At 58.5% G+C, this 68,194-nt stretch overlaps 4 protein-coding genes across 10 annotated transcripts in view; 2 read left to right on the forward strand and 2 right to left on the reverse strand.

Moving 5' to 3' along the window:
* LOC123353704 (protein crumbs homolog 3-like) overlaps positions 1–4,869 on the reverse strand; it is a 9,509-nt gene extending 4,640 nt beyond the window's left edge. The window contains exons 1-2 of the mRNA XM_044995058.1: positions 4,759–4,869; positions 1–162 (exon numbers count right to left, since the gene is read on the reverse strand). The exon at positions 1–162 is cut by the window's left edge and continues 105 nt beyond it. Of these exons, the coding sequence (XP_044850993.1) occupies positions 1–162; positions 4,759–4,828 (232 nt within the window). The 5' untranslated portion in view covers positions 4,829–4,869. The remainder of the gene's footprint in view (positions 163–4,758) is intronic.
* Positions 4,870–13,962: 9,093 nt separating this feature from the next.
* On the forward strand, positions 13,963–35,586 carry LOC123353703 (calcium-binding mitochondrial carrier protein SCaMC-3-like). The gene is made up of 10 exons (XM_044995057.1): positions 13,963–14,363; positions 19,340–19,466; positions 25,307–25,394; positions 26,027–26,138; positions 30,822–30,980; positions 31,461–31,613; positions 31,999–32,106; positions 33,130–33,297; positions 33,781–33,931; positions 34,733–35,586. Exons 1-10 carry the CDS (start codon positions 14,181–14,183, stop codon positions 34,915–34,917), a joined length of 1,434 nt encoding a protein of 477 aa, XP_044850992.1. The 5' UTR covers positions 13,963–14,180; the 3' UTR covers positions 34,918–35,586.
* Positions 35,587–41,149: 5,563 nt separating this feature from the next.
* LOC123354076 (ras-related protein Rab-3D-like) lies at positions 41,150–59,104 on the reverse strand. 4 transcript variants are annotated; one of them, XM_044995724.1, is made up of 5 exons: positions 59,084–59,104; positions 49,593–49,796; positions 45,185–45,303; positions 42,588–42,712; positions 41,150–41,430 (listed from the first exon to the last, which is right to left on the reverse strand). In XM_044995724.1, the coding sequence occupies exons 2-5, from the start codon at positions 49,794–49,796 to the stop codon at positions 41,255–41,257; spliced, it is 624 nt and encodes a 207-aa protein (XP_044851659.1). In that variant the 5' UTR covers positions 59,084–59,104; the 3' UTR covers positions 41,150–41,254. The 4 variants fall into 4 exon arrangements, with proteins under 4 accessions (XP_044851659.1, XP_044851658.1, XP_044851657.1 ...); XM_044995723.1 differs by lacking the exon at positions 59,084–59,104 and adding an exon at positions 57,358–57,503; XM_044995722.1 differs by lacking the exon at positions 59,084–59,104 and adding an exon at positions 50,997–51,244.
* Positions 59,105–63,711: 4,607 nt separating this feature from the next.
* The window catches only part of LOC123354077 (syntaxin-2-like), an 18,020-nt gene continuing 13,537 nt past the window's right edge, over positions 63,712–68,194 (forward strand). For 2 of the 4 annotated variants that reach the window (XR_006574615.1, XR_006574616.1), the window contains exons 1-4: positions 63,712–63,816; positions 64,848–65,187; positions 67,108–67,182; positions 68,143–68,194. The exon at positions 68,143–68,194 is cut by the window's right edge and continues 22 nt beyond it. Coding sequence is in view for 1 of the 4 variants with exons in the window: in XM_044995725.1 (XP_044851660.1) it covers positions 67,077–67,182; positions 68,143–68,194 (158 nt within the window). In the remaining 3 variants the exon portion in view is untranslated. Of the gene's footprint in view, positions 63,817–64,847; positions 65,188–65,214; positions 65,445–66,271; positions 67,183–68,142 lie in introns of those variants that run through there. The other 2 variants (XR_006574617.1, XM_044995725.1) reach the window with 2 other exon arrangements.

Here is a 68,194-nt window from a genome sequence, read left to right on the forward strand (position 1 = left end):
ACATGGGGCGGTCACGCCCCCTCTCCCTAGGGGGACCACAATCCTGATGGTGCAACCGGAGCCCAGCCTCCTGCTTCCCAGCGTCCTCAGCCCGTTGGGGGGCGTGGGGGGCCCTTGGAGATGGGGATGACAAGGAACCGGCAGCCCCCAGGGTTTCAGCACCTGGGAAAGGACAGTGAGAAAGGGGTCAAAGCCACTAGTAACCCCCCCCCGCCCCCTCAGTGACACCCTCCCCCAGCTCTGCAACCTTTAGACCCACAGACCACCAAGCCTACCCCCCTCCACCAGGTCGGCTCTTCTGGGCATGCTACGATCCGTCCACGTACTTGGATTGGCGTGAAATTTGCTGCACCTCATGGGGGCGCCGGGGAGGGTCCGTGGTCCGAATTTGGGGTCGTTTGAGCAAGGGATTCTGGAGCTTCCCCCCCCCCCCCAGCATTTACAACCTCTCGTGGAGGTTGGTTGGTTTGCTTCCGTGCACCCCCGTGGCTCCAAGGATGGCTGGGATCCTCCCCGGACTGAGCTCGGTTGCTCAGGATTTCTCTCAGCCAGTTCCTTTGGCAGGGGCCGGGGTTGTGCTGAAGTCACTAAAGGGTTAAGTTAGGAACTCAGCGCGCCAGGAGCTGGAGTCAGGGAGAACGGAACCGGGCACGTGCAGAAATAACCCTAGGCTCTTATCTAGCCAATCCCAAAGCGCTTTACAAGGGAGGTCGCAATCATTCCCCCCATGGGGAAACTGAGGCACGGCAGAGCAGGAAAGTGGCTTGCCCAGGGTCACCCAGCAGGCAGAGCTGGGCCTAGGACCCAGGTGTTCCAACCCAAGGCTCCGTCTGCTAGGCCACACTGCCTCCTCTAGCCAGCCTAGGCCTCAGCTGATGCAGCCTTCAGCACCGTGCTAGGCAAGCGTGACGCTGCTCCTCGTGGGGCTGCCTCCGGGATAGAATCCAGCCCCAACGCAGCTGGAAGCAGACATCACCGTGCCAGCCTAGCAGACAGAGCCCTGGGCACTATCCCCAGTTCTGACCCTCTGGGTGACCTTGGGCAAATCACTGCCCCGCTCCGTGCCTCAGTTTCCCCATCCGTACAATAAGAGAAAACAAGACCGCCCTGTGTCCCAGCAGGGATTGGGAAAGTTTGTTTAGACAAGTGCTTCGGGGGCAGGGACTGTCTCTTTTATTCTTTGTCCAGCACCTCGCCCCGGGGGATCCCACCTCATTCTCGGTCGGACCTGCCCACCCAGCGAGAGTGCACACAGCTTACTAAGCTTCTGCCTGGGACCAGCTACGGGCAGAGAGATTCCTCCATCTGCGGCAGCAACTGGGCCCTCGGCAGGCCGGACGTTCCCCTCTCTCCCTCTGGCGGAATCTGCCTTTTCCAGTTTCCACCCCCCAAATCAATCAAGGTGCTTAGAACGTGCCCAGAAATTCTGGAATCATGAGGCTAAATCTGTGAAAGCTTGTGAAGACCCTGGTTTGTAGCCAGACGGGGGCCGTGCAAAGTATCTAGAAAGCCGCACGCCCCACCCATTAGTGGTCAAGCTCAGGAGTCCGTAAGATCTACCTGGTGGCCCTTCTGCGTTGTCCGAAACGCAATAACTTTGCAATGCCCTGTCCGATCACTTCCAGGGATATTTTGGGGCAGCACCCTGTCGATTTGGGGGATGATCAGAAAAACTGCAGGGGTGGCGGAGAACAGCAGACACACGGAGCCCCCCCAACATCTGGTGGGTAGATCCCTGAGCTTTGACCAGGGCTGAATCGGCTCCAGATCAAAGAACCAGCAGAAGGCACGAAAAGGAAGTCCAAGAGATAATGGTGGGGAATGGGGCACACAGAGCCCCTGGCAGGGGGTGGATAGGGGGCTGAGAGGAATGGGGAACCCTGAAATGGGGTGCACAGAGTCACTGACAGAGGGGAGCACAGGTAGAAGGAGCCTCCTTGGTGTGTGGAATGAAGTTTCTAGTGATCCAGCCCTTTGGAGATGCAAATGTCTTCATCAGGAGGAGGATTTCAGGCCCTAGGCTGTTCCTGTCAGCCAGGGCTGCCCAAATTAGGCAGGACAAAGCTCGAAGGGGCAGGGTGGGGTGTAGCAAACCTGCCATGGCCCCTGCTCAGGGAGCCCTCTCCACAGAACAGACCCTTTTCCCATCCCTGCTGCTCTCAGCAGATCCTCATCCTAGTCACATTGGAGCTGCTGCTGCATCTTCCGTGCAAGCGGCCAGGGTACCAAAGCACCGCACGGACCTTGGCCGAATCCAGCCTCCCAACGCCCCGGGAGGAAGGCAAGTGTTACAGATGGGGAAACTGAGGCACCAAGCAGGGACAGGACTTGCCCCAGCGAGAGGGAGGCAGAGTGCTGGGCCAGCGCACAGCCAGATACAGAAACCAGGAGTCCAGACAGCGAGTCACTGGCAGAGCTGAGAACAGAACCCAGGAGTCCGGGCGTTTGATCCCCGGCTCTAACCAGCGGCAAATGCCTCCAGAACTGGGAATAGAACCCAGGAGTCCTGGCTGTCAGCTCTAAGCTAGAGAAGACACTATTCCCAGGTCCGGGAAGGAATCCAGGAGTCCTGGCTCCTGTCCCAGCCCTCCCTGCTTTACCCACTGCTCCATACTCCTTGTGGTTCCCATCCCAGGAAAAACCCAGCCTGTTTCCCCAACCCCATCAGCCAATCACTCTAATAGCAGGTACCGCCACGAACCAAACCCAAATTTCTTCCAGTTGCCATCAGAAATGCTGCTCTCTGGTATTTCAAATAAGCCACAGGCCTCTGCAGACACCCACAGCCAGGTCATCTCAACAAATCCCGAACGCTCAGCAAGGTCTACGGAGAACCCGGCACGCAGCGTGGCCTAGTGGCTAGGGCTCTGGGCTGGGAACCAGGAGAGCCCAGTTCCCTTCCCAGCATGGTCATGGACTGTGGACAACTCACTGTGCCTCAGTTTCCCCTCCCACCTATTTAGACTGCAAGCTCTTTGGGGCTGGGCCTGCCTCTTGCCAGAGGCTATTTATCAAGGGGGCCAGGATAGAAGCCGCACACGCTTGCTTAGGGAGCATGGTTTAGTGGCTAAGACACAGGCCTGTGAATCAGACCCGGGATCCACTCCCACTTCTGCCCGACTCCCTGAGCCTCCTCCAGCCAGTCACTCTCCCGTGCCTCAGTTTCCCCTGCTACCCTGTGAAAACTCTTTTCCCCTCTCATCTATTTTGATTCCCTGCCCCCACAGAGCTTACACGGCCACACCCAGCACACCGGGGCCCTGCTCACCTTTGGGGGCACTAGAGGAACCCAGATGATAAGGTAAAACCCACCGGGCCCAGAGTTCCCAGGGAGAAGCCGCCACTCTCCATACCCCTCCTCCCGGCCAGGGGGATGAACAGCGGGGGGCAGCTGTGCAGGTGAACGTGGGGTGCAGGTCCCGGTGGGCCACGAGGGGGCTGCCACACCAAATTTCCCTGGTGTGGACACACATTTGGGGCAGGGCCCACCTTTCTACTGAGGCTCCCGGGCGTGTGCAGAACAGGAGGACCTTGGGGACTTTGGTATGCGGGGCAATGGGGGGCACACAGAACCCCCTTGGGAAGGGGGCGCCCTGGTATGGGGGAGGGGAAATGGGGGACCATGGGATGGGGGAAAGTGAGGGAGGTGAGACACAGAGCAGCTGGCATGGGACAGCCCAGCATTGGGGAAGGGGGCACAGAGAGGAGGGGACCTTGCCATGGGGGGGGGGGTCTGAGGGGCACAGAGCCTCTGGCATGAAGGCAGCGGCAGGGGGCGGGGGGAGATAGCAAGGAATCATTCAGTCCCCAGCCAGATTCCTGCCCCCCTAAGCACGAGCCCAGGTCACAGATCACAGACCTCATTTTTGGCCCTCAGCAGCAGGAGCCACCAGCCCCGCAAGGGCAAATCTCCAGCCCTCTCCCAGATCCTGCGGCAACATCCCAAGCCACTCAGGGCTAGCGATGGCCCCCCAGGGCTAGTGATGGCCCCCCAGCCTAGCCCACTCCAGCTCCCCCCCCATGCAAGGCCCTGCCAAGTCCATCTCAGGGCAGGGAGATGGTTTTAAAGAAACGGGGGTGCCCCTGGGTCCCATCCCCCCATATCGACTCCCTCTGTGGGTCCCAGCCCAGCTGGGCCTCGCTGGTCAATTTTTAACCCAGCTGATTAAGCACAAACCCAGTGAAAGTCACCCAGAGCTCATTAACCCCGCGTGTGCCACCCCCGCCCAGAGCGACCCCCTCCCCAGCCCCCTCCAGCCGGGGCTACTCCCGGAAGGGGGGTGGGGCTCCCCCGAAGGAGGAAGCACCCGGGGAGACCAGGAAACCCGGTCTCCAATATGAATCAACTCCAGGCACCCGATCGCCTGGGTTCCCAGGGGCGGCCAGGCCTCTCGCCGCCTGTGCCCTGGGCTGGGATCACCGCTCCCACGCCACGGTGGGCCCAGGCTGGGGGTGGGTGTAGGTAACCCCGGGGGGGGCATCTCCCCACCCCGATCTGTGGCACCGGAGAAACCAGACCCAAGGTACAGGTGGGGGGGGGGGGGCACAGACCAGCCTCCACCAGCAGCAGCCAAATTCCAAGGGGGGGGGGAGGGGGGAGTTGCCTCCCCCCCCGCCCCGGAGGGTCCCCTGGCATTAAATGAAATGGGAGGGGGGAGTCCAGGCTCTCTTAAAGGGGCAGAGGGGGTTTCTTTAGCCCTGCCTGCTCCATAGGTGGGGGCTGCCCCATAGAGCCCCGATCCCCTTCCCCGCACTCACCGGCCCTGACCCTCCGTCCGCTCCCTCCCAGGGCTGCGATCTGGCCAGCTCCGCCTTCCCTCTCGCCCATGTGACCCAGGGGAAAGCAGGTGCCTCCCTCCTCCCGCACCTGAGGCAGCCAGGCAGGTAGGCCCCGCCCCCCTGCTCACCTGGGCGGGGCTCACCTGAGCCCCAGCGGCATCAGCCTGGATCAAGGGGCTCCCTCTGACCCCCCTGTCCCAGGATGCCCCAGAGAGCTGGCGATCTCCCGGGCCTATCTGTAGCCAAGGGGATCCTGCCCCCCAAGGTAAGGGGAGATCGGCCCAGCCCGCCTGAGCTCGGCTCCGGGGCAGCCACCCCCACACCTGCCCCACCCGGAGAGGATGGAGCCTCTTTTCCACACGCAGCTGCAGCCATAAGGTGCGCAGCCCCCGGCTGAGATCAGGGGCCCCATTGGGCCAGGCGCTGCACAGACACAGCGTGAGAGAAAAGCCCTGCCCCAAAGAGCTCAGATGCTAAATATACAAAAGGCGGGAGGGGAAACTGAGGCACGGCACGGGGTGGGGGTGAGTTGCCCAAGGTCAATGGCGGAGCTGGGAGTCAAATTAAGCTCTCCTGACGCCTAGCCTCGTGCCTGATTCCACTCGATCCCATGTGCAGCTTTGCTCACGTACGTAGCCCATTGGCTTCAATGACGGTTACTTGCCTGAGTAAAGCAGGTCACGCTTGCAGCAATTAACCAGAAAGGCTGTTTTTGCAGTTGAGGCCGTAGCCTGGAGAGAGAGGGAAACTGAGGCACAGAACAAGGACGTGATTTGCCCAAGGTGAATGAGCAGCAGAGATGAGAATAGAACCCAGGTGTCCTGAGAGCTAGCGCACCCGCCCACCCCGCCACTCACTCACTCACTCACCCACCCACCCCCCTCCTGCCTGATTCTGGGATAGAGCCTACAAGTTCTACTAATTCACTCTCCCTGTAGCTCTAACCACTAGCCCACACTCTGTCCTAGAACTGGAGATAGAACCCAGCAGTCCTAATTCCCAGCCCCCCTGCTCTAACCACTAGGCCCCACTCCCAGACTTGGGAGTAGAACCCAGGAGCCCTGACTTCCTCTACCTCTTGCTTTCCCTCACTAACCTGCCTCCCCCTAGACACCTGCTGCCCCCCAGCGTCTGACTCAGGCTCCCGCAGGCTCGGAGCCCGCGCTGGGATTCCTAATGGAAGCACGACCCCTGCCGGGGGAGATTCCATAAACCCCAGCAACCAGGCCGGAGGGGAGCCAGCCGTGCCAGGCAGCGGGCAAAGGGCCCCTGCAAACCGACTTGGCACTCAGAGGCAGCCGCTTTGCCAAGAAGCCCCTGACTGCTCCCCCCGCGACATTCCTGGGCGAGAAAGCTGCTGCTCTCCTGGCCAGAATGGAATTTAACTAAGCTACAGTTATAAGCCTCTTGAACCCACCTGAGGACAGGGCTGGGCCTGGATCTGCTCTCTCCCTGGGGGCTGGGCTTTGGCGCTTCCTGGAGTGCAGGGGGCCGGATCCTGCTCTTGCCTCCAATGGTAAAAACCCAGCTCAACCGCCCCTCGCAGCCCCCGGATTAGGGCTCTTGTTTATGGGGAACTCGACCCGTAGAGCCAGAGGGGTGAATCATTCTGCTGCGGCTAGCTCAATTTCCCAGCAGCATAGGCACGACGGAGCAGTGATTACCGCACTAGCTTGGGAGCAGGAGACCAAGACGCAGTTCCTTGCTTGGGCACGGATGCGCTGTGCCTCAGTTTCCCTGTTTGTGTGTGTGTCATGTAAGAGCAATTCTCTGAGACTGTCAGATACTGGGGGGGAGGGGGTCATCTGAGCACATTAGACAGAGAGCAGCTGGTGCAAACGTGTTAAAGACGATGGTTTCCCTTGGATGTTTGGCTGAGAGGCTGCAGCGTGGCCTAATGGGTGAGCAACTGGGGTCTTTAGGGCTGGATTTTGTTCTCAGCCCTGGGAGGGGAGGGTGATCTGGTTGCGGGGGGCAGTGGGGATTAGAAGCCAGGACTCCTGGGTTCTATTCCTAGCTCTAGGAGGAGAGTGGTGCCTAGTGGTTAAAGCTGGGAGCTAGGCTATTCCCAGCTCTAGAAGTGGAGTGTGATCTAGTAAGTTAGAGTAACAGGGAGGCCCCTGGGAGTCAGGACACCTGGGTTTTAACCTGGGGGGGAGCATGGGTCTAGTGGCTAAAGTAGGGGAGAGTATGAGTCAGAGCACCTGGGTTCTAGCCCCAGCTCTGCTACTGATTTTCTTTGTGCCAGTGACTTTCCCTGTCTGTGCCTCAGTTTCCCCCTCTGTACACCAGTGCTGGTCTCCCTCCTTTGCAAAACGCTTTGAGATCCATGGAGGATGCGGGACGCTATAAGAGTGGAGTCTGATGGTGCCCCCAGTTTGCCCTGTCAGTGTTTCTCTGCTAGGACCCAGAAAGTCTAGGCTAAGGGACCAATCACTCTCCGGCCCCGATTCTGATCTGAGCACGGATCTGGAGTAAATCCATTTACTTCCATGAGGTTCCTCCAGATTTACACCAGTGTCGATGAGTCCAGCATTAGGCCTTTCCTCTCGAACCCTCCTGGCGCAGTTGCCGTGAATGGAAGCCAGTGGTGCTACATGCCACATTTTCCGTGGCCAGGCAAACAGCCCGTCAGACCATGCTGGCGTTAGCCTGCTGCTAGCCAGGGCTGGATCAAACAAGCCGTGAAAGGCTCCGTCCCTCCTTCCCAGCAGCCCGTCATCCTGAACCTCGCTACTCCTAATTCCCGCCTCTTGAGGTCCCCGTGCGGCGCGATCTGCAGAGAGCGGGCAGCTCGCGAGGGGCTGGCTCACTTTTTTGATTTCCACTTGCTGACTTGCAGGAAGCAAGAGCTCAGGGAGGAAGAGGAAGCGGAAGCCTGGTTTGGAGGATAAGTTGTGAGGCTCGGCCCTCAAGAGAGCTGCTTTCCATTCCCAGCTCTTGGGGTGAGCGAGTCGTGTCATTGCGCCATGCCTCAGTTTCCCCATAAGCCTTCCTTGGTCTCATTCGATTGTCAGTTCTTGGGGGAGGGGACACTGACTGTCTCCCTGTGGGTGCCCTTTCACTTGGAATAAGGGTAGTGTCAGCTAACAGGAGGTCAGATCCATGGCCGTTTGTAATGTTCACATGAGTTAGAGACTATGGGGGTTTCCTAGGGTTTACCTTGTCCTGATAACGCATGTGAAAACTACAAACCCTAGCACTGCCCTGTGTTAGCCAAAAATAATCCTTAGCTCTCCTCATCAGTAAGGAAAGCAGGAGCATTAGCTTCATTTTACAGACGTGGAAACTGAGGCACAGAGCAGCCCTGTCCCAGGGTACCCCACAGGGCCAGAACCCACAGCTCAGAAGTCCTAGTCTAGTACTCATCCACTAGGCCATACTGCCTCTCCAAGAACACACTTTTCTTCCGAGTGAAGACAAGGCCTATGTGAATGTGCAGCCCCCTGCACCATGGGGCCCTGATCTCAGCTGGGTTCTAGAGGTGAAATTTACTGCACATAATTAACAACATTCCAGGAAATACCTGCCCACTGTTATCTTTCTATGCCACAAGGCACTGCCACCATAATCTGTATTACCCCAATACAGTGCCTGGCACCCCGTTGTGCCAGGCGCTGTACATTATTTATTAGGTGTATTATGGTAGCTCTTAGGAGCCCCAATCACGGCCCAGCACCCCATTGTGCCAGGTGCTGTCCATTATTTACTAGATGTATTACAGTAGCTCCTAGGAGCCCCAGTCACGGCCCAGCACCCCGTTGTGCCAGGCGCTGTACGAACACAGAACTCAAAGACAGTTCCTGCCCCCCCCAGAGCTGCCAATCTCTCTATAAGACAAAAGATAACACATGGAAACAGACAGATGGACAGTGGGAGCACAAGGAAACAATTCAGTACCGGTCAGTGGACACACGGTGGTCTCAGCATGCTCGCGCCCTGACCTTTGTCGGATTTCTGGAGGCGTCCCAGGCCAGGGGAGTTTTAAGGAGGCGTTTGAAGTTGGACCATGTGGTAGCTTGGTAGATGTTTACGGGGAGTGGCTCCCAAGTGCGAGGGGAAGCAGGGGAACCAGCATGAAGGCCCAGATCCTTGAAAACATTTAACTGCCGTGGGCATTCGGTGCCTAAATCCCCGTGAGGATCTGGGCCGCAGGGGCAGGTTGAAAACTACTGTAGCCAGTAGGTGACGGAGGCTGGCGTCACGGGCCGATCGGAGGCGGGAGCCGGCCGCAGGAGATGGCCAGAAAATAATCGGTGTAATAAGCTGTGGTGCGCACTCTGGGAAAATCAGAGAGCTGCGGCTCGAAGCCCAGGCTTTCTGCCTGGACAAGCCAAAAGGCTGGGGTAATCCGTGCCCCTGGGGGATTACTCTGGACTCAGAGCTGCTGAGGAGGTGCAGCTAATAGGGAACATTGGCTATAGGGTAAAACCATTTGCAAAGGAAGGTAAATACTGGGAGGCAGGTAATAGCCAGCACAGCCGCCAGCACATCCCCCCTTCCCTCAGCTGATGCACAAAGCTGGAGCGGCCAGAAGGCATTGTGTAAAACAGGAGGGTAGTGGGGTTAAAAGTCAGGACTCCTGGGTTCTCTTTCCAGCTGCGAGTGTGGAGTGGGATCTCGGAGCAAGGGGTGGGCATCAGGACTCCTGGGTCAGGGGAGTGGGATCTGGTGGCTAGAGTGGGGACGGGGGCTGGGAGTCAGAACCCCTTGGTTCCTTTCCCTGCTCAGAGATGGAAATAGGGTCTAGTGGTCAGAGCAGGCTGCAGGAATGGGCGCCAGGACTCCTAGCTTCAACTCTGCCAGCACCTCTATGCATGACCCTAGGCACGTCCCCCCCGTACCTCAGTTTCCCCACCTGTAGAACGAGGACAGTCAAGCTGCTCCAGCAAGGTTTGCCACGCGCGTGGGATCGTGCTGCTAGGGGGGTGCAAGCCCCCTCTCCCCCCCCCCGGTTTCTGGAGGAGAGGGGGAGCCCTACATGAGTGCCCCTGCCGCTTTAAGACCCGGTCTGCGTCATCCTGGCCCTGGCTGTTATCCCCGCCCGGCGGCCGAAGGGTTAACAGCGGCTCCCCGGCCGCCTGGCTCTTTAGGGCTGCGAACAGCTGGGAGCGGGGCAGGAGGCGACTCCACCAATCAGGAGCTGGGAGGAAGCAGCCCCGGGGGGATGATATTTGGTTTCACGTCTGCCTTCTGCGTCCGAATTGAGGCGGGAGGGTGTACATGCATTATTCTAGTGGGACCTGTCTGCTTTCCCCTTCTCTTCCATGGGTCCTGCCAAACCGCCCCGCAGGGGGAACAAAACGCCCCATTCAGCCAGGGGACTTGCGACAGCAGGGATTAGACCCATTTATGAAATCGTGGCACCAGCAGCAGGCATGAAACATTGAAGCCCCTGTGACCGGCTAATGCACTATGCAGGGATTAGCTTGGGCGTCAGCAACCGGGGTGCAGGGAGGTGGGCAGCTTTTGCTGCCACCAAGAGCAGCATGCAGGCTGGCTCCTCACAGGTGTCAGGCGGGTGACAGGGGTCCGACCTGCCTCGTGGCTTCCATGGGAGTTTGGGCCTTGGCAAGTGAGGCCTGGATGTGTTCCCAAGGGTGGGGTGAGCTGGAGCTGTGTGAAGGCAGGTGGAGCCATGCAGCAATGAAGCCTTTAGCCTTGCATTTCAGCACAGTTGTTGTGCCTGACCCCAGAGGTGGCTGCATATCAGTGCTGAGTGAGTGATCTTTGTGCAGCGTCGCTGTGTGACTGTTAAATAGCTGCCCCAGAGGTGGCTGCATTTCAGTATAGGGCAAGTGATCTGCATGTGTCCTCTTTGCTGTGCACCTGATAATTAGCTGTCATGTCCCACCCTGGAACAGGCTGCATTTCAGTGCTAAGCAAGCAATCTCTGTGCAGTTTGACTGTTAAGCAGCTGCCAGGTCCCACCCGTGAAGTGGCTGCATTTCAGCACTGAGCAAGTGACCCCCCACCCAGTCGCCACGCCTCATCCCACAAGAGGCTGTATGACAGCTTTGGCAAGTTATCTCTATGTAGTTCTGCTATGCAGCTGTTAAACCACAGCCGTAGCCCACCCCAGAGGTGGCTGCATTGCTGGGGCGAGTGTGATGCTCTCTGTGACTCATTTTGCTTGTGCAAAGTGTTTTGGGATGGGAAGTGTGACATTTCCAGTGCAAGGAACTTGGCACGAAGTTGCATTTCAAGAGACCGGAATCAAGATTGCGGCCCACCCTCCTAGCTGTCAGGTTTCAGCGTAGCCGCCCTGTTAGTCTGTATCCACAAAAAGAACAGGAGTACTTGTGGCACCTTAGAGACTAACAAATTTATTAGAGCATGAGCTTTCATGGGCTACAGCCCACTTCATCGGATGCAAGCAGTGGAAAATACAGTAGGAAGATATATACATACACAGAGGACATGAAACAATGGGTGTTACCATACACACTATAAGGAGAGTGATCAGTTAAGGTGATCTATTATCAGCAAGAGAAAAACAGAACTGTTTGTCGTGGTAATGAAAATGGCCCATTTCCAGTAACTGACAAGAAGATGTAAGGAACTGTGGGGGGCGGGGTGGGGGGAAGATAAGCATGGGGAAATAGTTTTACTTTGTGTAATGGCCCATCCACTCCCAGTCTTCAATCAAGCCGAGGTTGATGGTGTCCAGTTTGCAAATTAATTCCAATTCAGCAGGCTCTCCTTGGAGGCTGTTTTTGAAGGGTTTTTTGTTGTAATATTGCAACTTTTAGGTCTGTAATCGAGTGGCCAGGGAGATGAAATGTTCCAGGGCCACGCAGAGGATTCAGGGGGCCTGGGGCAAAGCAATTTCGGGGGCCCCTTCCATAAAAAACAGTTGCAATACTATAGAATACGATATTCTCGTGGGGGCCCCTGCAGGGCCCGGGGCAAATTGCCCCACATGCCCCCCCCAGACAGCCGTGAAGTGTTCTCCAACTGGTTTTTGAATGTTATAATTCTTGACGTCTGATCTGTGTCCATTTATTTTTGTGCGTAGAGACTGTCCGGTTTGGCCAATGTCCATGGCAGAGGGGCATTGCTGGCACATGATCACGTTGGTAGCTATAACAGCTGGGCTGTTCCTGACCGAGATTTCAGAACAACCAACGAAGACGTCCTGCCTGTTGCGGGATTTGCCCTGAGCCCAGCCCCTGCTGGCCCCAGGACTTTCGGGGTTTAGTCTGTGCTGGGTGGATGCCCATGCGGTGCGGATCTGACCCATCCAGCTCTTTGTTATGGGCCCCAGGCTGGCGACAGCAGGTGGTTTAAGGAGCTCCTGGTTCTGGGAGATTCCTGATCCATTTTCCCAGCCTGAAATGCAAAAATAACTGGGGATTTGGTCCAGGGTTAAGGCAGGCGGCGACATCCACCCAATGGGCCACATCCCCCGCTGGTGTCAATGGGCATCACACCATTGGCATCAATGGGACCAGATCCCCCACTGGTGTAAATGGGCGTCACTCCATTGGAGTCAGTAGGGCCAGATCCCCCACTGGTGTCAATGGGCATCGCTCCATTGGCGTCAATAGGGCCAGATCCCCCACTGGTGTAAATGGCCGTCGCTCCATTGGCGTCAATAGGGCCAGATCCCGTGCTGGTGTAAATGGACGTCGCTCCATTGGCGTCAATAGGGCCAGATCCCCCGCTGGTGTAAATGGCTGTCACTCCATTGGCATCAATAGGGCCAGATCCCCCGTGGTGTAAATGGGCGTCGCTCCATAAGAACATAAGAAAGGCCGTACCGGGTCAGACCAAAGGTCCATCTAGCCCAGTATCTGTCTACCGACAGTGGCCAATGCCAGGTGCCCCAGAGAGAGTGAACCTAACAGGCAATGATCAAGTGATCTCTCTCCTGCCATCCATCTCCATCCTCTGACGAACAGAGGCTAGGGACACCATTCTTACCCATCCTGGCTAATAGCCATTTATGGACTTAGCCACCATGAATTTATCCAGTTCCCTTTATCCAGTTCTGGTGTCAATAGGGCCAGATCCCTGGCTGGTGTAAATGGGCGTCACTCCATTGGCATCAATAGGGCCAGATCCCCTGCTGGTGTAAATGGGCATCTCTCCATTGGCGTCAATAGGGCCAGATCCTCTGCTGGTGTAAATGGGTGTGGCTCTGTTCTCAGTGAAGCTTGGCTGATTTGCACCCGCTGGGGATCTGGCCCAGCATCTCAAGCTCTGTGCACCCTGGGGCGCGAAAGGAGTTAGCTGAGCAGGGACGACCCCACCGGCCAAGCCCTACACGCCCATCCCCGAAGGGCTCCACGCTCCTGCCCATAGGGGACCCTTTCTCTGGGCAAGCCGGGCCTCTGGTGTCCCTGGCCCATCAGGGCCATGGCCTCTCTGCTGTGGCTGCCAGCGCAGGGCCCGGCGAGCACCAATCACAGGGGGGCAAGCTGGGCTGAGGCCCCCCAGGTTTGTTTCGCATGCAGGCTGCCATGCAGCTGTGGGCTGGGAACAATCCCGTATCCCTTACTAGCAGCCCAGCGTGAATGTCTCCACAACACGCTCTTTAGCCAAAGGGCACGTGCCCTGGTCACATAGGGAGACAATGGCAGATCCAGGAATGGAACCCAGGAGTCCTGGTTCCCAGTCCTACCCTGCTGTAACTACTAGACCCCACTCTCCTGGAGCTGGCACCCAGCCCCCTGCTCTAACCACTAGCCCCCACCCCCCTCCCAGAGCTGAGGATAGGACCCAAGAGACCTGGCTCCTAGCCCCGTGCTCTAACCACTACCTCCCCCCTCCCCCAAAATTGGAGATAGGACCCAGGAGTCCTAGCTCCTAGCCCCCCCTCCCTGCTCTAACCACTACCACTCCCCCCAAATTGGGGATAGGACCCAGGAATCCTGGCTCCCAGCTCTAACCACTAGCCCCCACTCCCCTCCCAGAGCTGGGAATAGGACCCAGGAGTCCTGGCCCCCTGTTCCTTTGTTAACTTTCCCTGGCAGCGGGGAGCCCCTGGCAGAATGGGGAAGGCTGCAGCCTGTCAGAGGGGCCCAGGACTCCTGGGTTCCACATCCCCCCCCCCCCGCCCCAGCCGTACACCCGCGGGTGCAGAGTGGGGGAAGCGGCGGGGGCGGGGGGAAGGGTTTGGGGGCGGAGGAAACAATCTCCGTGGGAGGCGACGCCAACCAGCGCATTGTGCCATGCCCTTGCGCTGGCGGCGCGGCTTTTCCCGGAGCCGCCTGGCAGGGATCGCGCCGCCCCAGGCGGGAGCGGAGCCCCGGGGTGCCCGCACCTAGGCCATGCAGCGCCGAGCCGCGCCGCCCAGCCCCAGCGCCCGGGGAGGGGCCCGGAGGCGCTGAGACCCCAGCGCTGGAGCCTGGCACGCGGGGGCCCCCCAGCCCCGGGGCTTAGCGGGGGGCACCGCCATGCCGGGGGGCCGGGATGGGGGGCCGGCGCCGTGCCCGGAGGGCCGGGACCCCGAGCGCCAGAAGCACTGGGCCGAGCTCTTCGACCAGCTGGACACCAACAAGGACGGGCGGGTGGACATCAACGAGCTGCGGGAGGGGCTGGCGCGGATGGGCATGAATGCCAGCTCCCGAGCTGAACAGGTGAGCGGGGAGGGGCCCCTGCCGCCGGGGGGGGCTCCTCGCTGGCCGGGAGTGGCACGGCTTCACTGGCCAGTGGGGAAACTGAGGCACGGAGTAAGGGGACGTGCCCAGGGTCATGCAGGGAATCAGTGGCAGAGCTGGGAATAGACCCCAGGCGTTCTGGCTCCCAGCCCCCATTGCTCTAACCCACCAGACCCCCACCTCCCTCTCCACACTGAACATAGAACCCAGGAGTTGTGGCTCCCAGCCCCCATTGCTCTAACCCAGCAGACCCCCACCTCCCCCTCCACACTGAACATAGAACCCAGGAGTTCTGGCTCCCAGCCCCCATTGCTCTAACCCACCAGACCCCCCCCCCCCCAAACACACACACACACACACTGAGAATAGAACCCAGGAGTTCTGGCTCCCAGCCCCCATTGCTCTAACCCACCAGACCCCCACCTCCCCCTCCACACTGAACATAGAACCCAGGAGTTCTGGCTCCCAGCCCCCATTGCTCTAACCCACCAGACCCCCACACTGAACATAGAACCCAGGAGTTCTGGCTCCCAGCCCCCATTGCTCTAACCCACCAGACCCCCACCTCCCCCTCCACACTGAACATAGAACCTAGGAGTTCTGACTCCCAGCTCCTTCCCGCTCTAACCACTAGACCCCACTGCTTCCCATTTTGGGTACCTCCTGAGCTCTGCCTGGGAAGTGATGGGTCTCTAATGTGGGGCTGGAAAGTCCTTTCCTCCCCACTCCCCCAGCCCCGGGCAGCAGGAGCAAGAGGCAGAGCTGGAGATGGACAGTGACACTGGGAGCTACTCCCCCCTCCTCCGCCTCCCAGCTCCCTTGCTGAGATGGGGCGAGGCGGGAACCCCGCCTGCTCTGTCCCACTGATATTCAGGGGGCCCCCGTAGCTCTCAGAGATGTCGCTTTGGCCTCCGCATGCCAATGCATCCAGGAGTGGATGGGCATTGGGGTCATGGCGTGCAAGGGGGGGATCCCCTCTCCCCCAGCCCCTAAGACTTTGACCCCGTTTGTGCCCTGTGCCAAGGAAGAGGGAGCTATCCGAGTCCCCTCTCCAGGTGGGACAGCGCCCGCCTCTGGGGAGGGACACCTGGGGCTCAGTGAGTGGGAAGATGGGTCCCCCATCTTGCACGCAAGCAGGGACGTGCTTGACTGAGGGCACGCGGGCGTACACGCACCCCAGCCTGCGTGGCGGGCACACACACATGCACGTGACCACACGCGTGATGGCGTGCACCTACGCAGGTGTCCGCACACGAAGACGCGTGGGGCGTCTGACCATGCACACGAGCTGTACACGGACCTGGGCACCCGTGTGTGAGGGACATGCACACGCATGGGTTTTTTCATGGGGGGGGGGACGTGAGCCCACACTCACTTGTATATGGACACGCATACCCAGGAGTCCTGGCTTCCTGTCTCCCCTGCTCTTACCACCAGGTGCCCCTCCCTTCCCAGAGATGGGCATGGAACCCAGGAGTCCTGGAGTCTCCTTGATAGATATTTGTCCAGAAAGTGCTCCCTTGCCTTCAGGGTATTTCGGTCTTTGCTTGGGGTCCCCGTAGCTTTACCCATGGGGAAGGGGACTATCCCACAAACCCCGGGAGGGTGTGCAAATGCCCGTGTGCGCACATCTGTTCCTGCGTGAGCTGCCCCATGTGTGGCTGCAACCCAGAGGTGTGTCTGCCTGTTTCTCCACGTGCAAGCCCATGTCTGTGCAGACGTGCCCTCGTGCAGACGTGTGCCCTCGTGCATGTGCTGCTGTGTCCTCTTGCACATGTGCTTTATGGCCCTGCCTGGGGGTGCCCTCATGCCTGCGTGTGCCCACGTGTCCTCGGGCATGCGTGGGCACGGTCACGTGCAAGCGTGTGTGTGCCCCCGTGCACACACTTCTGTGCCGCTAGGCGGCCCTATCTGCCAGGCCCACCCTGCAGCGGCTGGGGGTGGGGAGCAGGCCTTGGCAGGGCTTTTCCAGCTTGGATTGACCCTGGAGCAGGCTGGGTCCATTCTGCGCCCCCAGTTCTGCCCCCCCCGGCTCCAGCCAATGGGTTCAGCAGGAGTGGCCGGGGGCCTCTCTGCTTAGGAAGCCCAGTGTCAGGGGAAACGGAGCTGGGGGGGTCTGAATGAAACATACAAACATGGGGAGGAATAAATAGGCCCCGACTCACGTCTCCGGCCTTATGTTTAGTCCATTGCTCGTGGCCTCTTTACTATCACAGAACTGCAGAGGCTGGGGAGCCGCAGGATTCCCCCCGCCCCGATCCCTGAGCTCATGGAGCATTCTGCCAAAGTCACACCGGGAGCTGGCGGCAGCGATAGGACTAGAACCCAGGAGTCCTGATTCCCAGCCCCCCTGCTCTAACCACTAGACTCTACTCCCCTCCCAAAGCTGGGAATCGAACCCAGGAGTCCTGACTCCCAGCCCCCCTGCTCTGACCACTAGACTCTACTCCCCTCCCAAAGCTGGGAATCGAACCCAGGAGTCCTGAGTCCCAGCCCCCCTACTCTAATCACTAGCTCCTACTCCCTTCCCAAAGCTGGGAATAGAACCCAGGAGTCCTGACTCCCAGCCCCCCTGCTCTGACCACTAGCCCCCACTCCCCTCCCAAAGCTGGGAATAGAACCCAGGAGTCCTGACTCCCAATACTTCCCACTTCCTTCCCTGGGTTTGTGACAGAGCCCAGGAGTCCTCACCCCACCCCTACTCTAACCACTAGCTCCAAAGCAGGGAATCGAACCGAGGAATCCCGACTCCCGGCCCCCTGCTCTGACCACTAGCTCCTACTCCCTTCCCAAAGCTGGGAATCGAACCCAGGAGTCCTGACTCCCAGCCCCCTGCTCTAACCACTAGCCCCCACTCCCTTCCCAAAGCTGGGAATAGAACCCAGGAGTCCTGACTCCCAATACTTCCCACTTCCTTCCCTGGGTTTGTGACAGAGCCCAGGAGTCCTGACTCCCAGCCCCCCTGCTCTAACCACTAGACTCTACTCCCCTCCCAAAGCTGGGAATCGAACCGAGGAATCCCGACTCCCGGCCCCCTGCTCTGACCACTAGCTCCTACTCCCCTCCCAAAGCTGGGAATCGAACCCAGGAGTCCTGACTCCCAGCTCCCCTGCTCTGACCACTAGCCCCCACTCCCCTCCCAAAGCTGGGAATAGAACCCAGGAGTCCTGACTCCCAATACTTCCCACTTCCTTCCCTGGGTTTGTGACAGAGCCCAGGAGTCCTGACTCCCAGCCCCCCTGCTCTAACCACTAGACTCTACTCCCCTCCCAAAGCTGGGAATAGAACCCAGGAGTCCTGACTCCTAGCCCCCTGCTCTAACCACTAGCTCCTACTCCCTTCCCAAAGCTGGGAATAGAGCCCAGGAGTCCTGACTCCCAGCCCCCTGCTCTAACCACTAGCTCCTACTCCCTTCCCAAAGCTGGGAATAGAACCCAGGAGTCCTGACTCCCCATCCCCTTACTCCAAGCCCTGGATTACCTAATTTCCAGCCTGTTGTGATTGCACGTGCCTGGAAATGCCTCACGGAACAAGTGCCCAAGCTGTGCCCTCACATCCGCCCCCGCCCCGCCGCCCGGCTCCTCCTCAGCCTCTCACATGAGCGGCTGGGACGTGCAAGCGCGCCGGACCGGCATGTGGAATGTAAACAGAACAAGGCGAAAATAGCTGGGCCCGCTCCAGGCCTGAACCATGTCCTAATAACAAGGGACGCGTGGCAAAGCCAGAGAGGCCAGCGCGGGGCTGTTGGTTCCGGTCTCCTGGGCCAGGGACCCCCGCCCTGCCGCAAGGTCCCGGTGGGGTGTGGGAAGAGCACAGAGGGCTCGTATCCGAACCCCCTTTTGGACACTGGTGCTTGGGGCCCAGTGGAATCCAGATCCAAACCAAACCCAGTTCTGGAGTCCTGGGCAAGGGGCAGTATGGGCCAGCGGTTAGGGCACAGGACTGTCGGCTAGAGGAGGGGCGTCTGGGAGGCAGGACTCCTGGGTTCTATACCCAGCTCTGCGGGGGGACGGACTGGTGATTAGAGTGCAGTTTGGGGTTGTCTGGGAGTCTGGACTCCTGGGTTCTCTTCCTGGGCCAAGTCCCTGCCCCACTTTGTGCCTCAGTTTCCCTTGGTGGAAGTAGGGATCCTGGCACTTTGTAGAGCTGGGTTTTGCGTGGTGGTGGTGACCTCCCCTGTGACGCTGGGAACATTTGGGCTGGCCAGGGGCCAGATGTGTGAGAGGTGGCATCAGCTCAGGTACAATAACCGCTCTGTCATTGTCAGGGGGAGACATTCCCAGGGGCACACGGCCTTGGATTTTCCAGCACCGGCCCCGGTCCACCCCCCTGCCCGGCACACATCAGCCAGATGGGGCTGCCTGGAGCTCCCTACTGATGGGTAATGCCACCCCCCAGGGCAGGGGGGCAATTCCCTGCAGTTGGCATCCCGGCGCATGGGAATCTGCCCTGCAAACTCTCTGCTCGCACAAGCACCCTTGCACACTCAGCTCACTCACAACCTTGCACGCTCACCTTCCCGCCTACCTGCACTCACACACAGTAACACATGCAACCAATCTGATATTTCCTCGGGGGGATATACACCCTCCCCCCATGGGTGTGTTCTGCCACAAACACACCTTCTCCCACAATCCAAGTGTCACACACAGAGGATGCCCCCTTCCTCCTCCCCCCTCTATCCACTAGACCCCCCCTCCCCTCCCAGAGCCAGGGATAGAACCCAGGTGTCCTGCTCCCAGCCCCCTCCTCCGCTCTAACCAATAGACCCCACTCCCCTCCCAGAGCCTGAGATAGAACCCAGGCATCCTGCTCCCAGCCCCCTGCTTTAACCCACTAGACCCCACTCCCCTCCCAGAGCCAGGGATAGAACCCAGGCGTCCTGGCTCCCAGTCTCTCTCAGCAGTGGAGGTGGGATGTCGGGCAGCAGGTCCTCACGGCCGCTCTCCCCCCAGGAGATCCTGCGCGAGGGCGACACGGACCGGGACGGTGAGCTGGACTTCGAGGAGTTTGTGTCTTACCTGCAGGAGCGAGAGCGCAAACTGCGACTCATGTTCCACAGCCTGGACCGCAACAACGATGGTACGGCCCCCTGCCCTCCCCCGCCGCCTCTGCCCCTCCGCCGCCTTCCTTCCCTGCGTCCCGTCCCCCTGCCCCCCACCACCTCCCTTCCCTGCGTCCCCCACCCCACTGCTCCCCCAACCTCCCCTCCCTCCTCCATTGCCTCCACTCCCTCCCTTCTCCCTCCCTCCATCCCCCTCCCCACTGCTCCCCCAATGGCCCCTCCCTTCCCCTTCCATCCCTCTCTCCACGCCCACCCCCCTGCCGCCTCCCTTCCCTGTGTCACCCCCCCGCCATCTCCCCTCCCCACTGCTCCCCCAACCTCCCCTCCCTCCCCCATCCATCCCCCAATGGCTCTTCCCTTCCCCCTTCCATCCCTCCCTCTGTCCCCCACCCCACCGCTCCCTCTCCCCCTTCAATCCTGCCCTCCCATCAGCCCTCCTCTCCCTCTTTCCCCTTCCTTCTTTCCTGTTTCTTCCCCCCAAGCCCTGCCCTCCTCCGGCCTTCCTCCGTCTCCGCTCCCCCCTTCTCTCTGGCCCCGGTTGCTCCAAGCCCTACGCTCAGTGATGGGGGCCAAGACGGCTTGGAGCTTGGGGATCTCCTTGCAGCTGCTCCCTGCGGGGCAGAGAATAGCCAGGGCACAGAGGAATCTGGCCCCACACCTCCCCGCTCCCCAGGGCCACCCGGCCCCACACCTCCCCGCTCCCCAGGGCCACCCGGCCCCACACCTCCCCGCTCCCCAGGGCCACCCGGCCCCACCCCCTCATGCTCCCCAGGGCCAGCTAGTCATGCCCCCATCCAGTCCCTGACGCTCCCCCATCTGTCCCCTGGGCATGGGGCTCAGATCTGCCGCCTGTGCCAGGGGGCTGGGAGCAGGGCCCATGCGCCAGCTCTACACCAGCTGGGGGGACCCTGCTGGAGGGGCCCGAGTGACGGAGAATCAGGCCTGTCTCGGTCAGTTCCAGCTTCCTTCCCTGGTTCCCTCAGGCCGTCACCAGCCGAATCTGGCTCCAACGAGCCTCCGACCCCACCCAGGCTCCTGGGTTGCTCCCTCAAGCAGCCCATTGTGTTTGAAAGGACCATCCTGAATGGGACGGGGCCCGGTGCCAGGCTCAGCCCCGCCCGGGGCTGCTCCCGTCCCTGTTCGCCTGCTACCAGGTGATGAGCCCCTGATGTCAGCGCCTCGATCTTTGCTCATTCTGTCTCTAAAAGGAGGGAGTCTAGTGGTTAGAGCAGGGGGAGCTGGGAGCCAGGATTCCTCGGTGCTGTCCCTGGTTCGGGGGGGGAGTGGGGTCTAGTGGTTAGAGCAGAGGGAGCTTGGAGCAAGGATTCCTCAGTGCTGTCCCTGGTTCGGGGGGGGGGGAGTGGGGTCTAGTGGTTAGAACAGGGGGAGCTGGGAGCCAGGATTCCTCGGTGCTGTCCCTGGTTCGGGGGGGAGTGGGGTCTACTGGTTAGAACAGGGGGAGCTGGGAGCCAGGATTCTTTGGTGCTGTCCCTGGTTCTGGGGTGGGAGTGGGGTCTAGTGGTTAGAATGTGGGGCTGAGAGCCAGGATTCCTGGGTTCTACCCATGGCTCTCGCAGGGGAATGGGGTCTAGTGGTTAGAGCAGGGGGGAGCTGGGAGCCAGGGCTCCTGGGTTTTATCCCCAGCTCGGGAGAGGATCTGTCTGTCTAGGAGCTTCTTCCCCTCTCGGTTCCAGACCAGTTTCCTGTTGTGTCTGGCTGCTTGGGGGGTGGCAGGTGTCCAATGCTCCCTGTCGCCTGGGGGATGGGTGCGGAGCGATGGGCATGGATGAGATCTGGCTCCCCGAGAGAGACGGGGTTGAGGGTCAAGTCCAGTCGGGTATAAGGCCTGAGGCTGCGTAATGAGTGAGATATAAATATGGGGGCTCAGTTACCTTGGGTGTAAACCCGACGGAGTGGAGCGACTCTGCGTTTACACTGGTGGTGGTGAGAAGGGAATATGTCCCAGTAAGTCTAGTAGTGGTGGGGCGGGGGCTGGGAGTCAGGACTCCTGGGTTCTATCCCTGGCTCTTAGAGGGGAGTGATGTCTAGTGGTTAGAGCAGGGAGGGTCTCAACTCTGGGAGCCAGGACTCCTGGGTTCTCTGAGAGCCAGGACTCCCGTTTCCGGCACCATGGGCCCCCAGTCTCGGTTGAAGGCTTCTGGGCACTACCATAATAACACACACCGTGCCCCCGGCTTCGACAGTCTCGTCATCCCCCTCGTCCTTGGCCTCCTTGCTGGGACTGCCAGCGCATGGGGCCCTTCGATGGGGCCCTGGGATCAGGAGCTGGACTGAGCCCCAACCCACTCGGCCCACATGGCGAAGTGGTGGGCGGGGGCGCAGGGCGTTCGACTGGAAGCCGCTTCCAGCCTGAGACGGGGCTGGATCCGGGCTGGTGCCGGGGAATTAAACGACTCCCGGCCACTTGATCCCCACCCCCACCTTTTTAACCCCCCCTTCTGAGCCGGGAGCTTGTGTGTGGGGGGTGTCTCCCTCAGCCCCATATCAAGGATGAAGCTGGAGCCCCTGCTCCCCGCTCTGGCCCTTGGGATCGGTCCCCTGGGGTGGGCACCGGCCCGTGATGGGGAAGGGGGCAGGGATGCCGTGCCGTGTGTGGGCAGCGGGGAGATGAGAAGCAGGCGCAGCTGGCGTCACTCCCTGGCAATTTTTAGCCTGGAGGGTGGGTGGCTTTTCAGTCCTCCCTCTGCTGGTGCTGTCAGCTCGGAGATACACCTATGGGGGGATGGCCCAGCCTGTCAGCCAGCGCCCGCAGGGCACGTCTGCTGCCGCCGGGCCTGTGCCAAGCAGGGCCGGACTGGGTCAGATCTGCTGCCACCGGGCCTGTGCCAAGCAGGGCCGGACGGGGTCAGGTCTGCTGCTGCCGGGCCTGTGCCAAGCAGGGCCGGACGGGGTCAGGTCTGCTGCAACCGGGCCTGTGCCAAGCAGGGCCGGACGGGGTCGGGTCTGCTGCCGCCGGGCCTGTGCCAAGCAGGGCCGGACGGGGTCGGGTCTGCTGCTGCTGGGCCTGTGCCAAGCAGGGCCGGACGGGGTCGGGTCTGCTGCCGCCGGGCCTGTGCCAAGCAGGGCCGGACGGGGCCGGGTCTGCTGCCCCCGGGCCTGTGCCAAGCAGGGCCGGACGGGGCCGGGTCTGCTGCCCCCGGGCCTGTGCCAAGCAGGGCCGGACGGGGTCGGGTCTGCTGCCGCCGGGCCTGTGCCAAGCAGGGCCGGATGGGGTCCGGTCTGCTGCCGCCGGGCCTGTGCCAAGCAGGGCCGGATGGGGTCCGGTCTGCTGCCGGGCCTGTGCCAAGCAGGGCCGGACGGGGCCGGGTCTGCTGCCCCCGGGTCTGTGCCAAGCAGGGCTGGACGGGGTCAGTGCTTGGATGGGAGCCCTCCGAGTAGCAGGCGGTGATGCGGGGGGGCTCCCTGGGGGCTTTTTTTCCTCCTGGGTCAGGAATGAGCCAGTCCCTTGGGGCGCGCACTAGGGGGCGCTCTCCCCAGGCACGCCGTGCGAACCCCCGTGTGGCACAAGGGGGCGCTGTGCTTCAGGGTGCGGGGTGGCTCTCCCCTCCCCGTTGAGGTCTGGGCAGCGACTGCCGATTCTGTAGCACTTTTGCAAGTGACAGGGATATTATTGGCTGCATTCCCTGATTAAATTCCACCGACCTCAGCTCCCCCCTGCAGTTTCTTCTTGGCTCAGGATTATCCGGCGCAGCCCTGCCTATGCTGCAGTGCAGCGCTGGCCTGTGCTGGCAGGCGCCCGCCGCGTCCCACCCCAGAGGTGGCTGCCTCTCCAGAGCAGGTTGGAAACGATCCCTGCGTCCCCCCTGCGCAGAAGTGTCTGAGCACCTCACAAGCCCCATCTTCCTGATAGGGGAAACTGAGGCACCCAGCACTACAGGAATCTATAGCAGAGCAGTGAATTGAACTCAGCTCTGCCAAGGCCCAGGCCTCTGCTCTAACCCCTGGGCCATCCTTCCCGCCTATGTAGGGGGTGGGGGATGGGTCTGGATAGGTTAGCTCTCGTCTCTCTGGTTCAGGGGTTACTGGGATAGTAGTGGATGGATGAATGATCTTGGGATGGGAGTGGCACAGGATGGGTGGATGGGGCTGGCGGAGGATGGTTGTGTGGATGGGGCTGGCTGAGGGCAGTGTGTAGATGGGTGGATGGGGCTGGCACAGGATGGGTGGATGGGGCTGGCGGAGGGTGGGGGGTGGATGGGGCTGGCACAGGATGGGCGGGTGGATGATACCACAGCAAAGCAGACAGCGCTGAGCCCTCTCTCTGTGCCTCGTGCCGCGCAGACCAAGAACTTCCTAGGGCCGGATCCCGCGCCGCCCCCCGCCTGTGCTCTGCCCCGGCTGCTCCATGCCCTGGGATCTCAGCCCGGCCCCCGCTGGGCCCCATGCCGGGCTAAGGGCCTGGCCAGGAAATCAGCTGGGGATTAATGCTAAGGACCTTAGTTCCCCGAACTGAACTGAGCCCCTTATGTAAGAGCCCCACAGAGGCCCCTCGCGGCCGGCACACGGGGGTGGCTCATGGAGGCCAGCGGCTGTTTGATCTTGGGGCTCCCTGCCCAGGTCGGGTGAGGGCCCCCGAACCGAAGCCTCCGTGGGCCCTGGGCCCCTCCAGGCATGTGCAGGGGGTGAGTGGCTCCCGTCAGCACTGGGCCGGGGAGACCCATCGGCTGCCCCTCCGCTCCATTCGCCTGGCACAGCAGCGCGTTGGCAGAGCTGGCAGCTGCAAGGGCTGGTCCCCCTGTGGGCATGGGCTGTGCCCAGCTGGGACCCAGCAGCTGGCTGCCCCATGGGTGGCTTGGGGCACCGCCGGCCGGTCCCTCAGGGTGGCGTTAATCTCTGCGCCAGGGTGGCCAGTGAATTGCTTCACCTACATAAATACATTTCTCTCCACTTTCCCCTCTGTTCCCTTTTTCCTTCCCTTCCTCCGTTCTCCCGTCCCCTTTTCCCTCCTCCGCCTTTCCCTAGGGAGGGCGTTTTCTGTTATTCTCCATCCCCCTCTCCCCTCGCACTCTTTCATTTTCTTTTTCTCTCACTCTTTCTTCCAGACAGGATTTTCTTTGATTTACCTTCCCCTCCGTCCCACTCCCTCTCTCCTCCCCTCCGTCCCACTCCCTCTCTCCTCCCCTCCGTCCCACTCCCTCTCTCCTCCCCTCCCCTCTCTGGTCCGACCCTCCACCTTTGACGCTCTTCCACCCCGCCCCGAGTGGTGCCCGCCGGGCAGGAAGCAGCCCACAGATCCGCGTGCGGGCACAGACACAAGCACAGATGTCTCACCGCGCAGGGCCGGAGACACGCGTGTGTTCACACTCCCTTGTGCACACACGCGCCCGTGCCCACACGCACGCACGGCCCCACGTGCCCGCCCGCAGATCCAGACCTCGCACCCGGAGCCCAGCTGCCCCCATTGGCGTTCCCACCCGCTCGGGACCCCCTAACGACACCAGCTGCGGAGCTCAGGGCAGACTGGGGCTGGGGCTCTGGGGGGCTGAGCCAGGGTGGATGAGTGCCCCCAGCCCCGCTCCTCCCCCTCTGGGCAGACCTGGGGCTTTAAGGAGCTCCCAGCCCCGGCAAGCTCACTGACTGCAGCCTGGATTGGCCCCTCCCCGCTCCCGCCCCCCCCATGCCCCAACCATCCCAGCCTCAGCTCTGCCTGCTGTTCTCCCTGGGCCTGCAGCGTGGGCGGGGGGAGGCGTAGAACCCCCCCCCCCCCGTGTCTCGGTTCTGTTGATGCCCCCTGTGTGCAGCTCTATAGCCCAATAGGACCCCCCCTCCCAGCCCCCCCCGAATCCACCCCCCCACGGTCCCTGCTGACCTGCATGGTCCCTGTGCTTGTGCCCAGGCCAGATCGACGTGTCCGAGATCCAGCAGACATTCCACAGCCTCGGAGTCTACATCTCTCTGCAGCAGGCAGAGAAAATCCTCCAAAGGTGAGACCGGGGCCCCCCGTTCCCCCCAGCACGGCCTGTACGCCCCCAAACCCTGCCCCACCCCGCGAGATCAGCCTCAGCTGTGCCACGCAAGCTGCATTCGTTACTGCTGCAATCTAGTGGGGTAGAGATGGGGGGCTGGGAGCCAGGACTCCTGGGTTCTCGCCTCAGCTCCGGGAGGGAGTGTGGTCTAGTGGGTAGAGCAGAGGGGCTGGGTTCCCGGACTCCTGGGTTCTCTCCCCAGCTCCAGGAGGGAGTGGGGTCTAGTGAATAGAGCAGGGGGCTGGGCTCCCGACTCCTGGGTTCTCTCCCCAGATCCAGAAGGGAGTGTGGTCTAGTGGGTAGAGCAGGGAGGCTGGGTTCCCGGACTCCTGGGTTCTCTCCCCAGCTCCGGGAGGGAGTGTGGTCTAGTGGGTAGAGCAGAGAGGCTGGGTTCCCAGACTCCTGGGTTCTCTCCCCAGGTCCGGGAGGGAGTGCGGTCTAGTGGCTAGACGGGGTCTTGGTGGCTAAGCGTCTGCACAACCACCTGTGTCCCTGGGCTGGTGGGGGCTGGCGCAGGCCAGCGATGGGGGCGGGGGGCGGGGCACGTGAACCGACCCTCACCCTGGGCGCGGCTCTTGTCTGCTCGGCAGCATGGACAAGGACGGCACCATGACCGTGGACTGGCTCGAGTGGAGAGATCACTTCATCCTCAACCCGCTGGAGAACATGGAGGAGGTCGTCCACTATTGGAAGCACTCCACGGTGAGGAGGGGCGCAAGCCGGTCCCCGGCCGGGAGCCCAGACTTTGCTTCCCAGCTGGGAGCTCCCGGCCGGTCCCTGGAGACCCCCAGGTACCCCTCGCTGCCCACCAGGGGCTCTCGCTGCCCAGCCAATGCGCTCCGTCGATGGGCCGGAGCGTATCTCCACCGGGCACGAGGCCGAGACCCACCGGCTTGTGTCACCAACCTAAGGGCGCCTGGCTGGGCTGGAATAGGACCAGCAACCCGGATCCCAGCAGAGAGGCACAGGGGAGGGGCTGGGGTTTATTCCTGGCTCTGAGGGGAGTGTACTGGGTAGAGACAGGAGTTGGGATCATGGGTGGCAAGTTTGTAAAAATTTTGGTGGGGCCCAGAACCCGCCCCCAACTCCGCCCCCCCCAACTCCGCCCCCACCTGCCTAAGGCTCTGGGAGGGGGCTCGGCGGGGGAGGTCTGGGGTGCAGATCCTGGGCTGGGGATTAGGGTGCAGGAAGGGTGCTGGGTGCAGGCTCTGGGCTGGGGCAGGGGGTGGGTGTGCAGGAGGAGGTGAAGGGTGCAGGCTTTGGGATGGAGTTTGGGGTTGGGAAGGGGTGTGTGGGAAGGGGGAGGGAGTTTGGGGATAGGAGGGAGTGCAGGGTGAGGACTGTGGGGCTGAGGATGAGGGGTACATGATGCAGGAGGGGGCTCAGGGCTAGGGAAGAGGGTTGGGCTGTGGGGTGAGGGCTGTGAATGAGGGGTTCATGATGCAGGAGGGGGCTCAGGGCTAGGGCAGAGGTTTGGAGTGTGGGGTGAGGGCTGTGGATGAGGGGTTCATGATGTGGGGGCGCTCAGGGCTGGGGCAGAGGATTAGGGTGCGGGGGGATGAGGGGTTCATGATGTGGGGGCGCTCAGGGCTGGGGCAGAGGATTAGGGTGCGGGGGATGAGGGCTCTGGCTGGGGCTGAGGATTAGGGTGCAGGGGGATGAGGGGTTCATGATGTGGGGGCGCTCAGGGCTGGGGCAGAGGATTAGGGTGCGGGGGGATGAGGGCTCTGGCTGGGGCTGAGGATTAGGGTGCAGGGGGATGAGGGGTTCATGATGTGGGGGCGCTCAGGGCTGGGGCAGAGGATTAGGGTGCGGGGGGATGAGGGGTTCATGATGTGGGGGCGCTCAGGGCTGGGGCAGAGGATTAGGGTGCGGGGGGATGAGGGCTCTGGCTGGGGCAGAGGATTAGGGTGTGGGGGGATGAGGGCTCTGGCTGGGGCTGAGGATTAGGGTGCAGGGGGATGAGGGGTTCATGATGTGGGGGTGCTCAGGGCTGGGGCTGAGGATTAGGGTGCGGGGGGAATGAGGGCTCTGGCTGGGGCTGAGGGTTTGGGGTTGGAGAGGCTCAGGGTAAGGGCAGCCTGCCTTGCCAGTACTGGCGGTGGGCAGGCACTAGGACCCTGCGGCAGCAGACAGCAAATCTGCTGGGAGCCCTCCGGGCAGCAGGCAGGGGAGAGGCGCGCTGCGTTCTGTCAGGCAGGGACGCAACACAACGCGGCGGAGGGGGAGGAACACGCGGAGGGGGGGTGGCAGGCGGGGGCTGGGACCTGCTCCAGGCAGGGTCGCGGCGGCGGGGGGAGACCTGCGGTGGCCGGGGCCGATCCAGGCAGGACCGGGTGGGGGGGCGGGAAGAGACCCCGCTCCAACTATTGCTGGAGCAGGGCGCCCAGCCCTGAATATTGCTGGGGCCCTGGCCACACACAAATATATAACCTGCCGCCCATGGTTGGGATGCCCGGGTTTTAGTCCTGGCTCTGGGAAGGGAGTCTAGTGGTTAGAGCAGGGGGGGCTAGGAGCAGGACTCCTGGGTTCTCTCCCCAGCTCTGGGAGGGGAGTGGGATCTAGTGGTTAGAGCTGGGGGGGGGCTGGGAGCAGGACTCCTGGGTTCTCTCCCCAGCTCTGGGAGGGGAGCGGTGTCTAGTGGTTAGAGCGGGGGGGCTGGGAGCAGGACTCCTGGGTTCCCTCCCCAGCTCTGGGAGGAGAGTGGGGTCTAGAGGTTAGAGCAGGGGGTCTTGAAGCAGGACTCCTGGGTTCTTTCCCCAGCTCTGGGAGGGGAGTGGGTCTAGTGGTTAGAGCAGGGGGCTTGGAGCAGGACTCCTGGGTTCTCTGCCCAGCTCTGGGAGGTGTGTGATGTCTAGTGGCTAGAGCGAGGAGCCGGGAATGGAGACTTATGGTTTCTGTTTGTGGATCTGTGAGGGGCATGGGGTCTAGTGGGTTAGGGCAAGGTGGGGTGGAGGGGCCGGTGGCAGCCAGGACTCCTGGGTTCTATTCCTGCCACCAAGGTGCTCAGGAGTCTCCTTGCTCTAGGTTCTGTCTGCGGCAGAGGGGACCAGCAGCCCTCCTGCCCCCACCTCCTCCCCCGGGGAGCCGTGACCTAACCCGTCCCTGAGCCCAATCCCAGGGAAAAGGGGGCAAGAGCCCCCTTCTTAGCAGGTGCCCGGAGGCCAGGGCCGTTTCTCTGCTGGGCTAATCTCAGCTGGTGATCAGCAAACAGGCTGAGATATATTTAACCCTGATTTATGAGCTGTGGAAAGGAGGGGAGTGGATCGGCTCCAGCGCTGGAGCTGCAGGCTGGGACTCAGGATTCCTCGGCTCTGTCTCCAGCTTCAGGAGAGGAGTGGAGTCCAGTGGTTACAGCGGGGGGCTGGGAATCAGGACTCCTGGGCTTTCTTCTTGACCTCGGGCAAGTCCCTCCCCCTCCCTGTGCCTCAGTTTCCCCTCCCTGTGCCTCAGTTTCCCCCCCCAAAGGCAAACGGCAGGATGAGCTAGAGGGCAAAGCCCTGTCCAAGTCCCTCCCCCACCGCAGAGCCCCCTAATCTAATTAGAGGGATTTCTAGGAGGCTTTATTGCCTCTGCTGTCCTCTACATCCACTCTCACCTTCCTCCGCTCGCCCTGCCATGGAGGAACCCGCAGCAGCGGCAGGGGATCCGGCTGGCGCGTGCCCCACCGTGATCCACAGGGCGGCTCTCGGGGGGCTCCCGAGGCTCCGTGTCCTGGCCGGGCTGTGGGAGGCTGAGCAGAGGCACCCCCGGGGCTTGGAGTCTATCCTGGGGGATCCCCAACGGGTAGGACATGTGGCTATTCACCCGCAACTCGGGCCATCCCCCACTGCCTGCCAGCTGGACTCAGTAAACAGCACCTGCGTGCTGGGAGGCAGGACTCCTGGGTTCCCAGCTCTGGGAAGGGAGTGGAATCTAGTGGTTAGAGCAGGGGGAGGGAGGGGGCTGAGAGCCAGGACTCCTGGGTTCTATCCCTGGCTCTGGGAGAGGAGTGGTGTCTAGTGGGTAGAGCAGAGGGCTGGGAGCCAGGACTCCTGGGTTCCATCCCTGGTTCTGGGAGGGGACGGGGGTCTAGGGGGTTAGAGCAGGGAGAGGTTAGAATTCAGGATTCCATTCCCAGCTCCACCGCTGTCTCCATGTGCGACGCTGGCCAGGTCCCTTCCCCGCTCCGTGCCTCAGTTTCCCCATCTGTATAACGGCGACGATCCCCTGCCTTTGCGAATCGCTTGGCAATCCTCCTAAGCACGGGACTCGATCAGTAAGAAGCAGTGTTATTAGGGCTCCAGGCAGTCTCAGGGGCTTTGCTCGCCTGAATTTTTAATCCTACTGGAGGAGGGCTCCGGACACGTTTCTTTATGGCTCTCGGTGTTCATGGGCTCCCTCGGCATGTGGGCCCAACGGGTGGTGCCCGGAGGAGACTCCTGGCCCGCGGCGGTAGAGATGGCGTAAATCCTAAGCCTGCCTCCCCCCAGGGAAGAGCTCCGTATGTAGGCTACTCTGATTCCCCGGCCCGCCCGCCCCCCCCCAGCTTCAGGTGGCTTCCCGTTGGCGGGCCTGTGAGTGGCTGCAAGGGGGAGCTGACTCTGAGCCAGGCAAGGGGGTGATTCCCCTCGGGGGGGGGGCAGTAACTGCCCGTGGAAGGGGGAGAGCCAGGGTGGGGATGGGCTCTGGGGGTCGGTCAATACCGGCCTGGTAGCCCCCGTTATCAGAGCCCCCTCCCGTCCCCCGTGGGGTCCTGCCCCGCTCGCTCGGGGCGTGAGACGGGACGACCGGCCGAGCTAAATGAAACCCGACCTTGGCCAAGCCGCAAGGCTGGCGTGAGGCCGGATTAGGTGAAGGTGTTGGGGGTGGGGGGAGAATTTCCCTCTAGGGGGCGGGGTCCTGATCCAGGGCTGGGGGGTGGGGGACTGGCTGGCTCAGGAGGCCAAGGAATGGGCCATGGGGCCTTTCCCCTCTAGGGGGCGCCAGCTCCAGGCTGTTGCACCCAAACACCATCATCTGCCCTCGGCTGAGGGAACGTGTCGCCCTCACATGGCATCAGCCCAGCGCTAGCTGCCGTGCCGGGGACCAGCCTGCTGCTCCCCTGCGGGCACCTCCGTGCTGAAGTGTACATGGCCCAGCAGCTAGAGCCCTGGGCTGGTGCTCGGGCCACCCGGGTTCCGTTCCTGGCGCTACCTACTTGGGCAAATCACTCCCCCCCCCCCACACCCTCCGTGCCTCAGTTTTCCCATCTGTAAAAGGAGGGTAATGGTACTGATTTCCCTTGTGAAGCGCTTTGAGGTCGGCTGCTAACAGCCAGGGGGTGCTGTTCTTCGGGTGTTTCCTTCCAGGGCTTTGCACTTGCCCTTGGGGTTCTGGTTCTGAGCTGCTCGTCTCTCCCGGCAGGTCCTGGACATCGGCGAGTGCCTTACGGTTCCTGATGAATTCTCCGAGAAGGAGAAGAGGACGGGGATGTGGTGGAAGCAGCTGCTCGCGGGCGCCATGGCTGGGGCTGTCTCCAGAACCGGAACCGCCCCGCTGGACCGGCTTAAAGTTTTCATGCAGGTAAGTTTTAAAAAAAGGCTCCCAGCTCATTGCTCAGGCCATGGCTACAGGGAAATGGGCGTTATGCACCTGAATAGCCTGACCCTGCATTGACGCCCATGGGCATGGGCGGGGGTGGAATGTAGCAGCCGCTGGGCATTGGTACAACAGGGCAGAGCTGATGGCTGCCACAAACGCACCCCATGATTCTGCATGCAGTTCTGGGGCACCCCAGCTCCAAAAGGACATTGCAGAAGGAGAGGGGGTTTGGAGATGGGCAGTGAGACCGATCGAGGGCCGCACCCCAGAGGTGGCTGCATTTCAGCGCTGAATGTGCAGGCTCGGTGTAACATTGCTGTGCAGGTGTTAACCAGCTGCCGGGCGCCACCCCAGAGGTGGCTGCATTCGGCGAGGCCGGGGTTCCTAAGGAGGCTGGGCATCCAGCCCCTCCAAGGCAGGACACCCTCCCCGGGCACTCATACTGCGGCATCTCCGGCACAGGTTCACGCCTCCAAGACCAACAACATGAACGTGTTTGGGGGGCTGAAGGGCATGATCGAGGAGGGGGGCGTCCGCTCACTCTGGCGCGGCAACGGGATCAATGTGCTGAAGATCGCGCCTGAGTCTGCCATCAAGTTCATGGCCTATGAGCAGGTGGGTGCCGTGGGCACAGAACCCCGGGGGGGGGGGCAGGGGGAGGAGTAAAGATACAGGGATGTCAGGGTGTCTACACTCCCTTCCTCGAGCTAGGGAGAGAACCCAGGAGTCCTGAGTCCCAGCCCCCGTAGTCAAAACCACTAGACTCCCCTCCCCTCCCAGAGCTGGGGAGAGAACCCAGGAGTCCTGGCTCACGGTCCTATCCCCAAATGCAGACCGCTCCCTCCCACCCCTCCAAGAATGTCTTTCCCGTGGGACTACAGCCTGGGACCCCATGACAGGACCCAGCCCCTGCCTTTGCCCACTAAAAGGTGGGGCGGGGATCGCAAACTGGAAAATGCCTTCTGGGCACAGGCGATTGATCTGCTGTTTCTCATCCCAGATCAAGCGGGCGATTCGTGGGCAGCAGGAGACGCTGCGGGTGCAAGAAAGATTTGTGGCCGGCTCACTGGCTGGTGCCACTGCTCAGACAATCATCTACCCCATGGAGGTAAGCGCACGCACACACACACACCAAGCCACCTCTAGGGGGCACCACTCCAGGATTTGCATCCAGCGCGGTAGCTACAGCCCAGCCTCCTTGAAAGCTCCCCTGTCCTGTGTGAAAGCAGGGACTTTGGGGTGTTATCAGAGGAATGGTTAAGGCACAGGCCTGCCATTCAAGAGACCTGAATTCAGGTCCCAGCTCTGCTACTGACTGGCTGTGTGACCTTGGGCATGTCCCTCAGCCTCCTTGCCTCAGTTTCCCTAGCTGTACAATGGGGATATGAGCAGTGAGGGCACTGAAGATTGGGAAAGGTCAGAGACTGCAGTAATGGGATAAGTACCCGTTCGCTATGAGGAACTCGGTAGGGGGCGCTCTCTCTAGGACTAGGCACTAGAGAGTTCTGTACTGCGGGGGAGCGGGTGCTCTGAGCCAGGGCTGATCCAGATGTGGCACTAGGTGGTGGCAGGGTCCCAGCAGGGGGCGCTCTCTCCTCACAGTCAGTGCCACACTAGGGGGCGCTGTGCTGCAGGGTAGGGGGCTCAGGAGGGGGCGCTCTCCCCTCGCAATCAGGGCTGGCCCCAATACCCAGCATGATGCCCCAGGGAAAAGTGCCTTTCACATGAGCTGTACGACCTCATGATCATTAAAGAGCCCTGGAAACTCCTTCTAGGAATAGCTATCGGTACATTAGCACCAGTGCCCAGGCCAAATCCCAACTCAAGAAATGCCGTTCTCTCTCCCTCGGTCCTTCCAGTGATTCCTTATTTCAGTCATAAGCTGCTCTGTCAAACAGGTTTTCTGCCCCACCCCAGGGATAGCTGCATTTCAGTATTGGGTGTGCCCGTGCTATGCGGCTGCTAGTCAGGGGTCGTGCCCCACCCCAGAGGTGGCTGCTTTTCAGTACCGGCTGAGCCATTGCTACGCTGCTAGCCCGTGGCTCTGCCCCACCCCAGAGGCAGCTGCCTTTGAGTGGCGGGCAAGGGCCCCTCGCCATTCTCACGATCCTGAATGAATCCGTTCCCGCAGGTGCTGAAGACCCGGCTGACCCTGCGGAAGACGGGTCAGTACTCGGGGGTGGCTGACTGCGCTAAGAAGATCCTGCAGAAGGAGGGAATCCGGGCCTTTTACAAGGGCTACCTGCCAAATGTGCTGGGCATCATCCCCTACGCCGGCATCGACCTGGCTATCTACGAGGTCAGGGCCCATGGGTGCACAGGCCTGCAAATGAGGTGGTGGGGGTGGAGCCTGTTTGCCGATAGGCTCCTCCCACACCATTGGGTATAGGGGTCTGAGAGCTGAGAATGGGCACATGCTGGAGTCCTGACTTCCAGCCCCCACCTCCCTGCTCTAACCACTAGACCCCACACCCCTCGCAGAGCTAGGGGTGGAACCCAGGAGTCCCGGCGCCCAGCCCCCCCCCCCCGTGTGCTCTAACTACTAGACCCCACGCCCCTCCCAGAGCTAGGGATGGAACCCAGGAGTCCTGGCGCCCAGCCACCCCCGCTCTAATCCCTAGACACCACTCCCCTCCCAGAGCTGGGGGTGGAACCCGGGAATCCTCACTTGCAATCCCCCTGCAGCCCCCCCATCCCTGGCAACTCCCATCCCTCTGCTGTAGCCCCGCCGCCCCGGCATCCATCCACCCCCTCATCAGCTCTCCTCTCCTCCCCCCTGCAGACGCTGAAGAACATGTGGCTTCAGAAATACAGCAGGAACACAGCAGACCCCGGCATCCTGGTGCTCCTGGCCTGCGGGACGATATCCAGCACCTGCGGGCAGATAGCCAGCTACCCCCTGGCCTTGGTGAGGACCCGGATGCAAGCCCAAGGTGAGACCGGGGGACATGCACTGAGTGAGGGATGCCTTTGGGGGGCTGGGGCAGTGGCCCAGATACCCCGGAGATGGGCATGGCCTGAGGACTCCCAAAGCAGAGGAGATTTCTGCATCCCAGGGCAGGACCCATGAGTTGCACGGCTGACCCGGGTGCATTATGGGCTAGGAGAACCGGTGGTCCAATCCCCATGGGCCAACAGACCAGGTAGCCAGGGTGGTTGTGGGACCAGCTCCCTGCTTTCTGGCCTGGGGCCTTGGCTACTGGAGCGACGGGTTCTTCCTCCCAGTGCACGGCAGGTGCTCAGCACTCGTCGCTCTCCCCACAGCACTTTGCCTGGACCAGCGCCTGGGGGCAGATCCGTGGGGCAAGGGGCAAGTGGGAGTTTAATGCAGGTCAGCGGCAGCACTAGGACGAGCCGTCCCCGTGCAGCATGGCCGTGCCCAGGTGCCTCACCCCAGAGGCAGCTGCATTTCCATGCGGGGCAAGCCATCCCTTTGCTGCGTGGCTGCGTCCCAGCTGCTGCGCAATGCAGTCGCCATGTTTGAGGCCCTCTGCCTGGCTCCCTGCGTCAACAAGAGCAGCCTCGGGGCTGCTCTAACTCATGCTTCGCCCCGTGGGCCCCGGGGAGCAGAGAATAGCAGCAGCAGGGCATACTCTGGCAATGGTCCCGAGTCCCTGCTGCATGGGGGGCTGGGAGCAGGTCTGGGGCAAAGCTCCCTAAAAGCTTGGGGGGGGGTGGTCAGGTGGACGTGACAGTGAGTGGCAGGACCTGACCGGGACCCCTTCTCCCCCCAGCCTCCATCGAGGGCGCCCCGCAGCCAACCATGCTGGGTCTCTTCAAGCACATCCTGTCGCGGGAGGGGGTCCTGGGCCTGTACCGGGGCATCGCCCCCAACTTCATGAAAGTGATCCCGGCCGTCAGCATCAGCTACGTGGTCTACGAGAACATGAAGCAGGTGCTGGGCGTGACGTCCAGATGAACCCGCCGGCCCGGCGGGGCCCGGATGCCCCTGGCCCACCGCTTGCTCCCCGCCCCCTCGCTGCGCTTTGGAGGCTGGCGGAGCAGGATCGGGGCCGGGGGGCGGCTCCGGATCCAGGAGCGTTAAGAGGGACGCTGAGAGATCTCAGCTGGAGCCCCCCGACACACACACCTGCCCCGATGCAGCAGGCCTGAGCCGGTCCAGGGGACCAAACCCTGGAGCAACCCTGAGGTGTTGGCTCTGAGCGTGACCGGAAAGGGGAACCCCTCACCCCAACTCTGCCATGCAGAGCATGTCTGCTAGGGGCACCCTTTGCCAGGGGGTGTGGGCTAGGAGCAGACCCGGAGCGTTTCTGGGGAGGATTAATACAAAGTTCAGGGTTTGACTAAATTTAGTTTGAGGCTTGACAAGCTCGGCTTCCAACCACCCCCCCGCAGGTCTGCTGCGGGGGGCGTCGCTCCTGGAAGCGCATGACACATGTACGCCCCGTTCCCTGCATGCTACGGCCTGGGGCATGGCATGTTTCCTGCACCGGGGGCTTTGCTGCCCCCCAAGCACTCGCTGACACAGCCCTGTCAGTGGATCCCAGTGGAGACTCCTCCAACCAGCACTGACACTGGATCCCACGGGAGAATCCCTCCAATCAGCAGGCCTTTACTCAGCACCGACACTGGATTCCGGGGGAGCCTCCTCCTATCAGCAGCCCCTGACTCAGCACTGACACTGGATCCCACAGGAGAATCCCTCCAATCAGCACCAACACTGGATCCCAGCGGAGAGTCGTCCACTAGCCACTCTCCCCCCCCCCACATCCACAATGATACAGGACTCTAGGGGGAATCCTTCTAGAAGGGCTCCCCAACACAGTGACGCCACTGGATCCCACGGGGGGTCCCCTCCTGTGGAGAGGGTCACCCCCCAAGGAGCCTTACCAGAGCCCAGCTGGAAGCGCTGCAGCTCCCCCCAGCCCAGGTACTGCACCGGATCCCCCAAGGGCAGCCTAAAACCCACGTGCTTGTGCATGGAGCTTGCGAAACGGGGAGGCCACGTGTGACTTGCCTGGGGGGCTACTTTGAAATCAGGGCTAGCCCAAGTTCTTCCTCCATTGCCACCCACTGTCCTTCTGCCCCCGCCTAGGCAGGGGAGACCTGGCACTGGTCGCCTCTTCCCCCAACCAGGGGAAGCCAGGCAGCTTCAGAGGTCTCCCCCTCCACACACCGAGTGGATCTCCCCCTGCGCAGCATGGGAGACCCACTGGCCTCCCGGCACCTGGGGCCGTGGTTGGGGCAGGGCGCGGCCCCGCTGGGGGGTGGGACGCAGGGTGAGCCACACCACGCCCGCTGGCCAGAGGGGGTGGGATGCGGCAAAGGCTCGTGGCCCCAGTGTCGCCAAGGCCAGCCTGTGGGTTACCCCAGGGTAACGTTGCCTGGGCAGATGGGTGTGAAATTCCACCCAGCAGGGGGCAGTGCTGTGCATGCACAAACCAGTCGCTCTGACATGTCCCATCCAGCAGGGGGCAGCATGACATGCACACAACAGCCCCCCTACCCCCACCCCTCTCTACACACACACACACACACACACACACCCTTCAACGAGCCGCTCTGACATATCCCATCCAGCAGAGGGCAGCATTATACAGTCCCAGTGGGCCCCCCGCCCCTCCCAGCATGTAGGAGTGACTGTCCATCCAGCAGGGGGCAGTGTTATACACACACACACACACAATGCTTCCCCCTCCCCCAACCTTGGGCAGAGGTGCCATTCTAACCTGCAGGGGGCAGCCTCACCCCGCTGCATGCGCACTGCCCCCCCCATATACATACTTGAGCATGTGAAATTCCACCCAGTAGGGGGCAGCACCCCCCCCCTTCAGCTCCCCTAGTGGCGCCCTGAGCCACACACACGGAAGGTTTCGGCCTCTTGCACGGGGATGGTTTTAACTTGGGCCCGTTACGGACTCTGCCTCGTTTTCTATGGCCCATGTGGAGGCCCCACCCCTCAGGTACCGAGGCAGGGGATTGCCCCCCCCCACACACACACCGGGGAGGGTGGATCCCACAGGCAGGAGCCGCAAGGGCTAATATTCTTGCCTTACGATTTTGCGTCGGGGTATTTGTTACGGCGCCTGCCTGCGGGCTCCCCGGCCGCTTCTTTGCACCGGCTCCGTTGGGATCCGCCTGGATCCTTTCCCCAGGTTCCAAGCCACAATCTCTTCCCGGCTCCACCCCGTCACTACGGCCGCATCAGTCACCATCTCGACCCTCTAGCACACACACACACACACACACCCCCGCCTGCCCAGACCTTGGCCACAGACATTTTTCCACGGGGCCGCCCAGAGGATTCAGGGGGCCTGGGCAAAGCGGGGGAGCTGCGGTGCTTGTACTCACCCGGCGGCGGTCCGGGTCTCTGGCGGTATTTCGGCGATGGGGGGCCCTTCGGTCGCTCCATGTGTTCGGCAGCACTGAAGGGCCCCCCACTGCCGAAATGCCGGCCGAAGAGCCGGACCGCCGCCGGGCCAGGGCTCGCAGGGCCCCTGCGGGGCCGGGGCATTTACCCGCCCCGCCCCCTCTGGGCGGCCCTGTTTTTCCACATCAATCCTTAGCCGACCTGCCCTGCTCCTGACACCAGCTCCGAGCCAGGGCCGTGGGGGGTTACAGAACCCTTACGTCCTGTGAGGGTGTCCTGGACTCCCCGGGGGAAGGGGGACCCTAGAGAAGACCAGAAGAACGGCCCAGACAGGGTCAGCCCTATGGTCCGTCCAGCCCGGTGTCCTGTCTTCCGACAGTGGCCGGTGCCAGGAGCTTCAGAGGGAACGAACAGACCCGAGTGATTAGCGAGTGAGCCAGCCCCTGGCCTCAGAGCTTAATTTGTGATGAAAGAGGAGCCGGCGCGCAAGCAATTTTTTTTTTTTTAATCTTTCATAATGGATGCAGCAAGCCCCATGGTGCCGGGCTCTGAACGGCCAGGCCCAGAGGTGCCGGGGCTATGAACTGCCAAACCCTGGCACAAATTGAGCACTGCCTGTTGTCCAGTTTCCACCTCTGGTAGCCAGAGGCCCAGGGATTGAGTGGGGTGTGGGATTGATTTATGTTGAGGGGGGGGATCAGTGTGGTGAGCTCCCCCAGTAAAACCAGAACGGACGTCTGGGTGGAACCCCCCCCAGCTGGGTCATTGGCTGGGACCAAACCTGGGACCTATGGATTCAAAAAGCAGGCGCCTCTGCTAACTAACCCAAAAGACCAGACTCACAGTAGCTGACTCCTGAGCCGCTATACAAAGTCTGACCACTAGAGGGCAACAGAGAGACTTGCCCCCCCCAGGCAATATGTGAAGAGTGCTGGGGGGGTGGGGGGCAGGAAGGATTCCCCCTCCCTCCACTGAGAGCATGGGGCTGTGTATGGGCAGGCTGCGGGGAGGGGCCTGGTCCCAGAAGGTAAGAGCAGGTGCTGAGCAGCTGAGGACTGGGGAAGTTGTGACACGGGTGGGGAAGGCGCCCACGGGGGGTGGTGGGCGGGGACAGGACACTGCAAACTCCTGGCATTGTTTGAAGTTTATTATTATTGTTTTAATCTTATTTAATTCCCCCCTTCCCTGCTCGAGGTTCGTGTGATGAGAGGGACAAAGGGTTAAGGAGACAGTAGGGGGCAGAGGCAGGTTCTTGGACAGGGGCAGAAACAGCCCCTCCCAGTATGGGGCAGAAGAATAACAGCCCTCCTCCAGTGTGGGGCAAACAGGCTTCCCAAGGGGCAAGTGGTCCCTCTCCAGCAGGAGGCGCTGTGAGCACCCCGGCCCTGTGGAAGGGCCGAGTTCGAGTTTCGCCATCCTAGCCTTTCCCCTTGGAGCCGAGGACGCCTGACCCCGAGATGGAGCTCCATGGTGCCTTGCATGGTGACCAGTACCCGGTGGGAACAGCACGACGCTCGCCCCATCTCGGCAGGGCCTGGCGCTGCCCCGCCCCCGCCGACGGGCTGGCTGCAGGGCTGGCTGGCAGGCCCGACTCTGCGCCCGGGGGGCTGCCACTTCAAAGGGAAAAAGAGCTAATAAAGTTTTCTAAACTTTCCTCCTTGTTCTGTCGCCAGAGGGAGCTGGGGGGATTTTAATGGGGGGCGGGGGGCTGGGAGAGCTCCATGCACCACATCAGCCAGGCCCCCTGACGGGCAGGAGCCACAGGCACCAGGGACCCGAGCAGCTGGGCCTCTCCCAGCTCCCAGGGCAGAGCATTGCAGCCCCATGGCCGTGCCTCTGCCTCCAGATTCCCTACCAGCCCTTGAACTGCTCAGGCCAGCTGGGCCTCAGTTTCCTCAGAGCAAGCCCTCCTTTCGCCCTTGTTTAGCTGGGGAGCTCTTCCATGCAGGGGCTGTCTCTCTAGAGGTGTAGCCTGCGCCGAGGCCCTGTCACGGGTAGCAGGGCTGGGATTCCTGCCAGCAGGGGGCAGTGTGACGCCCGGGGGTATTCCAGCCAGTTACACAGTTTCACGCAGCGAGGAGCAAGCCAGAGCGCTGGCTGCTGAGTCAGTCCAGCAATTGGGGGTGGATCCTTAGGGTGCCATTGGGGTTCAGAGAACCATGGCAACAAGAGATCTCCACTTGCACTGGCTCCCAAGATTATGCTGAATCCTACAGGGCACAGATTTGACCAGGGTAACTCCCACCTGGATCATCCACACTCCTGTCTAAGATCAAAAAGGGTTCAAGTCCTGCCTCTAGCACAGACTTCTTGGGTTGCATTGCTTTAATTGCTCTGTGCCTCAGTTTCCCCCAGTCTGCAAAATAGTGGAGAATGACCCTGACCTGCCTTGGGGTAGGTTCATTCTGAGGCACTATGAGGATGGGGTGCCACAGAAGGGCCAGCCTGGAGCTCCGGGGCCTGCAGGAGCCAGTGCCTGTGGGCGAGTGGGGAACTCCCTCCTCTCCGACACACGGGCTCCCTCCTCACCAACACACTGGAGCAAATCACTAAAGCTCTGCATGTGCATCTCTGTAGCAGTATGGCTGGAACCAGACCATCACCCTCATAACACAGGGGCCCCTATTGCTCGAGCTATCAGGGACTCTCCCTCAGCTGTTAGTTCTACAGGGACTATGACACACAGTGGTCCGGGTCATCACTTCACCACAACAACCAGGCTACAGTGCAAATCAGATTAGAATTGATTTTAACGCCTCACATCCTCGTGTAAATAAATCACCGTACAAGGCTCAGTGCAACGGGAAATCAGGCCCGGGATCCTTGGCCCAACTCTCGGGTGCTTTGTGTTATTTGTTTGTGCTAGTGTCGAAGGCTCCCTGCAACCCCGCCATGGGAGCCTTCGACACTAGTGCAAACAAATGCACCAGAGTGCGGGAGCGCCCCTGGCCATTTACAGGGTGTGCAACTCTATGGGAAAGTCAGTTGGGGTTGAGTAGATTTGGAAATGCTGCTGTGGTGCCTCATGGGAGTTGTAGTTCAGTGGCCTCAAGCTTCCATTCTCCCCTATGAGCCGGGTTCCTTAGTTGGACTATGTCTCCCATGATGCAAACCCCCCCTCCCAGCGGAGAGAGCATGGTGCATCATGGGAGATGTAGTCTGACCAAGACGCCCACTCTACAGAAGAGAACAGGAGCACAAGGCACCTGAACTACAACATCCAGGAGGCATTTCAGAAAAAGTAGCTCCGATTTTTGGTCAAAGATGGTCAGGACACGAATTTTCACTGGGAAAAGCCTGAAATGTTCAGTGGAAAATTGAGATGAAAATGGATCTTCCCCCTCCCCCAACACCTGTTTTCCAGCATGAGGATCCTGCAGCAAGCCCTGCACAGGAAACCTCCCCACATCTCCCCCGACACCCCTCCCCATCTTACAAACACAGAGCAGTTGTCACAGATCTACGTGGGGGTTCGATGCCCCAGCCTTCTGCAAAGCTGCACCTAGGGCTTGGTTAATAGACGCACGCCCAAGAGACTGTGCAGCTGCTGAGGCATCAGACCCCCGTTGGATCCGTAGCATCCACGTCAGCGCCATCGAAGTCAACGGAAGTCAGGCCAATTTGCGTCAGCGGTGGGGGGCCTGGGCCTGCCCCTGCCGCACCACCTCTGAGGTCCGGTGGATGGGCTCATGTTCCTCATCCCTCCACTGGCCGTGGTTGCTGGGACAGAAGAACCCTGGCTTGGGGATAAGGAAAGGGAAAATGAATCCATTGCATTGTTGTCAAATAGAGAAACAGTGGGACACCAGCCCAAGAGATCTGCCTCTCCTCATAACGTTCCATCCTATTTATTTATGACAACAATGTGATCGCTGGGGCGGGGGGGGAGAGGGGCAGAAAGAGAGGAGCGGAGGTGGGTGGAGTCTTATCTAGGAGGAGCAGCGGCTGGACTGCGGGGGCGGAGTCTCTTGCTGTTGCCGATGAGGATGGAGTTGGTGGCCAGGCTCTCATTCACCTTCTTGCAGATATTGTCCACCAGGCGCTCAAAGACCTGCTTGATGTTTATGTTGTCCTTGGCGCTGGCTTCGAAGAATTCAAACCCTGTGGGAAGGGGAGGGAAGGAAGGGAGAGAAAAGAGGGAAAGAGAAAGAAGAGGAGAAGGAGAAAAATCGTGTGTTGGTGACTGAAAGTACACACAACGCACAGTCAATCTGTGGAACTCCTTGCCAGAGGATGTTGTGAAGGCCAACGCTATAACGGAGTTCAAAAAAGAACCAGAGAAGTTCATGGAGGATAGGTCCATCGATGGCTATTAGCCAGGATGGGCAGGGATGGTGTCCCTAGCCTCTGTTTGCCAGAAGCTGGGAATGGGCAACAGGGGATGAATCACTTGATGATCACCTGTTCTGTTCATTCCTTCTGAGGCACCTGGCATCAGAAGACAGGATGGGCTAGATGAACCCTTGGTCTGACATAATATGGCCATTCTTGCGGTGGATCCAGGAGGAGGATTTGAACCCTTAGCCTTTGGCATGAAACTCCCAGTCCCTTAATACCTGAGCTAACGGAGCAATAACCCGATCCCCCTCTATAACTACCTACAGGTCTCTGGCCTGTGTGATGCAAGATGTCAGACTAGCTGATCACAATGGTCCCTTCTGGCCTTGGAATCTAGGACTATAGAGGCCAGCAGCAATAGGACTTTTATCTGTTGACGTTGGCCACTAGGGGGCGAGGTGACACAAAAAACAAGAGTTTTAAGGGCAGCGAGATGATTGGGAGAGGCCCCTTCTGTTCATGGAGAAGTTTGTGATTGCAAATAAAACGTTAGCCAAGTGCCTGAGGCCTCAGGCCTAAATTAGGTGCCTACCGACTGCTGATTTTCATGGGAATTTGGTTCTGCCAAATTGTTGCAGTTGGAGGGGAAGAAAACCCAAACCAAAAAACAACCCCCCTCCCAAAAAAATAAACCAACAAAAAAAGAATTTTTTTAAAAATAACACATTTAAGTTTTTTTCCTCTCAAAATTTCCTTCAATTGTGTTCTTTAAAATTAAACAAAAGATGTTAAAAATGCTCCAGTTCAAAACTTCTGCCTCAAGTTGAAACAAAATAGTTTTCAACATGCTGAACGTTTTGAAAAACATTGACACCCACCACCACGAATGTTCATTCCTGGGGTTTTTGGAATTGTCGCCAAACAGAAAAATCTGTTCCAGGTTCTCCAGGCGCTGCGGGGCTGGAGTGGAGGGCACCTACCTAGCTCATCTGCCAGCCGCTTGCCATCCTCCGTGGCCACCACTCGGTCGTTCTCCAGGTCACATTTGTTCCCCACCAGGATCACCTGGGCGTTATCCCACGAGTAGGTCTTGATCTGGGTTGCCCTATGGAGCGGGGGTGGGAATTGAACTCGGGCCTTGCTTACAAGCCGTGCCCACCCAGCTGTCAATCACCTTCACCCCACCCCACTCTGACTCCTCCTTTCCTTATAAAAGAGCAGGGTTACAAATCCAATGTGTATTTTATCGCTGGGGACCCCGCCCCACCCCGTCTTAAAGCAACATGAGCCCCACACCAGCCAGGAATTTGCACAACATATAGGCTCTGTCATAAACAGTTAGTTAAGGGTTAAGGGTTTTTTCTACCTGTAAAGGGTTAACAAGCAGTACCTGTGAACACCTGACCAGAGGACCAATCAGGGACAAGATATTTTCAAATCCCTGTGGAGGGAAGTTTTTTTTCTGTTCTTTGTTTTAGAGAGTCTCTCTTGGGAGTTAAGGGAGTACAGACATCTTAATCAAGTCCTCCCAGGTTTCTGCAATAAATTCTTCTATTCAAGCTAGTGAGTATTAGCAAGGAACTAGTATTCTTATACTTTTATTTCTGTATTTGCAATTTTGTGTTTTGCTATAGAATTTCTTTAATTCTGTACTGTTATTGCTTTTACTGAGAAAGAAGGGAGGGGGAATTCTCTCCAGAGATTGATAAGTTTAGACCCTGTGTATTGTTCCATCTTGGTATTACAGAGATTTTTTTTTTATTTTTTAATAAATCTTTTCTGTTAAGGACTTGGTTGATCTTTCCTTGGGTGAATTCTCAGGGAAAGGGGAGGAGAGAGGAGGAGGCATCCCTCTGTAGTTGGATCCCGATATCTCTCCTAGGAAAAGGGAGGGGGGAGGAAGCAGGGGGGAATGGTTTATTTCTCCTAGGTGTAAGAACTCCATGGATTTGGGGCTCTTGGGATCCCCAAGGATTTTGGGGAAGGACTGTGTCCCAATACACGTACATTATTGGGTGGTGGCAGCTTTTACCAGATCTAAACTAGGATTTTAGTTTAGGGGAGTCCATGCAGGTCCCCATTTTGGAACCCAACAGCTCTAAGTGGGGGTGAGACCTATGACAGGCTCTTCCACGGGAAGGACTGAACGCCCCAACTCACATTGTTTACTATCCTTTTGAGGTCAGGACTCCTGGGCTCTATCCCCAGCTCTGGGAGAGCTTTGGGGGTCTAGTGTTTGAGCTGTGGGGCTGGGAGTGAGGAGTCTGAAGTTCTATCTATGCCCAGGCTTAGGAGGGCAGAGGGGCCTAGTGGGTAGAGAGGAAGGGGTGGAAAAGATGACTACTTTGGGTGTCTCTGCTACCTTGTGCCTCAGTTTCCCCTTCTGTGAACAAGGGATCAAAATAATAACAATAAATACCAACCCCTGTTTGTAAAGCACTCGGAGATCTTTAGAGGGAAAGTGCATCCGTCAGTGTTCAGCGGCATTAAACACAGTCCCAGGAAGAAATGGCACCCAGTGGGCTTTGCGTGAGTGAAAGCAGCTGTCCGAGGGCTCCCCTCCCAGAACAGAACCTCGGAGTCCTGACTCCCAAGCCCCCTGCTCTAACCACTAGACCCCACCCTCCTTCCAGAGCAAGGGAGAGGACCCAGGAGTCCTGGCTTCCACTATATCCCTGGGCTAAACCCCTTCCCCATTCAGCCTGGCCCGAGGCAGCTCAGGGGCTCCGAGCTGCAGCATCCGCCTCGGACAGCCTGACTCCTCCTCCCTAAACCCGGTGACTCACTGTCAATCTGACTCATGGGTGGCCCCAGCAGATTTCTGCCTCTCCCTGCGGGAGGCTGCAGCTGGGCACTGGGGGTGATGACAAACAGACCCCAGAGAGGGGTGAAGCCAGGAATAAGGAGCAGTGAAAAAGTCGGGGGGGGGGGAGAGCCCCATCTCTGAGGTCGACCCCGCCCCGGTTTTCCCCATAGTTCAGTGCAGTGACCTGCCTCTTCCATCCCCAACACTGCCCTGCCCCCCATAAAAGATCTTAAAAATCCAGTGAGTCTTTACGGATGGGCCCCCTCCCAACGACGCCGTGTCTTTAAGGAACATGAGCGCTGCAACCTTATCAAGAGTTTCCAATGGAGTCAGGGCCCTTCCCAGGGCAGGAGGGATTGAGGGGCCCATATTCCCTCCCCCACTCTCACACACAGTTTGCTTTCTGCAGATGCAGGCAGCTTGGCTGCATCAGTTACATGCAGCGCAGCTGCCCCCCTCAGGCGGACGGGCTCAGGCTCTCGGCAGACTCAGGCAGGGTCGCTGCAACAGACAACTCCGCGCTCTTTTGAGCTATCAACTCAGGCTCTCGGCAGACTCAGGCAGACGTCCGTTTTGCTCGGCTCAAGCTTTTCTTCACCACCAGCACCAGTCAGAGAGCTCATTTTCCCCCACGGAGATCTTGACCTCAATCCCTGTGACCCTCAGGGAGCCAGGGGCCCTAAACAGGGGCCCCCAGTGCCTGTATCGTCACTCAGCCCTGGACACGACTGGCTCTCATGGTACAACGCAAGGGAACAGGGGGTCTCTTACCAGTCCTGCACGGCATTGAAGGAATCCTGGTTGGCGATGTCGTATATTAACAGAAAGCCCATGGCTCCTCGGTAATAAGCCCTTGAGATCGTCCGGTATCTCTCCCGCACTGTGGTGTCCTTTAAACAATCCCGTCCCCACAACACACACAAATAAGAGCTGCTTCTTTGCAAGATCCCCAGCGGCACAGGGGAAGATTTCAACCCGGAGGCAGCGCTGCGGGAGGCTTGGGGGTTAATGCTCCCCCTCACTTCCTGCCAGAGACTCCCGCCACCCCGTGCCTCAGTTTCCCCATCTGTAAAACAAGGGATAACCCTTTCTTTGGACTGCAAGCTCCCTGGGGCAGGGCCCATCTCTCTCCAGGTGTCCGCAGGGCTGCTTCAGTTAGGGGCTGTGAAGCGGTGCATTGTGGGAAGGTGAGAAATGTCAGCTGCCTGCTATCTGCTTGGCCTTGTACGGCTCTTATCTACTCTCGGGAGCAGGAGGAGACCAGAGATGGGCCTGTTACTGTGGAGCCCAGAGAGCACCCAGAGGGCCGTGACAGACGGATCTTTTCATTAAAAGGCCTGGAAGTGTCAGGCTGGTACCAGGAACTGGGGCTCGTTTCCATGACAGCTCAGAGGCACGTAAGACGCACTGTTTGCGTGTAATTAAAAAAAAAATCTATTACTAAGGGGGCGGAATGGAAATTTGAACGGGCTGCTGTTAAAAATAAAACACCGGCGAGCCGGAGGATCCCCTTTCTGCCGTGTGGAGACAGAGCGAAGCGTGGGCGGCTTGCCTGGACGGGGTGGGCAAGGAGGGGACTCGTGGAGGGGTGCGGGATAGGGAAGAGACCGGGTGGGATCCTAGTCAGCCCGCTGCGGAAGGCAGGACTACAGGGATGCTGGATGGGTTGGAGGGAGATTGGCGGCAAGAGTTCTCATTGGTAGATTGCTTGCGCAATCACTGCTGTTTAAATACCCTGGTGTCTCCATTCCAGGGCCGGCTCCAGGCACCAGCCTACCAAGCACGTGCTTGGGGCGGCACCTTGGGAGGGGGCGGCACTCCGGGTTTGTTTTTGTTTTTGTTTGGGCAGGCGGCGCTCCACCAGGATCGCTCATTCCACCCCACCCCACCAAAATCACCACGCCCAGCAAAAGCAACGCTCGGCTGCTATAACCGCATCTCCAGTAGGGGTTCTGCTGGGTCGGCCAGACCTCACCCGTCTACACGGCACTGACTAGCAGAGTCTGCCGGCGGCGGGTGTCTGGAATGGAGAGCCGGCCTTACAGCTGATGGGAGGACATCACAGGTTTTAGCCTGTGGAACTCACTGCTAGGTGATGGGATCAAAGCTAGGCCTTAAACTAGTCTCTGTTAAATTAGTTGAATTTAGAGGATCAGCACCCTGGGGCAGGGACTGTCTTTTTGTTCTGTGTTCATGCAGCGCCCAGCGCAATGGGGCTCTGAGCCATGGCTGTGAGGGGGTGGGCCCTAGGTGCTACCGTAATACACCTAATAATGTACAGCGCCCAGCGCAATGGGGTTCTGAGCCATGGCTGGGGCGGGGGGCTAGGTGCTACTGTAATACACCTAATAATGTACAGCGCCCAGCACAATGGGGTTCTGAGCCATGGCTGGGACTCCTAGGTGCTACCGTAATATACCTAATAATGTACAGCATCCAGCGCAATGGAGTTACGGGCCACACGACTGGGGCGCCTAGGTCCTACCGTAATACACCTAACAAATAATGTATGGCACCTACCATAATTGGGTCCCAATCCATGGCTGGGGCTACTGGGTGTTACCGTAATCCACCTAATAAATAATGTATCGTGCTTGGCCCTATGGGGTCTTGGGCCATGACTGGACTCTTAGGCACTACCATAATACACCTAATAATGTAAAGCCCCCAGCGCAGTGGAGTCCTGGGCTATCACTGGGGCTGCTAAGTGCTATCATAATACACCTATTTATTGACCTCTCTCTTTTTCGGAGGGTCAGGCAGAGTCTGCAGAGATGCAGAGACACTTCCACGGATCCTTTTGGGAGGTGGCAGGAAGGCATCTGTCCATCCTCATTTCAATGAGCCCCTCTCCATTCAGCTGTGTCCCCATAAAGCAAAGCACAGGCGTAAATACTTATTTATGAGGCGGATTGTGGTAGCGCCTCAGCGTCGCGGCCCAGGAACCCACGCGCCAGGTGCTGTACATCCGCAGAACAAACAGATGGACCCTGCCCCAAAGAGCTTCAGATCTAATTAAGCAGGGGAGTGACTCCAGCGAAGCCAAGCCAAAGGGTTAACCACCTGCTACCGTAATGTCGCTCCTACACGTGCCCCTGATCTAAATCACCCATCCCTCCTAGTGGTCAGGTCAGTGCCCAGAGAGGGCTTCCATTTGCCAACACTGCTCCTCCGGGTCTCTCCCGCCTATCACAGTGGGTCAAGAGGTTACAGTGGAAAAAAAACCAAACTGGGCCAAATTCCCGGCTGGAGTCTGTGGAGTTACGGCCTGCAAAGATTCAAGCCACAGCACGTGCAGAGACCGCTCAGCCTTATAGAAATCCCCAGAGCAGGGCTCCACCTGGCCAGGCAGCCTTTCTCCAGAAGTGGCCTCTTGTGGCAGTGAGTTCCTCAGGCTAACTGCATTGACAGAGGGTAAATGAGGAGGCAGACATTGTTCAGAGGTGGCATTAGGAGGCTGGTGAAGTTCCCACCATGGAAAAAAACCAGTGGCAATGAGTTCCACAGGCTAAAACAGAATAAAAAAAGGGGGACAGATTGGGTCTCTCGGTCCCCAGGTTGGTGGGGGAGACCCCAGAGGATTTGGGGGCAGGGGGGAAATAATCTTTTTCGGGTGGAGCCTTTGCATGATGGTGCCCGGCGGCATTTACCGGAGTCAAGGTAACGCCAGCTGCTGCCCGAGCCAAAGCACACGCAGGCCGGTGCCATTACAATGGTGACTGCCAGAGGCCTTCAGGAGCAAAGAGACTCTGACCCCCCTCCCTCCCCGCGAAAGCCAGTGACAGCTGCAGCTGCCACGTGGGGAGGGGAGGCATGTTTACCCTCAGCACCGGGGGATCCGGCTGCACTTAGGGACTTCGCCGCAGCTGCCGGCCATGGAGATAACAGGAAAAGAACGTGCTGATCCGGGCCCGCCAGCCGGGACCGTGGGACGGGGCGGCCACTGGGGCCTCAGCTTGATGTGGGCCCAACCCCCACTCGGCCACAGAGCCAGTGGAGCCAACGGGCCAGATCCCCGGCCGGTGTAAAGTGACCTGGTGCCAAGAGAGCAAAGCTGAATCACACCAGCTGGGGGCCGGGGCCACGTTGCATTCAAGAAATAAAGAGAGTCTGAAAAAGTGTCACTCTCCACAGAATGGGTCACAAGGCCTTTCCCCTCTAGGGGGCGCTGGTTCTGGGCTGGGCCCAGGGCAGGGGACTGGCTGGTTCAAGGGGGCTGGGAATGGGGCACGGGGCCTTTCCCCTTCCAGAGGGTGCTGGCTCTGATCTAACTCTCGGCAGGGGACTGGCTGGCTCCGGGTCGGGAGGTGGGGCCTCTTCCCTGTAGGGCCGCAGCACTGGACAGAACGGCTTCCTCCAACAGAAGAGGAAATGAAGTTTTAAAAAGGAAGCGTTGCAGCTCTCCAGTGATTACGGTAACAGCCCCCTCCCAGTGGGGGGGGTGTGTGGGGGAAGTGTGCCTATTTCACACCCATTTGCTACACACAAGTGCTGGGAGCCACCAAGTTCTGATCCACTCCCCATGTGGGGAGCTGGCCCAACACCCCACCACGCAGGGCAGAGCCTCTCCAACTGCCAAGCCTCCAAACCGCCGCCCCCTGGGCAGTGGGGGCTCAGGACTGGGGGCTGGCTGCAGGGGGGCTGTACAGACCAGGGTGCTGGGGAAAGGTGCGCGCCCCACGTGGGGCCAGAAGTCCCAGGAATCTGGGACCGAAAGGCCGGCACCTGGCGAGGATTGAAAGGAAAAGGGCCATCAACCCTCATGCTTCAGGGCACAGGCCGATCCCCAGCTCGGGTCAGGAGGAATTCACCTGCGGTATAGTATTGCCCTGCTAGGGGCAGCAGGATGGGTTGGACGCCTCCCTCTCTCTCTCTCTCTCCCCTCCCAGTGTCTGGTGCCGACACCAGAGCATAAAGGGTGCTGGATCTCTTCTGGCCCGAGGCCCCTGATCGATAAGCGCGGGGCCGCCTGGACCATGGCTAATCCTCATCAGCTACTATCAGTATTACGGTAACATTGGGCGTCCCAGCCATGACCCAGGACCCCATTGCGCTAGATGCTGTACAAAACACAGCACAAAGAGACAGTCCCGCCCCCAAGAGAGAAACTGTCCCGCTGGGATCCCCTGGGGCCTCCCTCCCTCCCCGCCAGGGTCCCGCTTCCCTCCCCAGCGCTCACCCAGATCTGCAGCTTGACCCGCTTCTCGTTCCAGTAGACCGTCTTCAACTTGAAGTCAATGCCCACGCAGTCGTTGGCGTAGCGGAACAGGAAGGACGTCTTCCCCACGCTGCTGTTCCCGATGATCACCAGCTTGAACATGTAGTCGAATTTCTTTTTGGCGGCATCTTTCTGGGCCTGCTGGGTGTCGTTGGCAGAGGCCATCTGGTGGGGGGCGGAGAGGGGGCATCAGCAAGGCAGAGGGGTGGGGAGTGGGGGTCTAGTGGCTGGGAGCCAGGGTTCCTGGGTTCTCTCCTGGCTCTGGGAGGGGAGTGGAGTCTAGTGGTTAGAGTTGGGGGGGGGAGGAAAAGCCTCTGCTTCCTGCAGAAAAACTGGATTTTTCCACCGCAAACCAGAAGGCCCGAAGCCCAAGAGACGTCTGTTGGCAAACGCCATCGCAGAGCCTCAGGGGAGCTGTAGTGCAGGTGGCTCCTGCCTACCCCAGTTCTACCCCGAGGCCCAGGTCATCACGTGGACTACGTCGCCCATGATGCACCAGGGCCGGCCACTCCCATGATGCCCCACCTCTGCTCACTAGGAGGGTTACCGGGCTGCTTCATGGGAGTTGTAATCCGAGGACGACCAGGCAATGGAGCTACGTTCACGGCTCCCACAGCAGACGTGTATTCAGCCCCCAGCATGCACTGGGGGGGCCCGATCCCGGAGGCGGCCTGCACGGCCCCCAGTGCGTGCTGGGGGCCCGATCCTGGCGGGGGGGGGTCTGTGCAGCCCCCACGCCAGCTGCTTCTTCGCCAGGGCCTCCAACCCAACCAGCCCGACCAGTTCGGATCCCTGTGGCTCCGGGCCAGTCAAGTGAAGCAACCGCTCTGGTTCCCCGGCTTGTGCTGACAGCCATTGGGCTCTGCCCTCCTAGAGCCGCCGCGTGGTGCGATGGAGAGGACACCAGCTGAGGCCCAGGGCAGCTGGGCTCTATTCCCAGCTCTGCCAAGGACCTGGGGCAAGGCACTTCCCCCTTTTGTGCCTCAGTTTCTCCTCTTGTCCTTCCCTTGTTTAGACAGTGAACTCTTTGGGACAAGGACTGTCTGGCTAAGTGTCTGAGCAGCGCCCGGCGCCAGGGGTGCTGATTTTGGTCAGGGTCTCTATCGTGCCCAGCACAATAATTGGCCCTTGAAGCTGGGATCCGACTCTCTTCATTTCATATGAAAAAAACCCCAGTGCGTCCTCCCGAAACGGACAGTCCTCGCTCTCCCGGGACAGAGTGAACTGGCTGAGAATTCGCAAGGGAATTGGTTAACTAATTTAGGAGCTAGAATTAATCCCAAACTGGGTCCTCAGTGACCTTAACCCCTGGATAACGCAGACCCCTCGAGCTTACCATCCTGGGAGCTTGTGCGCAGGCTGTACCTGAAGCAATTCGGTTGTGATTAAGCAAAGTTGTTAATCGCTGCATGTAATAACTGTCATCATAACAGTCTCAGCAGGGCTGTTATGACATCAGAGGTAGCTTAACCAATCCTCGCCCTTCTTCCACTGCTAATTTGCATGCCATGGGTTGGAGGGAGATTGGTGGCAAGAGCTCTCATTGGTAGATTGCTTGCCCAATCACTGCTGTTCAAATACCCTGGCTTCATGCTAGTGGGGCATCATGGGAAGGTTGTCTCCATCCTGCTGTGTGTGGAGGCAATGCTGCCGGGGGAAACTGAGGCAGGGGGAGCCTTGAGATCATAGAGCCACTGGGACACATCACCGAGCTCTTTCCATCCGGAGCGATGAAACATCCCACAGTAGCGCTCTCCTCGGGGTTGTGTCGGGGGTGGGAGCTGGCACGGAAGGGTGGAGGGATGCGGGAGGGAGTGGAGGGGTATCGGGTGGATGACAGGGCAGATGGGCACTGGCATGGAGCAGCCCACGGAGGGGCACGCGCTGGATGGGCACTGGCACGCAGCAGTGCAAGGGAGGGACGGCATTGCTTAGGGGCCGGCAGGCAGCAGTGACTGGCTGGGGAGGCACTGCGAGGAGCAGGCATGCAGCCATCCAGTGCCAAGGCATGGGCACGGCCAGGGCAGATGCAAGCCAGGAATCTTGTGCCGACGGCCAGAGCAAACCAGCCTCGGTGCAGGGCCCTGACTCACAGCCTGGGCTCTCTGCCCTGCCGGGTGGAGACTCTGGGGCAAGAACTAACAGGGAGGGGATCGGGGAGGGGGCACTCGGCCCTAGGAGAGCTGCACAGTCCCTCCCTCCACCCCGGCCTGTATCCCCCCCACCCCCTACACACATGCACCCGATCTCACATCAGGCCCTGAAGCCTCTAGGCCAGCCCCCCAGCTGGTGTAGACCAGCGTTGCGCCACCGGAGCCAGCGCAGCTGGGCCCATTTACACCAGCCGGGATCTGGCCCTTTATAAATGTTGATTCTGCAAAGTGAAGGGCTTGTTTATTTATGGCTCCAACAGGGGCCGCTCCCTGCAATTTACAACCAGAGGGAGCCCAGGCAGAGCAAAGACAAACTGCTGGGGCCAGCTGCCCCACTGGCGTAACCTGGCATCAGCCAGGGAACTCCAGGGGAAGGGGCCGATTCCCCTTTAAAGCCCTGCCTGACCGATCCTTGCCCGAAGTACCACTTCTTACCCGTGATCGAGTCACCCACCACGTCCCGGCGGCGCTGACTGGCCTCGGTCCAATGCACCGCTGTGCCGCCCCTTATGCACGGCGCAGATTCTCTGCAACGATCTGCAAGGCCACCCCACGATCCTGCTTCCCGCTCACCTCGCACTATTATGTGTATTACGGTAACAGCAAGACACCCCCTGCCCCCCAGACAGAGATCGAGGGCCCTATCGGCATGGACTCAGAGTGAGAAGCAGTCCCTGGGAGGGGGCAGGATCCCTGCACGAACAGCCCCAATGCACCACCCCAGAGGCAGCTGCATCTCCCTACCAGGTGAGGGACCCCTCTGTCACCGCAGAAGGGGTGGAGGGGAATGGCAGATGTTCATCCGGCGACGAGATGCAGCCACTTCTGGGGTGAGGCACAGGGGCTGCTTCACCCAGAGCCCCTGCCCAAAGGGGTGATTCTAGCAGGGGCTTTTCCCTCCCCCTCTGCACAGCCTAGAGGGGCCAGAACATGACTGGGAGCCGCTTGAAGGAGTTAAAGTGGCAGGGCCCGGGATGCTGGAGGCAACAGAACATGGCAGGGCAGCTCTGGGGTGGGCACAGCGGCTGGGAAACGAAACCCAGGCCAGACAAGCTGAAAACCCCAAAAAACCCAACCAACCAAAACCCGGCCCCCAAACGTGGAGAGCTCGGCTATTCTTGGCTAAGAAACTGCAGGCTACTACTCCCCTGCAGATGCTGCTGTGTCATCTCTTCCACACAGACACCCAGGGGGCAGGGAGTGCAGAGACACAACCCAGACAGGAAGGGGCTGGGGGTGATCACAGCTCGAATTAGCCACCTGCTGGCAGGGGCAGGGTTGTCATGACAGCGGGTAGTAAGAGGATGTCGGCAGAGCTTAGCCACGCCTAGTTGATGATAGACAAGGATCCCACCTGGTGCTGAAATGCAGCTGCCTCTGGGGTGGGGTGTGGCAGCTGTTTATATAGGGATCCCTCACCTAGAGCCACAATGCAGCCGCCTTGGGGTAGGGCACAGTGGCTGTTTATACAGGGATGGCTCACCCTGCACTGATGCAGCTGCCTCTGGGGTGGGGCGCGGCAGTTGTTTAGACAGGGATCCTACACCCAGGACTGAGTGACTGGGTCTGGGCGTGGTGTGGGGCACAGCGACTGTTTATCCAGGGTTCCCTCACCGGGAGCTGAGATGCAGCAGCCTCTGGGGTGGAGCACGGCGGCGGTTTCGCAACGCAGAGCAACACCGCACAAGAAGTGAGGATACCATATCCAATCGAAGTGCTGTGTGCGGGGGGGGGCATTTTAAGGGGGCACCAGCAGCTGGAGTTCACAGTGGGGGGGGATCCCAGCAAGGCTGCGGCTCCTGCCTGCTGAGAGGTGAGCCTGACCGGAGGGGAAGGCTGGAGGGACACGTGGCAGAGTCTTCAGGGCAGGACACGTTTTAACTCTGCGGGGGCCTATCCAGCCCCCGATGGATTCTCATCCCGCATCCCTTCAACTTCCTCCCCCAAGGATTTTCAGGAGGCTCCAGGGGCCCCCCACTCTGGGAAGGAGACACTTGCAAGGCACCCGACATTTGCGGATCAGCCCAGACCAATGCCCGTTGCACCCAGGGGGTGATTATCCCCCCCATCAGCTCAGCTCCCCGTTGTGGAGACCCGCCAGAGACTAGAACCGGCCCTGGGCCACAAAATCTACCAGAACCTCCCAGCTCGGGGGAGTCCTGGGGGGTTTAGCCTCCGAGACAGACCCTCTTTAGCATCCGTTATGCTGTTGCCACCAAGGAAATACTCGGCCCGTTTTCTAGCCAGACACACGGCACCAGCGAGAGAAGGCCTCAGACGTACACTCCCTGCAGCATCTCAGTGACCAGACAGCAAGTGTGAAACATTGGGACGAGGGTGGGGGTAATAGGAGCCTATATGAGAAAAAGGCCCCAAAATCAAGATGTCTGGTCACCCTGTCTCAGGATCTTAGCTCCCTGCATAGCGACCCACGATGCGACCCCGAGCGTAGGCACGACTTGCACCCAGGAAGCAGCAGCTCCACTGCCCTGGAGCCTCTCTGGGGCTACTGGCTCGTTCCTCAGGATCTCGGCTTTCACCCTCGCCAGCTGTGCTGGGAGTGGGGGAGCCTCAGAAAGGGGAATCCCTCGCAGGGGCGGTCTGGGAGGAGCGCGCACAGGGGTACGAAGGGCGCCGCTGGCGTGCATGCCCCCACGATGGCTGGCTGAAGGCCGCCATCGGTAACGTCCCTCCTGTGAGAACGGGGGCTGGGAGGTGCACGGAGGCAGGATGGCTCAGTAGTTAGTGCACTAGCCTGTCTTGGGAAAGACGAGGTCACTTCCCTGCTCTGTCACAGACGGCCGGGGTGACCTTGGGCAAGTCACTGCTCCGTGCCTCAGTTTCCCCATCTGGACAATAGCGCTGCCCTGCCTCACAGAGCGGGCTGGGAGGATACATACAGTAAAGATTGGGAAGCGCCCAGATACCACAGTGATGGGGGCCAGCTAATCACCTTGACTAGCTACACTTGTGCAAGCCATGGTTCACATTGGTGCCACACAGGGGTGGAGTTTGGGAGGGGGCACCCCTTAATTTCCCCCCTCCATCAAAGAACTGAGCCCATGGGCCACGCTGCTCCCCCACCCCACACTGAACGGATCATAGCCCCAGAGACCCAGCAGGCAGCAGGATCGGACCCGGAACCACAGCACCATCCACTGTAGGTGGCGGCTCACGTGGGCGTAATGTAGTTTGTGGGCGGGGCATGGAAGGGCCCCTCCCTCTACTCTGACACCGGTGGAAGTGGGCATCCGGCTGCAGGTGCAGACGCCACCCAGTGGCGAGGGCGGCGTGATCTGTGCCCGGCACCAGGAGGGGCAGGCAGCCACCTCACCCGGAGAAATCCCCAGCGAGGGAAGGGCTCAATTCTGCGAGAGATTGGAGCCGCCCTGCCAGGCCGATGCCCTGGCCGTTATCACCATCCTGTCCCCGCCCCTTCCCTTCTCCAAATGGCTCCTGTTTCATGACATGGAATCCCCACCCCTACGCGTGAATGGTGCACGTGGACCGTGCGTTCCCTGGGGCTCTACGCTCCCTTTGCCAGTATTCTGGGCCCTGCCCCTGGTGGCAGCGAGAGCAGCCTCAGGGCTGCTCTACTGCTGCTCCGCCCCCAGGAAGCGGAGAACAGTGTAGGGCCTGCTGGCCGTTCCCCCATCAGCCCCTTACACCGGGAGCAGGGCCTGTGCATAGCCCTTGGGAGGGGGGGGTCAGAGAGACCCCTCCTGCAATGGGGGAATCTTGAGGGGACCCTTAAAGGAAGCTGAGTGTAGAACCAGACCCCATCGCTTTACACTTGCTGCAGAGGCTGTGGGTGAATGAGAACCCAGCCAGACCCACAGATCCAGGCAGGCTGGTCACCCAGAGAGCCTCAGACCCAATGTGAAATGCCCTGGAGCCACGCAGCCGCCCCCGAGGCGTACCCAGGAACCGAGGGTGCCCCTGGCTCGGGGAACCTCCTGAATCAAGCCTTAGGAGAGCAGCCGTTCCCCTGCGGCTGATCCCTGCCTGGGAAGCAGCCGACTGCTTCCTGCCGGCCTCCGAGCTGTCACCCGGGCTGCTTCCTGCTGCCTCATCAGTCGAAACCGACTTCCCTGCCACTCAGCCAGGCATCTTCCAAATCAGAACACGGGTCAGTGCCCCCCGCAGCGCCCACTAAGGGCCACGAGTTTCCACAAGCGCTCAGCTGGGGGGGGAGTGACCCCAATTTACACCCACTGAGGATTCCTCTCACAGGAGCACCTGGAAGTCTCAACAGAGATTGGGGCTCCCTGACGGGGGGGAGGAGGGGGAGGGGCCGTGGCACTCTGGGCGCTGCCCGGACCCCAACCAGGGCCCCCTCCTGCCAGACGCTGCCCAGACCCCCGACCAGGGGCCCCCTCCTGCCAGGCGCTGCCCAGACCCCCGACCGGGCCCGGGGGCCCCCTCCTGCCAGGCGCTGCCCAGACCCCCGACCGGGACCGGGGGCCCCCTCCTGCCAGGCGCTGCCCAGAGCCCCGACCGGGACCGGGGGCCCCCTCCTGCCAGGCGCTGCCCAGAGCCCCGACTGGGACTGGGGGCCCCCCTCCTGCCAGGCGCTGCCCAGACCCCCGACCGGGACCGGGGGCCCCCTCCTGCCAGACGCTGCCCAGACCCCCGACCCAAGTGTTCACAGCGCGCCCCTCAGGCAGGGGAGCATCGGCAAGTGTTCACAGCGCGCCCCTCAGGCAGGGGAGCGCCGGCAAGTGGTCACAGCGCGCCCCTCAGGCAGGGGAGTGCCGGCAAGGTCCACAGCGCGCCCCTCAGGCAGGGGAGCGCCGGCAAAGTCCACAGCGTGCCCCTCAGGCAGGGGAGCGCCGGCAAGGGTTCACAGCGCGCCCCTCAGGCAGGGGAGCGTAGGCAAGGGTTCACAGCGCGCCCCTCAGGCAGGGGAGCGCCGGCAAGTGGTCACAGCGCGCCCCTCAGGCAGGGGAGCGCCGGCAAGGTCCACAGCGCGCCCCTCAGGCAGGGGAGCGCCGGCAAAGTCCACAGCGCGCCCCTCAGGCAGGGGCGCGCCGGCAAGGTTTCACAGCGCGCCCCTCAGGCAGGGGAGCATCGGCAAGTGGTCACAGCGCGCCCCTCAGGCAGGGGAGCGCCGGCAAGTGGTCACAGCGCGCCCCTCAGGCAGGGGCGCGCCGGCAAGGTCCACAGCGCGCCCCTCAGGCAGGGGAGCGCCGGCAAGTGTTCACAGCACGCCCCTCAGGCAGGGGAGCGCCGGCAAGGTCCACAGCGCGCCCCTCAGGCAGGGGAGCGCCGGCAAGTGTTCACAGCGCGCCCCTCAGGCAGGGGAGCGCCGGCAAGTGGTCACAGCGCGCCCCTCAGGCAGGGGAGCGCCGGTAAATGTTCACAGCGCGCCCCTCAGGCAGGGGAGCGCCGGTAAATGTTCACAGCGCGCCCCTCAGGCAGGGGAGCATCGGCAAGTGTTCACAGCGCGCCCCTCAGGCAGGGGAGCGCCGGTAAATGTTCACAGCGCGCCCCTCAGGCAGGGGAGCGCCGGTAAATGTTCACAGCGCGCCCCTCAGGCAGGGGAGCACCGGTAAGTATCCCGGTCCACGAACCGCCGACTTGGTCGGATAGACCGCGGCAGGCAGGTCCGGCTCCGCGGGGGTTGCCGGGTCCTCTGCCTCCCCGGAGTCGGCAGCGAGGGCGGGCGGAAGCGGCTCGGCGTCCGTGTCTGCCTCCGTCCGTGATGCCCCCCCCCGGAGCAAAGGGCCCTGCCCTTTGTAGTCCCTGCTCTGCCCCGCCCATAGCTGGGGACGGCCCTGGCCCCGCCTCCTCCGGCATTGGTATTGTCCTGGAAGCTTGTGGAGGTCATGACAGAATACAATAAGATCCAGACTCAGTTTCGAGAACGCAGCAAAGGACGGATACAGCGACAGTTAGAAATAAGTAAGTGACCTGAATTTTCTTCTGATATAGGTGGCTGAATTAACTTTTTTAATGGTCTTTGTTTGGTTTTTTTTACATCTTTTTGTTGCTTTGGTTTATACAGAATTGAAATAATACCCCCAGTCTTCTAGTTTTATTTTCCTCTATTCCAGTTTTTACTTTGTACCACCAGACAAGGTTTTTTTCAATAAAAAAGGAAACCCTGCGTCGCGGATGGGGTGTGTTCCCACGTTTCCCGCAGGAGGTCCAACACGCCGCGGGGTCGCCGCCCATAGAGGAGCTCGAAGGGCGAGAATTTCGTGGAGGCCTGCGGGACTTCGCGGATTGCTAGTAACAGAGGGGGAAGTCGTTGGTCCCACTGGCGGAGGTCCCGGGGGGGGAAGCGTCGTAGCATCCCCTTCAGGGTGCGGTTAAACCGGCGGGGGCCGTGGCACGCCCCTCAGATAGAGGACACGGGCAAAGGTCCACTGCGTGCCCCTCAGGCAGGAGAGCGCCGGCAAGTGTTCACAGCGCGCCCCTCAGGCAGGGGAGTGCCGGCAAGTGTTCACAGCGCGCCCCTCAGGCAGGGGAGCGCCGGCAAAGTCCACAGCGTGCCCCTCAGGCAGGGGAGCGCCGGCAAGGGTTCACAGCGCGCCCCTCAGGCAGGGGAGCGTCGGCAAGGGTTCACAGCGCGCCCCTCAGGCAGGGGAGCGCCGGCAAGTGGTCACAGCGCGCCCCTGAGGCAGGGGAGCGCCGGCAAGGTCCACAGCGCGCCCCTCAGGCAGGGGAGGGCCGGGAAAAATCCACAGCGCGCCCCTCAGGCAGGGGAGCGCCGGCAAGGTTTCACAGCGCGCCCCTCAGGCAGGGGAGCATCGGCAAGTGTTCACAGCGCGCCCCTCAGGCAGGGGAGCGCCGGCAAGTGGTCACAGCGCGCCCCTCAGGCAGGGGAGCGCCGTCAAGTGTTCACAGCGCGCCCCTCAGGCAGGGGAGCGCCGGCAAGGTCCACAGCGCGCCCCTCAGGCAGGGGAGCGCCGGCAAGTGTTCACAGCGCGCCCCTCAGGCAGGGGAGCGCCGGTAAATGTTCACAGCGCGCCCCTCAGGCAGGGGAGCGCCGGTAAATGTTCACAGCGCGCCCCTCAGGCAGGGGAGCATCGGCAAGTGTTCACAGCGCGCCCCTCAGGCAGGGGAGCGCCGGTAAATGTTCACAGCGCGCCCCTCAGGCAGGGGAGCGCCGGTAAATGTTCACAGCGCGCCCCTCAGGCAGGGGAGCGCCGGTAAATGTTCACAGCGCGCCCCTCAGGCAGGGGAACATCGGCAAGTGTTCACAGCGCACCCCTCAGGCAGGGGAGCGCCGGTAAATGTTCACAGCGCGCCCCTCAGGCAGGGGAGCGCCGGTAAGTATCCCGGTCCACGAACCGCCGACTTGGTCGGATAGACCGCGGCAGGCAGGTCCGGCTCCGCGGGGGTTGCCGAGTCCTCTGCCTCCCCGGAGTCGGCAGCGAGGGCGGGCGGAAGCGGCTCGGCGTCCGTGTCTGCCTCCGTCCGTGATGCCCCCACCCGGAGCAAAGAGCCCTGCCCTTTGTAGTCCCTGCTCTGCCCCGCCCATAGCTGGGGACGGCCCTGGCCCCGCCTCCTCCGGCATTGGTATTGTCCTGGAAGCTTGTGGAGGTCATGACAGAATACAATAAGATCCAGACTCAGTTTCGAGAACGCAGCAAAGGACGGATACAGCGACAGTTAGAAATAAGTAAGTGACCTGAATTTTCTTCTGATATAGGTGGCTGAATTAACTTTTTTAATGGTCTTTGTTTGTTTTTTTTACATCTTTTTGTTGCTTTGGTTTATACAGAATTGAAATAATACCCCCAGTCTTCTAGTTTTATTTTCCTCTATTCCAGTTTTTACTTAGTACCACGAGACAAGGTTTTTTTTCAATAAAATGGCAGTGTAGTCCTGCATACTTCTCTGTAACTGTTCCTTTGGAACTTAACTCTTTAGATGATGAACACAAATAAGCTTCACTTGTTTGTTTTATGTTACAATTTAACCAGCTATTTATATTATGTGTAACTGTCTAATAGCTTCCGATATGGAAGAACTGATCATTCTGCAGATTAAGGTTAGTTTAAACATTGATTTTGTTCTCAGTAGATACTTCTAGACATCATCATTCTTTTACTAAAGTTACCGTCATGGTTTCTGAACATAGTCAAATCAGTGGCAAAAAATCCCATTGACTTCAATGAGCCAGAATTTCACTCACTATAGTATTGCCAGATTATCACCCAGAAAGATTGTTGACCTGTGCTGTTGAATGTTCTTATGCCTCTCCTGCTTCTTAGAATTGTAGCCTGTATTGTACAGCTATACCGAAAGAAGGACAGGAGACACTTGGTATGGTTTTAATCAGGCCACAACTTTATTATTAGATGTAGGGAACAACCGGGCAGATAAGTGTACGTGCAGGAAACTTCATGGTCATTCAATAGCTACCTGGCGGGCTTGTGCCAGCCCTGCTTTTTTTTCCATCCAGGTCCACCAGCCAACCCAATCCTGCGACTTTACTATTCCCCCCACTCTCAAATGAGGATTAAGGTGGCCTATAAGAAAGTGGGGTTGGCTCCTTGCCATACCAGTCATAGGCGCCCCGATTTCTCCCCCCCTCCCCCAATTCCATTCCTTTAACCAACACCTCCCTTTTAAGTCCTTTACCAAGCCATTTATCCAGTCACTGTATACCTTCCCCCTGTAGTACTAGCCCTGGACATCCACCCCCACTTACATGATGAGTTGTGACATAATAGCCTAACACCCTTCCTTCTTCACCATAACAAAGCCCTTCCTGAACCTGCTGTGGGGAAGGTGGGGAAAACCCCCACTCCACCTAGGCCAATCTGGTGGTGAGGGAAAAATTCCTTCCCAGCCCCCCTAGAAAGAAGTGGCTAGTGTGATGCCCACAGGAGGTCCTTCCGAACCTGGTATTTTGCCACCTCAGTGGGAGGAAGGGTGAGTTGTGCTCCGCCTGGTCTGGGGAAAAGAGGCTTCCTCTGCCAGGCTTGCCCCTTTTGAATTCGCCAGCCTTTCTAGTCCCTGAGTGTGTCCGTTTTGCAAAGCTGACTCACTCCCCCTTTTGCAGTAGCTTCTAAGCCTTGCTCCCCTTCCCTCCCTGGCCCATAAAGCACTATTCCCTCTCCCCCAGCAAGCCAGACACTCCCCACTGAAAGAAGGTGGTCATTTGTGTAAAACAGAAGATACTGGATATCCTGTTTGGGGGGGGGGGTGGAAGGGGCTAAAACTTGGTTTGTCTTCTCTTGAACTTTTTCCACTATTTAACAATTAGTGTAATTCATAAAACCATCCATGAATATCTCTGGAGGAAGTGAAATATCACTATTTTGGTAACACCATTTCACTACTAACTTTCCCTTCCTCACTAGTTAGGTACATCTCTTATAATCTAAGGCAGGGATTTTCAAAGAAGCCTAAGGGAATCAGATTACTGAAAGTCAGTGGGTTGTGGGAAATTTTGAGAGGAAAAAAACTTAAATGTGTTATTTTTTAAAAATTCTTTTGGGTTCTTTTTTTTTGAGGGGGCGGGTGTTTGTTTTTTGGTTTGGGTTTTCTTCCCTCCAGCTGCAACAATTTGGCAGAACCAAATTCCCATGAAAATCAGCAGTGGGTAGGCACCTAATTTAGGCCTGAGGCCTACTGCTGCTGGCCTCTGTAGTCCTAGATGCCAAGGCCAGAAGGGACCATTGTGATCAGCTAGTCTGACATCTTGCATCACACAGGCCAGAGACCTGTAGGTAGTTATAGAGGGGGATTAGGTTCTTGCTCTGTTTGCTCAGGTGTTAAGGGACTAGGAGTTTCATGCCAAAGGCTAAGGGTTCAAATCCTCTTCCTGGATCCACCGTAAGAGTGGCCATATTGGGTCAGACCAAGGGTCCATCTAGCCCATCCTGTCTTCTGATGCCAGGTGCCCCAGAGGGAATGAACAGAACTGGTGATCATCAAGTGATTCATCCCCTGTTGCCCATTCCCAGCTTCTGGCAAACAGAGGCTAGGGACACCATTCCTGCCCATCCTGGCTAATAGCCATCGATGGACCTATCCTCCATGAACTTCTCTGGTTCTTTTTTGAACTCCGTTATAGCGTTGGCCTTCACAGCATCCTCTGGCAAGGAGTTCTACAGTTTGACTGTGCGTTGTGTGTACATTCAGTCACCAACACATGATTTTTCTCCTCCTGTTCTTTCTCTTTCCCTCCTTTCTCCCCTTTCCTTCCCTCCCCTCGCCGCAGGGTTTGAATACTTCAAAGCCAGCGCCAAGGTCAACATCAACGTAGAGCAGGTCTTTGAGCGCCTGGTGGCAGGAACCGCGCCGCCGGGCAGGAACCGTGCCCGGCCGAGGTCGGGGCCGGACCCGGCGGCTGGGCAGGAACCACGCCGCCGGGCAGGAACCGCGCCGCCCGGCCGAGGTCGGGGGCTGGACCCGGCGGCCAGGTAGGAATTAATGGTAAATTCTCAGAATGGAGAGGGGTAACTAGTGGTGTTCCCCAAGGGTCAGTCCTAGGACCAATCCTATTCAATTTATTCATAAATGATCTGGAGAAAGGGGTAAACAGTGAGGTGGCAAAGTTTGCAGATGACACTAAACTACTCAAGATAGTTAAGACCAAAGCAGATTGTGAAGAACTTCAAAAAGATCTCACAAAACTAAGTGATTGGGCAACAAAATGGCAAATGAAATTTAATGTGGATAAATGTAAAGTAATGCACATTGGAAAAAATAACCCCAACTATACATACAACATGATGGGGGCTAATTTAGCTACAACGAGTCAGGAAAAAGATCTTGGAGTTATCGTGGATAGTTCTCTGAAGATGTCCACGCAGTGTGCAGAGGCGGTCAAAAAAGCAAACAGGATGTTAGGAATCATTAAAAAGGGGATAGAAAATAAGACTGAGAATATATTATTGCCCTTATATAAATCCATGGTACGCCCACATCTCGAATACTGTGTACAGATGTGGTCTCCTCACCTCAAAAAAGATATTCTAGCACTAGAAAAGGTTCAGAAAAGAGCAACTAAAATGATTAGGGGTTTAGAGAGGGTCCCATATGAGGAAAGATTAAAGAGGCTAGGACTCTTCAGTTTGGAAAAGAGGAGACTAAGGGGGGACATGATAGAGGTATATAAAATCATGAGTGATGTTGAGAAAGTGGATAAGGAAAAGTTATTTACTTATTCCCATAATACAAGAACTAGGGGTCACCAAATGAAATTAATAGGCAGCAGGTTTAAAACAAATAAAAGGAAGTTCTTCTTCACGCAGCGCACAGTCAACTTGTGGAACTCCTTACCTGAGGAGGTTGTGAAGGCTAGGACTATAACAATGTTTAAAAGGGGACTGGATAAATTCATGGTGGCTAAGTCCATAAATGGCTATTAGCCAGGATGGGTAAGATTGGTGTCCCTAGCCTCTGTTCGTCAGAGGATGGAGATGGATGGCAGGAGAGAGATCACTTGATCATTGCCTGTTAGGTTCACTCCCTCAGGGGCACCTGGCATTGGCCACTGTCGGTAGACAGATACTGGGCTAGATGGACCTTTGGTCTGACCCGGTACGGCCTTTCTTATGTTCTTATGTTAAGCCTGAGCATAGATAGAACCTTGGACTCCTCACTCCTAGCCCCACAGCTCGAACCACTAGACCCCAAAGCCTTCCCAGAGCTGGGGATAGAACCCAGGAGTCCTGACCTCAAAAGGATAGTAAACAATGTGAGTTGGGGGGGAAGGATGCGTTCAGTCCTTCCCATGGAAGAGCCTATATGTTGTGCAAATTCCTGGCTGGTGTGGGGCTCATGTTGCTTTAAGACGGGGTGGTGCGGGGTCCCCAGCGATAAAAGACACATTGGATTTGTAACCGTGCTCTTTTATAAGGGAGGGAGGAGTCAGAGTGGGGTGGGGTGAAGGTGATTGACAACTGGGTGGGCACGGCTTGTAAGCAAGGCCCGAGTTCAATTCCCACCCCCGCTCCATAGGGCGACCCAGATCGAGACCTACTCGTGGGATAACGCCCAGTGTGACTTGGAAGACGACCGAGTGGTGGCCACGGAGGATGGCAAGCGGCTGGCAGATGAGCTAGGTAGGTGCCCTCCACTCCAGCCCCGCAGCGGCTGGAGAACCTGGAACAGATTTTTCCGTTTGTTGACAATTCCAAAAACCCCAGGAATGAGCTTTCGTGGTGGTGGGGGGGGTGTGTGTGTGTGGGGGGGGTGTCAACGTTTTTCAAAACGTTCAGCAAGTTGAAAACTATTTTGTTTCGACTTGAGGCAGAAGTTTTGAACTGGAACATTTTTAACTTCTTTTGTTTAATTTTAAAGAACACAATTGAAGGAAATTTTGAGAGGAAAAAAACTTAAATGTGTTATTTTTTAAAAATTCTTTTGGGTTCTTTTTTTTTGAGGGGGCGGGTGTTTGTTTTTTGGTTTGGGTTTTCTTCCCTCCAACTGCAACAATTTGGCAGAACCAAATTCCCATGAAAATCAGCAGTGGGTAGGCACCTAATTTAGGCCTGAGTCCTACTGCTGCTGGCCTCTCTAGTCCTAGATGCCAAGGCCAGAAGGGACCATTGTGATCAGCTAGTCTGACATCTTGCATCACACAGGCCAGAGACCTGTAGGTAGTTATAGAGGGGGATTAGGTTATTGCTCTGTTTGCTCAGGTGTTAAGGGACTGGGAGTTTCATGCCAAAAGCTAAGGGTTCAAATCCTTTTCCTGGATCCACCGTAAGAGTGGCCATATTGGGTCAGACCAAGGGTCCATCTAGCCCATCCTGTCTTCTGATGCCAGGTGCCCCAGAGGGAATGAACAGAACTGGTGATCATCAAGTGATTCATCCCCTGTTGCCCATTCCCAGCTTCTGGCAAATAGAGGCTAGGGACACCATCCCTGCCCATCCTGGCTAATAGCCATCGATGGACCTGTCCTCCATGAACTTCTCTGGTTCTTTTTTGAACTCCGTTATAGCGTTGGCCTTCACAACATCCTCTGGCAAGGAGTTCCACAGTTTGACTGTGCGTTGTGTGTACATTCAGTCACCAACACATGATTTTTCTCCTCCTGTTCTTTCTCTTTCCCTCCTTTCTCCTGTTTCCTTCCCTCCCCTCGCCGCAGGGTTTGAATTCTTCAAAGCCAGCGCCAAGGTCAACATCAACGTAGAGTAGGTCTTTGAGCGCCTGGTGGCAGGAACCGCGCCGCCTGGCAGGAACCGTGCCCGGCCGAGGTCGGGGCCGGACCCGGCAGCTGGGCAGGAACCGCGCCGCCGGGCAGGAACCGTGCCTGGTCGGGGCCGGACCTGGTGGCTGGGCAGGAACTGCGCCGCTGGGCAGGAACCGCGCCGCCCGGCCGAGGTCGGGGGCCGGACCCGGCGGCTGGGCAGGAACCGAGCAGCAATGGGCTTTCTGTTGATGTACGACATCGCCTACCAGGATTCCTTCAACGCCGTGCAGGACTGGTAAGAGACCCCCTGTTCCCTTGCGTTGTACTATGAGAGCCAGTCATGTCCAGGGCTGAGTGACGATACAGGCACTGCGGGCCCCTGAGTGTCACAGGGATTGAGGTCAAGATCTCCGTGGGGGAAAATTAGCTCTCTGACTGGTGCTGGTGGTGAAGAAAAGCTTGAGCCGAGCAAAACGGACGTCTGCCTGAGTCTGCCAAGAGCCTGAGCCCGTCCGCCTGAGAGGGGGCAGCTGCCAAGGAAAGCAGTCTTGGGTAAGGGACTGCTTTAATTTTGTTCCAGTAATATTGCAGCTGTAGAAGATGGATTGTTTTTGGGGTGGGGGGGGGCTACGCTAGTACCCTGAGCCAAAAAATCCACTATTCACTCATCCCTATCCACAACGTGATCATATCAGCAATCAAACATCACAGCTCAAACATTTTCTGACAAATAATTGTTTTTGTAAATTCAATAACTTTTCCTCGTATAATTGTACCAGCATTCAGGAAGAAATATGGCACAGAGCCATCTATACTTTAAGCTTTTGTTTGATTGACTTTATGTAAAATCTTCTCTTAATACGTAATACAAAGATCATGATGCCTTCTGTTTCAGATTTCCTGTGCCGTGGGCCAAAGTAATAGCTCTTAATAGAAACTAAAATCATCTTACATTTAAATCTAAAGTGGTCCCCAAACTTTTCAGGGTTACACTCCTTACCTCTGTCCATGCCCCGACCTGGGTGCTGAGAGCAGGGCCACAGCTCCTGGGGGCAGGATGTGAACAGGGGTAAGTGGGCCGAGGGTGGGGGCAGGTGTGGGGGCGGAGCGGAGCTGGGTGGAGTTCCCTCCCTGCCCTCATGGGGGATGGCTCGCCCTCTTTCTCCTCCCAACCCCCGTGCCCTTTGAATGTTTCTTGGGGTCCACCTTGCTGTTTGGGGACAACTGATCTATAGTGTCAGATGGTGTTTCTCTAGAAATATGATCAAGTCAGAGTCCTCTTTCTGGTTTTGATGCTGAGGATCCAAACGCTTCTGGACAAATGTGACTTCTCCAATATTGTTTTTCTTTAACGGGCTATGAAGCTTTAATCTTTGCAGTTTTCCTCTATTACAGGCACACAAATTAGTCTACTATCCTCTTGCATATGTAACAGAATGATCAATAGGAGTGAATGTCAGCATTAAGTAAACATGATTAAATTGATATGAGCAGTGGAAGGAAGCTGAGATACAATAGTGATGAACTCCACATAAATTATATAATCGTCTCTCTTATAGAGCTTATTACTTGAGGATCTCAAAGAACTTTATTAAAGGAAAACAAGTATCGTTCCCTATTTTACAGCTAGGAAAACAAAGCCACAGGGTGATGGGGGAGTGAATTGCCCATGTTCATGTAGCAGAGTGGCAAAGTCAGGCATAGAACCCAGATCTCTTGTCTCCCTGCCCATTGCTTTATGCACAGTACTAGGCAGCTGGCCTGGTTTCATGGTCTTTTAAAATGATACAATTTTTAGTGAATTCATGCACCATACTTTCTCACTAACTTTTTATTTTACTCAGGTAACTGGAGAGTTAATCATCTTATTGAGATACATATAAATGCTGAAAAAGGGCATTTATTAATACATTTTGGGTGCTCTCAACATAACTTAAAATACATCACAAATACCCTAAGTATAGAATAAAATTTAATATAATCCAGTACAAGTAAGACAGGTAACTTAAAGATTCAGGCTGTCCACTCCCTCCAGCAATCCTCCACCTGTTTGGTTTTCATCCTTTAATGCTTGTAGTCAATTTTAGGTTGTAAGGTTCTAGAGAAGATAGTTTGGATACCTTCCAAAAGGTATACTTACTTGTCAGTACGGCTTACACTCAATCACTAATTATTCTAAAAACTATGTTTCACATTCCTTTAAAAAAAAAAAAAGGAACAAAGGAAGAACTCGAGGACCTGAACAAAGAAATAAAGAAAATTGCTAAAAACACTCACACTAAGTTAAAGGGTAAGTACAACCTCCCCTCCCATGATTTAAATATTATATAGAGCCTTTTATATGTATCTCAAGAACTTTGGAATTTGCCCTTCAATGTAATGGGGTCAATATATGCATATACAAATTTGGTTTTCATAGTATCATAGTGGGATGTTCCAAACTTTAAGAAAATATAATATATATTACAGAAAATCTTGGAACTCAAAATGTTAAAATTAGTTTCACTTATTGTATCAGAAATGATCAAGACATGCCCTTTTATCAGATGCAAGGAAAGAATTGTAAATTAAACATATTTGCCCAGTGTTTAATGTATTTAATCAACAATTTTAAACTAAGTGGCGATGTGTTCAGATGGTACAAACTGATGTGGAGCTATGCTAAATTACCCCAGCTGAGAATATGGCCCAAAATTCATATATCTACTCCTGAGTACTTTTGAAAATCAGGCCCCTTATTTAGGCAGCTAATTAAGTATTTAGGAGTCTTAATTGTTCAGCATATGTCAACTCAAACATAACTACGTTGGTTTTTTTCTAGTGCCACTAGATTACATTCAGGTCATTCTTTTCTTCAATGGTAGATTTCTAGGTTTAAGGGTAATATTTAATAAAATCCCTCTGTCCAGCAAACAACATTTATTATTCAGATTGTAGTAGCAACCCCAATTTGTTAGGCTCCTTCCAAGCACAAAAGATGACATAATACCCATCAACAAACAGATACTTTTAAAAATTTTGTTTTTAATTTGACTGTGTAAAGAGTTATAGAATGCAAGGTTAAGAATAGATCATTAATAGGTTTAGTTTTTATTATGTGGTGAAACTCTTTTTAAAGAGAAACTACCTTTTTGTGGGTAGGAAACAGAAAAACAATACTAATTGTGATTTATAAAATGTTTATGTTAAAACTTTTACTATATGTTGCATTCTTAACCCCTTACAACATGAATTCTTATATTCTTCCTAGCTATTGAACAAAGTTTTGATCAAGATGGGAATGCTAATCGAACATCAGTTGA

This window comes from Mauremys mutica, chromosome 20 (genome assembly GCF_020497125.1).
Source record: "Mauremys mutica isolate MM-2020 ecotype Southern chromosome 20, ASM2049712v1, whole genome shotgun sequence".
In the NCBI taxonomy this organism is placed as follows: domain Eukaryota; kingdom Metazoa; phylum Chordata; order Testudines; family Geoemydidae; genus Mauremys; species Mauremys mutica.

Coding starts and splice junctions, on each gene's coding strand:
- LOC123353703 (XM_044995057.1), top strand. CDS start 14,181: ATGCCGGGGGGCCGGGATGGGGGGCCGGCGCCGTGCCCGGAGGGCCGG. Junction 31,614..31,998: donor AGTTCATGGCCTATGAGCAG/GTGGGTGCCGTG, acceptor TTCTCATCCCAG/ATCAAGCGGGCGATTCGTGG. Junction 33,932..34,732: donor GACCCGGATGCAAGCCCAAG/GTGAGACCGGGG, acceptor TTCTCCCCCCAG/CCTCCATCGAGGGCGCCCCG.
- LOC123354076 (XM_044995721.1), bottom strand. Junction 45,304..49,592: donor GGGTCAAGCTGCAGATCTGG/GTGAGCGCTGGG, acceptor GATTGTTTAAAG/GACACCACAGTGCGGGAGAG. Junction 42,713..45,184: donor TTCAATGCCGTGCAGGACTG/GTAAGAGACCCC, acceptor CCCGCTCCATAG/GGCAACCCAGATCAAGACCT.